This window comes from Vipera ursinii (genome assembly GCF_947247035.1).
Source record: "Vipera ursinii genome assembly, chromosome: 5".
NCBI lineage: Eukaryota > Metazoa > Chordata > Lepidosauria > Squamata > Viperidae > Vipera > Vipera ursinii.
In genome coordinates, this window is record NC_139518.1 from 82,657,187 (window position 1) to 82,729,275 (window position 72,089).

Sequence of the window (72,089 nt, forward strand, 5' to 3'; positions counted from 1 at the left end):
GGTAATAAAACATTTTTTGTGGTCCTCTTATCTCAGTGGCCTCCCCACTTCCTTGGAGAGCATTTTTTCCACAGACTGGCGGACTGTGGTTTCACACACTACCTGCATCCCATGTGCAGATGTAGCTTCACTAACTTGTGTGGCCCAGTTCCTGGCTGGTTGGGATTGGTGGCAGTTCATGAACTGGTAGTTGAGGATACTTGTCTTATCTCATATATGAGGGTTAGGTTAGGATACTCTCCTGGATAATAGGAAGCACCACCAGTAACTACGAAGCAGCTACATCAGAACAAGAAGTAATGCCAGGTTGGATAGACACAATAGACATCCTTGAGATTGGATTTGAAACCTCCAACATTTTCCTTGCAAGCTCTGCTATGCGGTAAGATTTACACTTTGAAAACTTTAGCTTGCTTAGCTGCCAGACAATTAAATACATATCAGACTAAATTTGTCTTTCAACTTGTGCTCTGATCTCTGATCCATTAGTCTTCTTTAATCTGAGCCATCCACAAGTGTAAATTATAATTTCCCTTATCTCCTTTCAGAAGCAGCTGGTTGGAAATAATAGGAACTGTAGGAACAATTCACCCAGCATGAGAAAGTATTAATGTAACCTTATCTTTGTGGTCAGTTGGATCTTTTGACATAAGAGCTGAGAGATGTTTTGCGACCTATCTGACTGCCTGATGAAAAAACTGAATGTTTTCCCAAAGTTTTGCCCATTATTTCTCAGTTTGCCTGATATGAGCTCTAATTAAATGACCTTATTCTTCATATCAACCTTGACTGAATTTAAATGGCATCCTGAGTGGTAGGGTTTAAAAAGGAAAAACCTTTCTTAAGTTCATTTCCAAACGAAACCAAACTTTTAGAGAGCCTGGGGGGGGGGGGAGAAATAAAAGGAATGTTGGCCCTTGTTCAAAAGCATTAACCTAATCAAAGTGATCTTTGACCTGGACCAGTTTGTTTACATTTTCTACCTTGGCACTATGCATGGCTAAAATCAGCAAGCGCTCCAACACTTTCCATAAATACCAATAAAGTAACAAAATTGATCACCTAGAGCAGGGCTCCCTAACCTCTGGTCCGTGGACCAGTACCGGGCCGCAGCATGCCAGCAATCAGGCTGCACAAACAAGCAAAGCCCCATTCGTGGGATGCAGGCAGCACACAAGCCCACGCACTCTCCGGTCTGCAGAAAAACTTTTCTCCATGGAACCGGTCCCTGGTGCCCAAAAGGTTGGGCACCTCTGACCTAGAGCTCTTTAGAAGTGCACAAATCCTACCAGTGGCATACCTATGAACCACAACTTGTTTTTCTGATAGTCTTCACCTCCTCTTTGCTTTTTTTTTTTTAACCAGATAAGTTATATGAAACTTTTTCACGCTTGGAAGCATTAGAGAATAAGATGTTTTTCATTTTTGAAGGAGCCATTGGAGGCAAACTTTAAAAGCTAAAATCTATTCTAGATGGGAGCAGAGACATAAGAAGAATCTGAAGTTATTGGTGAAGGAAAGGACTTCTGCTTTTTTCCACATGAAAAATAGCAGTCTCCCTGTCTTTCTGTCTGTCTGTCTGTCTGTCTCTCTCTCTCTCTCTTCATCCCTCTCTCCCCCTCCTCCCTCCCTCCCTCTCTCTCTCCAACGCACACCCCCACAGCACAAGGTCCTTAATTTGCTCGGGCCCATATATTTCATCATATCTACTTTTGCTCAGTACTAGGTTCTGCAGAACAGCCACTACCAAAGTAGCTGTACACACTCATATGCTGACCCCAAAATACATACACACACATACACACGTACTTTAAGGTCATATCTTCCACTAAAAGTAATTTTAGTGTGTCCATGCTGAAATTATGAATAGGGTAGTGTACTGGGTAAATGTTCTGATTTAGGAGTGGTTACAGGGTTTGATCACAATGATCCGTCATGAGTCACTCTAGATCCTGCCTTGGTCTTCTCCACAGATTCCATAATAGCCAACTAGCATCAAGGTCATGAATGTGAAAATGTTTAGTTGAAATAAATTTGTCTGCATGATCTTATGCCGTGTCTTGCTTAATGCAACAAAAAGGAAATACTCTTTATTTAAGAGCATGGTAGTCCTCAGCATGGATTGATACCGGCCCTCTTCTTTGTGGCAGCCTAGCATAAGTCTACCATAGGCAGAGCACAGGGAAAACTGAAATGAGTCTTCATGCAAATTTTTAACAGAGGACTCAAAAATTGAGAAAACTGAACACATGTTTTTGTAGAATTATGTTTAGAGCAAAGACTACCAAAGTGAAGTGAAGTGAAGTCAACTTCTCAGCTAACATCTCTAAAACACAAAAGTAAAGGAAAAGAACCAAACACTCAAAATGGAAAGAAAGTATTTCTACTCAAATACTGCTAATATATTCATAATACTCTATGTGTTAAAAAGCAAATACATTGCTTATAATCTGAGCATTTTGCATCCTGTCCTAATAAATCTTAATACTTACTGTAGTGGTAAATGGTAGAAAAGGTGGTAAAAAAGGAACTAATAATAAAAAACCAACATTTCTGGCAAGTAACCAATGAATGCTGGTAGGATGTATTTCACAGAATTTGCCTTTATATCTTTGCCTTTATTTCATTTATGTATGTACTTGGATTGATGTCCTGCCACAATTATGACTATCAGACTTAGCAAATGAAGTGTTAAAAATGTTTTGGCTCATAAAGTCAGTTTTGCATTCTGGCCATGGAAAGGTTTATCAAGAGTTACCAAAGATCAAGGAAATGCAAGAGACAATACTGAACTGCATCTTATACCCACTCCAACATAATGCAGCCAGGTCATATGGAAGGCCAGGAGTTTTCAGGTTATGAGAATTACAAAGCAAGCTAGCTAGTGCTGTATATACTTGTCACACAAAACTAAATAATGAACACAGACATTAGCTAGGCGGGAAGAAAGATTTTTCATCTCCACCTTGAAAATTTGTATAAAACTAAAACTATACCGGTATGGTAGTCCCTGACTTACAATCGCAATTCAGGCCAGAATTTCCATTGCTAAGCAAGTCTGTTTTTAAGTTGAATGTGGACATATAAAGATATTTTAAATATTGATGGGACATTAAAATCGAAGCAAGAACTGGAATATCTGGGTATCAACATGTCATGGTGGGTACGTTTACAAATACAAAATAGATATGAAAAAGATATGAAAAAGTATGGATTTTATAAAGAACAAAACGTGTTTGATAAGATATTACTAACTTCTGATGAGAAATTAATTAAAAAATTGTATAACTTTTTGTTAACTTTAGAGATGGAAAGTGAACAAATTAAAGGGACAATGACAAGATGGGTGGAGAATTTTGGTTATACCATAGAGTTAGAAGAATGGCAAAAATTATGGGAGAGAAATTACAAATTGACAATGTCAACTGCATATAAAGAAAATCTGTATAAAATGTGGCATTTACCTCCAGCCAGATTAGCAAAAATGTTTAAAAATGTATCAGGCAAATATAGGTACATATTATCGTATTTGGTGGACATGTGATAAAGTAAAAGCTTATTGGGAAAAAATACATGCTTGGCTAGAAAATATATTAGGAGAACATGTAGCATTTAATCCCAAATTATTTTTATTAGGTATATTACCAAAAAAGACTGATAAACAAAATACATACTTGGTTCTACATCTCATAACTGCAGCAAGAATAAGCTAAGCACAATGCTGTAAATAATGAACAAGTACCATCAGAAGAGGAGCTCATAAAGAAGATATTGGAATGCGCAGAGATGGACAGACTAACTATGAGACTAAAAGACAAAGAAGAATCGGAATATTATGAAAGCTGGAATTTATTTTATAAACGGTTGGAAAAGAGAACCAAAGAGTGAAATTTGTATGTGTATGAATGTATCATGAAGTCAGTTTGCACGCTGTTTGGAAAATTAACATATGTGTGTAAAGAATAAATAAATAAAATATTAAAAAAGGCTGTTTTTAAGTTGAGTTGTACCGATTTTATGACTTTTTTTTCTTGTCATGGTTGTGAAGTGATTCACTGTAGTTTTTAAGTGAACCACATGCTCATTAAGCAAATCCCCCAACTTCCCCCATTGACTTTGCTTGTCAGAAGATGGCTAGGAAGGTTGCAAATGGTGATCGCATGACCCCAGGATAGTGCAACTGTCATAAATGCATACATTTGTTGCTAAGTTGCCCAAATTTTGACCCTGTGACCATGAGGTTGCCGCAATGGTTGTAAGTCTGAGGAATGGTCATAAGTCACTGTTTCAGTGCCCTTGTAATATCAAATGGTTGCTAAATGAATGGTTATAAGTTGAGGACTATCTGTATTTTAAATAATATTTTTAAAAACTAAAACAATTAAACATCAATTCTATCTGGGTCCCTAAGACTGGAACATTTTGCATAAGTCTAACAAAGAGATTTATTTTTTCTTTATAAATTTGATTGGGAAGCAAAAGCTCCTAATTTTACTCCGGCAAATTAATGTCATTAAAAGAACCAGCTATTACCTCAGAAAGGTGTGTAAACAACCAGAAGGAATCTGAGAGCACCTTTTCCAAAAAATAAATAAATTTGCTTATGCTTTTTAATAAATTTGTTAGAAAAAGTGGTACTAAGATGATTTGCCTTCGTAGACAAACACAACTTTCCTCTGGTAAAGTATGTAAACACGCTACATAAAACCCCGATCTCTGCATTGTGCTGCCTCAAATTTATTTCTCCCAAATAAAGCAATTTGGAGAAGGAGGAAGAGCCAGCATCAGCCAGCATTGCTGACCACAGATAGTCCTTGACTTACAACCGTTGGTTTAGTGACTGTTCAAAGGTACAACGCTGAAAAAAGTGACATGACCGATTTCCACACCACTGTTGTAACATGCTCACGGTCACAAGATTAAAGTTCAGGCGCCAGACAACTGTCACATTCACATGGAGGTCACCCATTTGTATCCTTTCCAGCTGGCTTCTGAGAAGCAGAGTCAAATGGGGAAAGCCAAATTCACTTAATGACTGCATGATTCACTGAAACAACCACAGCAACTTGCTTAACAACTGTGGCAAAACAAAAATCGTAAATGGGCCAAAACTCACAAACACTTGCCTCGTTAGCAACAGATATTTTGGCTTAATCAGGGTCGTAAGTCAAGGACTACCTTTACGGAGGATACATGTCCTGGGTGACACCCAGGGGAAGGGCCTTCTCAGTGGGAGCGCCTGCCCTCTGGAACCAGCTGCCGGTGGAGCTGAGGACTGCCCCCGACCTCCGATCATTCCGCCGGGGCCTGAAGACCTGGCTCTTTGAGCTCCCGGGCCCAGGCTGAGGAGAAAATTTTTAACTGGGGTTTTTAAGAGTACAGGGTGAATTTAATATTTTTAAACTTGGTTTTTAACTTTTGTATGTTTGATTTTTAATTCCCTGTAAACCGCCCTGAGTCCTCAGGGAAAGGGCGGTATATAAATGCAATAAAATAAAATAAAATAAATAAATAAAATCATAGGTTGTTCTTCCCTGGCTTAAAAAAAAATGCTTGCAGGAGATCTAATGAAATGTGTTGGGCTGGGCTGGTGGGCTGGCATCTTCTCCTTGAAAGGATTTTGTGCAAAAATCCCTTTTCTTTTTTTAAATTCTAGTGGGAGGCACAGGGAGTTTTCCAGCCTGCACCAGGCAGAGAAAGAGAGGCCTTCTTTGACAGCTTACAAAGTTTCCATGTCAATTCCCCTCTTGAGACAGAGAAGGGGATGAAAGCAGGAGAAAGGTGGAGGGGGGGCAGTCTGCAATGGTTGTGCAAGGAATGAAAAGGGCCCATTGAGGAGAGAGACTGATTGACACACACGGTTACTAAGAGAGCCCAAATCGCTTTTGTTTTCAAACCTATCTTGATGTGAAACCCGCCTTTCCCCCCCCCCCTCTCTCTCTCCGTTCAGGTTTTTCTATTTTCGTTTGAGTGGCTATGAGCGATTAATAATTTGCTCTTCCTTGTGATGTGTAACTTGGGGATAGGAAGCAAGGCTGGGCTTTGCCCACATGATATGTGACTCTCAGCTCGGCTGCGTCTCTCTTTTGAAAGGACAGCCTCACTGCCCTCCTCCTGGCTGGGTTCTCTGCCCATTGGTGCGTACAATTTTGCACCCGCAAAACACACCATGAAGTTGCAGGCAGCTTCCCATTACACTGCGTGGCTTTCCTTTTTCTTAGTTGCTACAGCAGAAGGTAAGAGACAGAACATTGTTATTTTAGGGCGCAGGAGGAAATTGGACATCATGGGAAATTATTGTCACTTTTTTTTTACCCCAAACCCCTGATGCCAGCCACTCTCTGTAATGTAAGATCTTAAAAAAAAAGGGATGTTTCTGATTTCAGATCCCTGGATTTAAAAAACTTTACCTCTGAATAGTGCTGCAAATTCTCATCATGTGTTGCTTTCTGGGACTATTCTTTCTGATACTTCAAAAATGGTCGATTTGCTGCGGACATGGAATAGAATGGAAAATCCTAAACCCCCAATTGAAATGCTAATTAACAACTGAGAGCATTGGAAAGGTGGGCTTCCCAGAAATTATAAATACCTCATTGCATCATTGCATAATAAAGCTAAATGTTTAATTTATTAAGGGGACCCTGAGACCGGAACTTATTGTTTGGTCTCAACCAATCTTCAAAAATAAAACTGATATGGGGCCAAATCAAACAAAAGGATTTTTAAATGATCACAAATGTCACCTAAAGCCTTAAGTTATGCTGTGCAACCCCCTACGTGCCTTCTTAAAAGACCTCATTTCCGAATTCATTGGCACTTATTATAGTTTAAAAATGTATTTTTTTTACTATAAATAAAAAAATAAAAGTAAAAAATGAAAGGTTATATAAATGTAGAGACTCTGGAAAGAGTGCAGAGCAGAGCAATTAAGATAATTAAGGGCATGGAGACTAAACCAAATGAAGAACTGTTGCAGGAACTGGGTCTGGCTAGTCTAGTGGGGGGGGGGTTGCTATTGTTATTTTATTAGGTTTTAAAGATGTATTTTAGTTTGTGGGCATTTATTTAATCTTGTTTTAACTTTTGTAATCTGTATTTTTATTCTTGCCCTGTTCACCGCCCTGAGTCCTTCGGGAGAAGGGCGGTATAGAAATAGTATTAAATAAATAAATAAATAAATAAATAAATAAATAAAAAGAAGGACTAGGGGCGACATGATAGCAGTGTTCCAATATCTCAGGGGCTACCACAAAGAAGAGGGAGTCAACCTATTTTCCAAAGCACCAGAAGGCAAGACATGAAACAACAGGTGGAAACTAATCAAAGAGAGAAGCAACCTCGATCTAAGGAGAAATTTCCTGACAGTTAGAACAATAATGGAATGGGTTGCGTTCAGAAGTTGTGGATGCTCCATCACTGGAGGCTTTTAAGAAGAGACTGCGCAGCTACTTGTCTGAAATGGTATAGGGTCTCAGCAGAGGGTTGGACTAGAAGACCTCCAAGATCCCTTCCAGATCCCTTCTGTTATTCTATTATCTGTTATATAGAATTGCAGTCTTTTTCAGTGAAATAAAGGGGACTGGATAGATTAAGGGTTAGCTGGCTTGGGCTGTTAAATATGGTAAAGTTTTAATCCAAAGAATAACTATTTAACAGTAATTTCTACTGAAAACAATAAAGCTAGCTTCCAAGAGAACTTTTTAACCATTTGTAACATTTAACAACTGTCTGTTAGTGTCAGAAATGATTGATACGTATCTTTATGGAAAAGGCTTTGCAGGTAGTCCTGATATACTGTATGACTTTAATTGAGTCCAGAATTATGGTTGTAAATTGTGCCAGTTAATAGATGGGTCTTCTTCACGTGACTGTATCTGATTTTATGACTTTTTTGCGATGGTCATTAAGCGAATATGTCAATCAGAAAGCAAACATGGTAATTGTAAAGCGATTGCCACAGTCATTAAGCAAACCCCTGGTCTGCAAGGGACATTTTTTTTGCTGGAAATTGGAAGTAAAAGCTGGTTTCCAGCAAAAATCATTATAAAAATTGTGATCATGTGATCACGGAACGCTGCAAATAGCCATAAATGTGGTCTGGTTACCAATCACCCAAAATGCAATCATGTGACTGTGGTTGGCTGTGGTTGGCCATCAGAATTTCAAATCCAGGTCATAAGTACCCTTTTTGGGATATGTTGTAACTTCAAATAATTGCTAAGTGACCGGTCATTAATTGAGGAATGCCTGTAATTACTGTCTTGCTTATTGTTTATTGAGTCAGTCCTGACTTCTGAGGGCTACATGAGGTCCTTGCAGTTTTCTTGGCAACATTTCAAGAATGGTTTGCCAGCAACTTCTTAAGGCTGAGAGACAATTATTATCTATATCCGTGGTGGCGAACCTATGGCACACGTGCCACAGGTAGTACGGAGAGCCCTCTCTGTGGGCACGCGCGCCATTGCCCAAGTGCTAGGCCTTCAGCTAGGTTTTATAAAACCTTTTCGCTTTAGGCTTCCACCACCATGTTCCCCCCCCCAAAAAAAAGTTCAATCAATCAATTTCAACTTCTTGCGGGGAAAAAAAGATCTCGCAAAGTTGGAATTGATTGATTGAACTTTTTAGTCCCACCCAGTCTGCCGCTACTACCGAAGCCACACCCACCCAATGGGCCATGCCCACCCGGCACCCGATGATACATAAGTGGGTTTTGGGTTGCAGTTTAGGCACTCGGTCTCTAAAAGGTTCGCCATCACTGATCTATATCATCTATCTATCTATCTATCTATCTATCTATCTATCTATCTATCTATCTATCTATCTGTCTGTCTGTCTGTCTATTTCAGGGGTGTCAAACTCAATTTCATTGAGGGCCGCATCAGCATTGCGGTTGCGCTCGGGGGGGGCGGGGGGCATGGCCAGGGGGGGCGTGGCTAGAGTGCGTATGGCCTACTGGGTGGGCGTGGCCAGCTCTACAACGTTTGCATCAAGGGTGCCTATGGGGGCCTGGGCAGGAGTGGGACAGATCTGAGGGTCTCTGGCAGAAGGAGGGTCTCTGGGCCAGGGCCAAGGCAGTGGGGGTCGTTCCCTCACTGTTTCCAGGATGGCTTCACGGGCCACATGAAACCACTTCACGGGCCGGATCCGGCCCCCGGCCCTTGTGTTTGACATGTCTGGTCTATTTTATCTATCTATCTATCTATCTATCTATCTATCTATCTATCTATCTATCTGTCTGTCTGTCTGTCTGTCTATTTTTATCTCTATCTATCTATCATCTATCTATCTATCTATCTATCTATCTATCTATCTATCTATCTATCCATATATATTATATAAAATATTATATATTCTAAGGGAGAACATGGTACTCATGCTTTCCTGAATTCTACTCCTGCACCTATAATCAGTATACAGTACCTCACCGTCTGTCATGATTGCTATACATATAGCATACCATCTATGCCCACAAACACATATTTTCTGAGGTATCATATTAATAAACAAAACCTTTGGCACACTGATCACAAAAACACCATTTCCCAATCTGTTGAGTTCCAAATGTGCTGGATCTCACCTATCTTAGGATTAGAGCAGATGAGTTCCGAAACACTTGGAGGACGGGTTTCCCAAAAGTTGACTTAGAGGCACTTAACAGTTGTTTCTTTCTGTATCTTGTGTTACTTTCTCCTAAAACTAAATAGTTACTGATGGTAATCAGGGAAGCCATTGCATTCAGCGGTGGGTTTCACTTCCAACAAGCTATGTTGCTTAGTACATCAGGCTTAAATTGTGTATGTTGCGTTTTAATGCCATAATGCTTGCTCCTGGGCTAGCTTTTGTGTGAAGCCAATCATTTCCAGGTTTTCCAATAAGCTTATGATTAAGAGAAAACATGGCTTAGTAAAATTAATGAATCCAGCTAACCAGTTTTTTTCTCATGTACAGTATCAATGACGCAATGATCATATATCGTTGATAGTATCAGTGACTCGGTATCTTATTTAAAAGCTTCCAAGTCACATCAGCGTGGGACTCTTTTTTTTTTCTTTTCCCCAGGAAACTTGAAAACACCTTCTTTCAGCTCAGGAATTCTCTATCAGTACCGATACTCACTAGACAGCCAACTAAGTTTCCTATCCAGGCCAACCTTGCAAAGAAGCAAGCTCCAGGCAGAAGCTGTGGTTGATGTGAATCTCTTGTGGAGCAACACCGACAATGCAGGCGAACAACTGCTCCAAATCCAAGTTAGTTCTGCATTTCTGCTTTCTTGGTTTTCGGCTTCTGTGGAAGACATGGCCATTCTATAGACCAGGGGTCTTCAAACTTGGCCCTTTTATGACTTGTGGACTTCAACTCCCAGAATTCCTCAGCCAGCATGAGGAATTTTGAGAGTTGAAGTCCACAAGTCATAAAAGGGCCAAATTTGAAGACCCCTGCTATAGACCCTTTGACTTTATTTAACTCTACTGAAATGATACATTCCTTCCTATCAGCGCTAGTCTTCTGAAGAGCTATTTGCCAAAAAAGCAAGACTTAGCTTTTATTTATTAAAACGTTAAGCCACATTTTATTACTTTGTAAGTAACTCAAGGCAACAAATATACATAATACTCCCCCCTCTTGCTATTTGCCCCACAACAACAATACAGTGAGGTGGGTTGGTCTAAGAGAGAGTGACTGGCCGAACGTTACCCAACTGGCTTTCATGCCTAAGGTCGGACTAGACGGTCCCACAGTCTCCTGGTTTCCAGGTCAGCATCTTGATGTCAACTAATTATGTATAAGCCAAGTCTAATCATTTATAAAAATGTAATAGTAAAACTCTTCTCAATGGAACAGTGATGACACACTGTCACAATGACACAGTATTTAGAACTGATGAAAAAGAGGAAAAAGAAATGAGAACAGAATCCTGTTCTCACTTATCTGGCTGTCCTTACTGCAAGATGAGCACTGCTGGATCGTTCTCCACACCTACATTCCATCTTGCTTCTGACTGAACCATTTGTGGCCACCAGCCTGAGGATGACGGATGGGATTCCGTCGAAACGTTGCTCTTACACGTTCAATTCTACGTGGGAAAAAACCCGAATGACCAAAGATCCATATATATATATATATATATATACATATATATATATATTAATTCCATTCATATTCCGCCCTTCTCCGAAGACTCAGGGTGGCTTACAAGCTTAGCAGTAGCCTTCATTTTATGTATATGCCTGCTTGTTAGGGCTTTCACACACACCCCAAGTGGCATTATTACAAAGTCAGCTTAATTGCCCCCAACAATCTGGGTCCTCATTTTACCTACCTCGGAAGGATGGAAGGCTGAGTCAACCTTGAGCCTGGTGGGATGCGAACCTGCACTAATTGCAGGCAGCTGGTGTTACTTAAGGAGGCATGAGCCCACTATATATATATATATATATATATATATATATATATATATATATATATACACATACATACATACACACACATATATATTATTTATTTATTTATTTATTTATTTATTTATTTATTTATTTATTTATTTATTTATTTATTTATTTAGCTAGCTAAATAATATGCTAGCATATGGCATATCGTGTCAGGGAAATCTACACATGCTAGACACACAATGAAGTCCTGACAGCCTAGAATGCTAGTTCATGCTGTTCAGTGCTTGTGTGCCTATCCTCTGTGCCACCACTTCGCCTATTTGTGGCCTAATTCTATACTACATGTAAGACTAAATACAACTATAGCTTGAACATGCATTTTTCCTTATTTATTCTCCTTTTCCTTTTAAAGTCTGATCTACCTCCTTGCTCGAAACTGTATTCTTGTATACTGCTTTACAACACAGTTTTCACCTCTTAATGCACACTGTTGATTTGAAGTGTCCCGATTTTATTCTACCCACTTGGGGGACTTAGCTCCATGATTTAGGCATCAATCAAGATTTGGAAAAGAAGGATCAGACTAGCGAAGGCCATTCTGTAAAAGGCTCACTGAACGCTACCGAAGTCCAGCAACCATTTTTCCTCCATTGGAATAAGGGAAAGGTATGTAAATATTTCTCTGCCTACAAACTGCTGCTGGCCCCTTTTCATTCAGACTTGTTTACACGCTGTTTTCCCTTCAGCTTTGTGTTCAGGCATATTTTTCTGGGCATCCACCCTTGACTGCATATTGAGATCTTAGCTTTCAACACACAAAAACGTTACGGTGCTTAGTAAGAGGGCACTCCTTTTTTCGGACAGACGAGCGTTGCTTTTTTTTTTATAGGAATAAGATTGATATCAATAGGCAGCTCCTGGATTCTGCTACTGCCAAATGCATCAATTGCTCCATCTTCTCATCCCATCTTCCCCAATCAGTTGCCCTCCAGTTGAATTGAGATGATGGGTCCTGAAATTCCCAGCTAACCCGTCTAACACAGGGAGGGAGCAGAAAGAGGAAAGGAATGACCACAGCGAATTGAGAAAGCCTCTTTCTGCCATGCCTCTCCTGTGCACTTTGGTATTCTTTCCCAAGCTTTAAAAGCTGACCTTTCCCTATAAAAACTGACCTTCATCTTGCAGGTTGAAGCTTTCTATGTAGCCAAAGAAGAGAAGCCTTTAATTTTGGAACTAAAGAGAGGTCTTCTCAGCCTTCTTCAGTTTCAGACCCATTCTGGAACAATGATTGAGGTACAGTATAAGGTTTCACTGAACTGTATAGCCTCTGCAATTCTGACAACACTCTAAAAAATTGTAGTCCTCAACTTACGACGGTAATGAAGCTTGCTCGTTACAATCGTAAGTCATAATGGTCATAAAGCAGGTCACCCACATGACTGGCCCGATTTTATGACCTTTGTTACACAGCAGTCATTAAGCAAATCGCCATGATCATTACATGAGTCCGTCGTGATTAAGGGAACCCATTGTTTGCTGTGAGGTGTTTTTGTCAAAAGCTGGAAGTAAATGCTGGTTTTCAGCAAAAACGTCGTAAATCGTGATCATGTGACCATAGGATGAGGCTAACGATTGTAAATGTAGGCTCGTTTTCAAGTCACATGTCCACGGAGGGCGCGTCTCAGAACTTCGGTACAGGCTCTGTCATAACTTTGTAAGTCATATGTCTGGTTATAAATTGAGAACTACCATAATTTTACCTGAATACTGAATCTACTACTCTTTGATAAAAAGTGTTTTTGTACATTGAAATAAGTCAGGCATTATGGTTTAGGCAAGTTTCATGATGATTTGAACAATACTGATCTATAATGGTCATTCATTTGATTGAATGATTTCCATTTATATGGCTAAAGGTAAAGGTAAAGGTTCCCCCGCACATGCGTGCTAGTCGTTTCCGACTCTAGGGGCCGGTGCTCATCTCCGTTTCAAAGCCGAAGAGCCAGCGCTTGTCCGAGGACGTCTCCGTGGTCATGTGGCCGGCATGACTAGACGCCAAAGGCGCACGGAACGCTGTTACCTTCCCACCGTAGTGGTCCCTATTTTTCTACTTGCATTTCTACGTGCTTTCGAACTGCTAGGTTGGCAGAAGCTGGGACGAGTAACAGGAGCTCACTCTGTTACGCGGCACTCGGGATTCGACCCGCCAAACTGCCGACCTTCTGATCGACAAGCTCAGCATCCTAACCCACTGAGCCACCGCTACTTTTCTTAAATTCATTACACTGCACAGCTAACAATATTTTTAAAAAGCACAAAGCAGAAACAAGCAGTGACAACAAACACATAAACCACAGCTAGGGTAAAGGCAAACTCATCAATAGTAAATCAATGTAACCATTGTAAATTATGCTTCCAGAAACAGAAAACTAAACACTAAATAAACAGCACTTATTATAGACATGTATTGCTAATCCCAATGACAAAAGACATACCTAAAATTACATATGAGATCACAGGGCAATTCCTGCCCTTCCATACAGAAACAAGTTCATAACCCTTCTTCAGAAACCTTTTTATTTTTAAAAGCAAGGACTATTTCCAGATCCTAGAGAATCAGTTTCAGGCAGTCCTGCATTTTGTGTGGGAATCTCTAAGTCTGGAACACACTGGAATAAAGTGGATTTAATATAAATTCAACCCAGGAGAATCTGTTTTATAAGAAGCGATCCAACACAGTGCATGTAAAATAGCCAGAATTTCACTAGTAAAATCTAAAAAAAAACAAAAAAAACCAGATGTTTGAATTATGTCACAGGCTAATGTTACATCTGCTATTTTAATCACTGTCTACCCATTTTTATTGTGTAGGAGGATATTTCTGGGAGCTGTCAGGTTACCTATGCTGTCTCTAAAGATACTGTTTTGAAAACAAAAGACCTACAGAGCTGCATAAGACCGAAATTTGGATTCAGCACAGCTAACAAAGCAAGTCAATTTCTTTTTATCTCATTGTGTATTATACATATTTCAGATATACTACAGTTTGTCTATTAGAACTCCATGGCCACATCCGCCATGACATAATTTCTAGTTTATCTTGGTTTACTAGGAACAGAAAAGTTGTTGGTGGACAAACCTCAAAATTTCATTCATTTTTCACAGACATACAAATAAAACTAACCCCACAATAACATTAGTTAGAAGTCAGGATTATGATTATGATTTCTTATGCCGAACATGCCCAGGCTTGTAAACATATTTGAATCAACATTTATTTTGGGTTTCCAAAACTTATTTGGAGCAAATTAAAAGATACTCTGGGAACAAAGATATTGAAGTAAGTTATACTATTTAATCTGGTTTATTGCTATATGAGAAGTCACGTCCTATCCCATTCTTCACGTCCTAGAGCCCCTACGTTTTGTTGTTATGCCCCCCACACACACATTATACATCCTATCCCCCTCCTAGAATGAAAGCCATGATCGCCTAAGACAGTGATGGTGAACCTTTTAGACACCGAGTGCCCAAAAACTGCCCCCCTCTGCCCCCCTCCGCCCCCCATGCCCTGCCACCCACTGCCTCCACAGCTCACCACAGCAGATCGCCCAGATGGCCCTGCAGCATCATGGCAGCCACGCCCTCCACTTGTGCCCCGCATCATCTGTGCGTGACGGGGTGCAAGGGTGGAGTCTTGTCCCCGCTGCCTGGCTGCCATGTCCTTGGCTGCAGTGGGGCGATGGCATGTGTGCCCAAAGAGAGGGCTCCGTGTACCGCCTCTGGCACATGTGCCATAGGTTTGCCACCACTGGCCTAGGAAGAAGAAACAATTGGTTTGGCCATCAACCTGTAATTTCCTAAACAAAGGCTATTGCTGGTGTAACTCGGTCACTGCAATTTTTAAGGACTTACTTGACCATTATCACTCTATGGCTCAAACCCAGATTCATTAGTACTATTTTTTTTAGCAAAGTAATGCTTGAATGTAATCAATCAACCTGTGGATTTAGTTGTGTTCTTTTTTTAAAAAAAAAAATCTCCTTGCCAGACTGCAGTATGCGAACTGTTCGGTGCTACCTGAGTTTGGTTGTTCACTTGCAGACATTTCATTATCTAACCAGGTAACAACATTAGAGCTCTGATGAAGTTACCCAGTCAAATAATGAAACATCTGCAAGCAAACAACCAAACTCAGTTCTGAGCTACGTATATTCTCTTCCATTGGAAAATGCAAAATGATAATATTTCTGTTCTTTTAACAGATTTTTGGACTCCTGTGGCATCCCACAAGTAAAAGCCATTACGTTATGGAAGGAAATCTCATAAAGTCAGCCTCGTCTGAAGAAAATCATATAATTTATCAAGGCCTAAAGTCTTCTGTTGGAGTCAATATTACCTCCAGGTTAATTTTGCAGGGATTCATTCAGTTGACCTGCAGTTTGGTGAAGTTTAACAGAATAACGGAGTTGGAAGGGGCCTTGGAGGTCTGCAGGTCCAATCCCCTGCTCAGGCAGGAAACCCTATAGCAGAGGTCCCCAACCTTTGGGGCACCAGGGACCGATTCCATGGAGAAAGGTTTTTCCACGGACTCGAGAGTGTGTGGTTTTCTATGCTGCCTGCATTCCATGGATGGGGCTTTGCTTGCTTGTGCGGACCAGTTTCTGGCATGCCGTGGCCCAGTATCGGTCCACGGACCAGGGGTTGGGGACCCTTGCCCTATAGCATTTCAGACAAATGGTTGTCCAATCTCTTATTAACGACTCCCCGTTAATTAGCTTTAGAAAATGTCATCTTGTTCATTGAGGCTGAATGCCAGGATGCCAGGAAAAGCACAGAGGACACAAAACACTCTTAAGTCACTTTTTTCAATGCTGTTGTAAGTTTGAACGGTCACTATAAATGAACTGTTGTAAATCGAGGACCACCTTTATCTCTTCCTTCTTATTGTCTCGCGGACTTTGCACGTTGCACGCAAGGCATGAGAATTGCAACAAAATGTTGCATGGTTGGGTACTTTCTTGTCAGGTTTGAAGACAGCCATGCCCTCTTCCAGAGTACTCCATTCCATTCCCTTCCTTATTTTTTGTTCCTCTTAAGAACAGGTAGTTATTACTGTATTTTTGCAGCCACTGGGGCAAGCTTGGTCTTCATTTACATATTTATTTATTTTTTTTATTTTAATTCCATTTATATCCCGCCCTTCTCCAAAGACTCAGGGCGGCTTACAAGCTTAGCAGTAGCCTTCATTCTAGCTATATGCCTGCTTATTAGGGCTTTCGCCCCCCCCCCAAGTGGCATTATTACAAAGTCAGCTTATTGCCCCCAACAATCTGGGTCCTCATTTTACCTACCTCGGAAGGATGGAAGGCTGAGTCAACCTTGAGCCTGGTGGGATGCGAACCTGCACTAATTGCAGGCAGCTGGTGTTACTTAAGGAGGCATTAGCCCACTGCTCCACCAAGGTTCTTTGCAGCCTCCCCTCAACTGCAAGAAGACTTGGGGAACTGAGTTCAGAACGAGGTAATGTGGATCACCGGATGGAAGATAAAAACCCCAATCAAGCTTAGATTCTCTAGTTTTCTTGACAAGAGTACATACGTGGCTTGCTATTGCTTTCTTCCATGTTGTGTGTTTCGCATGCCAGTCTAGCCTAAAGCTCTGTTACGCTCTGGAAATCTACTCAAATACTAACCAGGTCTGATCTTTGCTAGCTTTCTCAAACACAGCCAAGTTTGGCTGAGTGCTCCATCAGAAGCACTTAGAAGGAATGCCTATTTTAGAAAGTCTTCTCTATGTTCTAAATTATCTTTTTTTCAAGTAATGTAAAAAATCCAGTGATCCACATTACCTCATTCTGAACTCAGTTCTCTTGTAGTCTTCTTGCAGTTGAGAGGAAGGTACAAAGATATGTAAATGAAGACCAAGCTTGCTCAGTGGCTCCAGAAATACAGTAATAAGTACCGGTACCTGTTCTTAAGAGGAACAAAAAATAAGGAAGGTAATGCAATGGAGTACTCCGGAAGAGGGCATGGCTGTCTTCAAACCTGACATGAAAGTACCCAACCATGCGACATTTTGTTGCAATTCTCATGCCTTGCATGCAATGTGCAAAGTCCACAAGACAATAAGAAGGAAGAGATACAGGTGGTCCTCAACTTACAACAGTTCATTTAGTGACTCTTCAGACTCACAACAGCATTGAAAAAAGTGACTTAAGACTGTTTTTCACATGAATGTTGCAGCATAATCATAATCACCTGACCAAAATTTGGATGCTTGGCCAATGGTTCATATTTACTATGGTTGCAGTGCCCCGGGGTCATGTAATCACCTTTTGTGATCTTCTAACCAGCCAAGAAATTAAAAGACACTTACTCCTCGGGAGGAAAGCTATGGCAAATCTAGACAGCACACTAAAAAGCAGAGACATCACCCTGTCAACAAAAGTGCGTATAGTCAAGGCTATGGTCTTCCCAGTTGCAATGTATGGCAGTGAAAGTTGGACGATAAAAAAGGCTGAGTGCCAAAGAATTGAGGCCTTTGAACTATGGTGCTGGAGAAGACTCCTGCGAGTCCCTTGGACTGCAAGGCGATCAAACCGGTCAGTCCTAGAGGAGATCAACCCTGACTGCTCTTTAGAAGGCCAGATCCTGAAGCTAAAACTCAAATACTTTGGCCACCTAATGAGAAGGAAAGACTCACTGGAGAAGAGCCTAATGCTGGGAAAGGTCGAGGGCAATAGAAGAAGGGGACGACAGAGAATGAGGTGGCTGGATGGAGTTACTGAAGCAGTAGGCGTGAGCTTAGATGGACTCCAGAAGATGGTAGAGGACAGGAAGGCCTGGAGGAACGCTGTCCATAGGGTCGCGATGGGTCGGACACGACTTTGCAACTAACAACAACAACAACCAGCAAAGTCAACGGGGAAGCCAGATTAACTTAACAACCATGTTACTAACTTCACAACTCCAATGATTATTTTAACAAAAAAAAGATTGTAAAATGGGGCAAAACTCACCTAACAAATGTTTCACTTAGCCACATAAATTTTGGGCTCAATTGTGGTCGTAAACAAAAAAAGCTTCTTCTAACATATAAAAAACAAGAAAAAAGTGAATGAAATGATTGGTCCATTAGTGGGTGAAAGTGGCAAGAAGGTGACAAGCAACAGGGAGAAAGCAGAACTATTTAATTCATTTTTTGCATCTGTCTTTACACAAAGGGAAAAAACAGTCCAACGTACCCAAACCAGTGCCATAAAAAACAGAATAGAAATGCAAGTTAAGATGGTAAGTGAGCACCTGTCCAGCTTAGACCAGTTCAAATCACCAGGACCAGATGGATTACACCCCAAGGTTCTCAAGGAACTGGCAGATGTGATCTCAGAACCACTGAACTATATTTTTCAAAGATCCTGGAGCACTGGGGAACTACCAGAGGACTGGAAAAGAGCTGATGTAGTTCCCATCTTCAAAAAAGGGAAAAAAATGGATCCAGGAAATTACAGACCTATCAGCCTGACCTCAATACCTGGGAAGATTCTGGAAAAGATAATCAAACAACAAATCAGCGAACACCTTGATGCAAACAAAGTCATCACTAAAAGTCAGCATGGGTTTGTCAAAAACAGATCATGCCAGACAAATCTTATTACATTCTTTGACTAAGTGACAAAATTAGTGGACCAGAGGAATGCTGTGGATATAATTTACTTGGACTTCAATAAGGCATTTGATAAAGTAGATCACAACCTACTACTTGATAAGATAGAAAAATGTGGGTTGGACAGCATTACCACCAGATGGATTCGTAGCTGGCTGACTGGCCATACTCAATGGAACTGCATCTACATGGAGGGAAGTGTGTAGTGGGGTGCCCCAGGGCTCTGTTCTGGGCCCAGTGCTCTTCAACATCTTCATCAACTATTTGGATGAGGGGATAGATGGGGAACTCATCAAATTTGCAGACGACACCAAGCTGGCAGGAATAGCCAACACACCAAAAGACAGGCTTAAGATACAGGAGGATCTGGACAGACTTGAACACTGGGCGCTATCTAACAAAATAAAATTCAGTGGTGAAAAAAGTAAGGTTCTACGTTTAGGCAAGAAAAACCAAATGTACAGGTATAGTATAAAGGGTAACTTGCTCAATAGTAGTAACTGTGAGAGGGATCGGAGTCCTAGTGGACAATCACTTAAATATGAGCCAGCAGTGTGCTGCAGCTGCCAAAAAAGCCAACACAGTGCTAGGCTGCATTAACAGAGGGATAGAATCAAGATCACATGAAGTATTAATACCACTTTACAATGCCTTGGTAAGGCCACACTTGGAATACTGCATCCAGTTTTGGTCACCACAATGTAAAAAAGATGTCGAGACTCTAGAAAGAGTACAGAGAAGTGCAACAAAGATGATTACAGGACTGGAGGCTAAAACATATAAGGAAGGGTTGCTGGAATTGGGTATGTGTAGTTTAATGAAGAGAAGGACGAGGGGTGACATGATAGCAGTGTTCCAATATCTCAGGGGCTGCCACAAAGAAGAGGGAGTCAAGCTATTCTCCAAAGCGCCCGAAGGCAGGACAAGAAGCAACGGATGGAAACTAATCAAGGAGAGAAGCAACCTAGAACTAAGGAGAAGGTTCCTGACAGTTAGAACAACTAACCAGTGGAACAACCTTCCTCCAGAAGTGGTGAATGCTCCAACACTGGAAGTTTTTAAGAAGAGGCTGGATAGCCATTTGTCAGAAATGGTATACGGTTTCCTGCCTGAGCAGGGGATTGGACTAGATGACCCTTCCAACACCATCATCATCATCGTCATCATCATCATCATCATCATCATCATCATCATTATTATTATTATTATTATTATTATTATTATTATTATTATTATTATTATTATTATTATTATTACCTGCATTTAAATGCAAAGGGCCAACCGCCAATCTCTTCCCTTTCTCCCTAGGCAACATCTTGAATTTCTGACTCAAATGCCTGGATCCGAAGAATTACCTGGAAAGAATCTTCAGAAAACATTGAACTCCCTCTTGGGAAAACCTCAGCCCATTAACCTAACAAGCCAGCCGTTCAAAAGGATCTGCACTGAATGCCCAACAGTGAGTGAAACAGAAATTTTAACCTAAGTTTAGATCGCTATTCTGACCTTATCTGAATCTGCCTTTCAAAATTTTCAAGCAATCAGTAACGGGAGCTGAAACCTGAGTGCCAGGACACCAAAGTAAGCCTAAAACATAATTATAATGTATAGATTAGGGCTGTGCAAGCTTTAACAAAAATGATTTAGAAGAAACCTTCACAAAGACTATCATAGTCCTTCTTCGTGGAGACAGGCAGGTCTTCTTACAGGACTACGTGGGTTCCTGCCAAAAAAGATGGTGATGATGCTTTAAAAGTTGAAGTAACTTTGATCAATGGATTCCTGCAAGCATCATCATCTTTTTTTATATTTAGGATGCTGGAATGAAAAGCGAAGAGGTGCTGCTCATTCAGGAAAGTCAAAGCAGTTCTTCCATATTAGTTTAAAACAGGGGTCTTCAAAAACTTGGCAACTTTAAGACTTGTGGACTTCAACTCCCAGAATTCCTCAGTCAGCCAGGGATGGGTGAGGAATTCTGGGAGTTGAAGTCCACAAGTCTTAAAGTTGCCAAGTTTGAAGACCCTTGGTTTAAAACATGCACAGTCCTAATTCATATTCCTTTATACAGGTGAGTCATTGAGTTAGACCATAACGGAACCTGTTAGATTATAATGGAGTCATAAATTGTAATGATCTTAAAACAGCTCAGTCACATGACCCATCCAATTTTACAACTTCTTGTGGCTGTTGATAAATGAACACCAAGGTCATTAAGCAGACCCAACCATTTGCTAGGGTATGATTTTTGCCAAAACTGAAGTGGTTTTTGGCAAAACTGTCATAAAATTTGGTCACATATGACTGTAAGATGTCACAGATGGCTATGCTGTTGAGCACCTGAAGTGCAATTATGTGACCCCAGGGGGTGATTGTGGGAACTTAGGACTCTGATCTTAAGTCCCCTTTTTCAGGTAGCTCATAAGTCAAGGACCACCTGTATAGTAGGTATGTAGAAATATGGGGCGGGGGGAATGTTTTCTTTCCTTGGACATGCTTCTTTTGACTTCATCTCACATTCGATGGCAGATTACTTTGAACATATCAGAAAGCACGCAAAGATAGTTCTTATACGATTTATAGGAGTTCACAATAATTGTCAGACTTGCTCCCTAGGAAACAATGACCCTTGACTCCATAGGCATTAGGGAAAAGGTGCTTTTACTGGAGATGTTGAGTGCAGTGTGAGCAAGGCGAGCTCTGAAGGATAACCGTGCGAAAAGCATGTACTGAGCGCAATCCCTGATGTCCAAAACCTCTCTGGGAGAGCAGTCCAATCAGGTCCCGTTCTGAAGTTTTGGGAACGTGATGTCTCCGGCGCCAGGGCAAATTCCTTTCCCAGGGCCGGTGTCCTTGAAAAGGAGGAAGAGGACTTGGTTTAGCACCTCTGATTCCTGTCAAGGTCCATAATCCCCAATTTCACACAAGATTCCTTCACACCTCCAGCACTCTTCCCCTCCCAAGTTCTCCCTCCCACCGCCGCCCCCCACCCAGGCCATGGCAGTTGCTAGCGAGCTTCAGAGAAGGCAAAGATAGGCAGCTGATAATAATCCTTGCAATTCCTGTCTGATGAACATTCTCAGGCCACAGGGGAATCTGCAAAGGGAAGATTAAAAAGGTTACAGTGGTGACCACCATTGGAAACTCTGATCCTTTTTTCCCCCTCCATGGATTGCAAATATGGCACAAAGGGAAAAAATATTTCTCTGTGTAGTCAGAGCTGCCATCTTGATTTTTTTGACCCACTCAAACCCCATCTCAGAACATTTCACGCATTCACATGTAATGCAGACTTGCTTGGTTTGAATGCAGGTAGTCCTTGACTCACAACAGTTCGTTTAGTGACCCGTTCAAAGTTACAACGGCACTCAAAAAAGTAACTTATGACCATTTTTCACACTTATGACAGCTGCATCATCCCCATGGTCATGTGATTTATATTCAGATGCTTAATAACTGGTTCATAGGTATCATGGTTACAGTGTCCCGGGGACCTGTTTTGCGACCTTTTGACAAGCAAGGTCAATGGGGAATCCAGATTCACTTAACAACCAGATTACACCAGCAGTGATTCACTTAACAAATGTGGCAAGCAAAGTCATAAAATGGAACACTTAACAAATTTCTCATTTAGCAATATAAATTCTGGGGTTAATTATTAACGTAAGTTGAGGACTACCTGTACTGAATTGTTGATAAGGGTGTAAATATCTTAGTTTTATAGCGGCAAGAATATTTGATTAGCTAGAGCAGGGCTTTTCAATCAGTGGTACGGGTACCACCTGTGGTACATTGGCACCTGGCAGGTGGTACGTGACCATCCTAGAAAAGTGGTAGCGGGGGAGGGGAATGAGCTGAACCAGTGGCAGCACCACATAAGCCTGAGCAAGAGACGGCTAGAGCTGCAGGGCTGTCAGGGCTCAGCAGAAGTGCCAGGATCAGTGCCAGGCTCCAGCTGGACCTCGGAACTGATCCTGGTGCTTCTGCTGAGCCCAGAAGAAGCGCCGATCAGCTGGAACGTTGCAGCATCTCCAGGGTCTTGTGATTTACATTCAGATGCTTGGCAACTGATCCATGTTTATGATGGTCACAGTGTCCCAGGGTCATGTGAAGTGACCAAAACCTTCTGCAACCACCCAGCAGACGGGGAATAAAAATCAAGCACCCCTCACCTCACCCCCGCTGCCAATCCTCAACAGAAATGCTCACAGCAATGAAAACCTCGGACAGGAGGAAGAGTGCCACCGGGCGGGCAGGCAGGTGTCTTGCTCGGCTGTGGCTTGGCGGACACTTTTTTCAGTGCCGTTGAACTTTGAACAGTCACTAAGCGAAGTGTTGTAAGTCGAGGACTACCTGTACTTCATCACTTTTTTCCTTTTTTTTTTTGGTCATCAAGTTTTTGACACCTTGCTAGGCAACTGGTGGTACCCGGATGTTGCCATATCCTAAAAGTGGTACAATGGGTGAAAAGGTTGAAAAGCCCTGAGCTAGAGGGCACTGCAAATTGTTCTTGTTCTTTTAGCTCAAATCCTACTTGAGAACATTGGCCAAAAAGAAGATCAAATTGGACCACTCTAAAGCATCAACTACTTGGCATTTTTCCAAAGTTGTGCAGATGTTGCGTAGTGGCAAGAAGAAAGATATCCTTGTACTACTGAAGAAAGCTCCAGAGAACATGTTGTAAGTAAAGGAAAATTATTACTCCTATTAAGGTTTGTTGCACAGTCGCCCAGATATTTAGACTGGATTTGGCATTTTTATCCACCTATCGGGTCCTTCCCAAGGACCTGGGACAAGCAGATGTTCTTGTCTGATGGAGTTCCGGGTATCTTTGCAGGATGTAAGCAGCTCCAAGTATCCTGTCTTTTGCAATTGACTGGTGATGATTTTGCCGATGCCATATTATTATTTTTGCTTTCCTGAGGTCATCCAAAGTACTGCTATTGCTTTTTACAGTAATTTAAAGCAAAAGGCTAATTAAGTGGTTTAGGAAATGAGTGTGTGGCATTGTACTTATACAGGGTAGTTGCAGGGAAGTATCAAAAAAGTCAAGCCCACAAGCATGTAATCAAAGTCCCACCCACTTTTCACGTGTGTACAATGAGACTTGGATGGTAAACCCTAAACTTAAATCATTCTGTGTGTCCCTTCTACCCCTGGCTACCTCCACATTTTTATTTTTATTTTTAAAAAATGCCTTATCCCATTTTTAGACCCTTCTACATTGAAGCTGCAGTAGCTGCCCATTCAACGCCTTCCTTAGTAGCAGTGGCTGAATTTCTGGATTTGCAGCACGTAAAGCAAATGTCCTTCTTGGAAAAATTTCTCTATGCTGCAGCTTTGTCTCCTCGTCCTTCCAAAGAACTTTTCAGTCTGGTGCTCGTAAGTTCTGCTCTTCTCTGTACTGCTCTTTCCATATCTTGATGTTTCAATGTTGCTTTTATCTCTTTTTACTGATAAATGAATGAATGAGAATGGATGGATGACTAGAGCTAGGTCACAGGTCAGCAACCCGCGGCTCCGGAGCCGCATGCAGCTCTTTGAGCTGTCTCCTGCGGCTCCCAGGCGCCCGGTGCGTGTGCACCTCTTCGAACGGGCAGTGGTGCGCGTGCACCTCTCCAAATGGAGAGTGGCACCGCCCGTTTGGAGAGGTGCGCACGCACCTCTCCGAATGGGCGGAGGTGTGCGCGCACCTCCGCCCGAACAGGCAGTGGCGCCGCTTGTTGGGAAAGCTGCCGCGGCCCGTTTGCACAGCTGCCGCCTTCAGAGGAAGGCGGCAGCCTGCAAACGGGCCGCGGCAGCTTTCCCAACAAGCGGCACCACTGCCCGTTCCGAGAGGTGCGCGTGCACCTCTCCGAATGAGCGGAGGTGCGCGCGCACCTCCGCGCGAACGGGCAGCGGCGCCGCTCTTTGGGAAAGCTGCTGCAGCCCGTTTGCAGAGCTGCCGCCTTCCTCTGAAGGCGGTAGCTCTGCAAACGGGCTGTTGCCGTCACGCAACCTGTTCCATCATACATTAAAAAAATGGCAACCGCGTGCATCCGCGCATGCGCAAGAAAAACCGTTTTGCGCATGCACAAAACTTTTTTGCGCATGCGCGTGCATGGACACACGCACGCGGCTCCCACTTTTTTGTGTGTGTGATGGAACCGGTTCCCAGTGGCTCTTTTCCTTTTTCAGGTTGCCGACCCCTGAGCTAGGTAAAGCTTTTGATGTGGCTGTCAGATGCCCAAGTTACACAGCAACATTGATATTAAGCAACATTGTAGGACAGTGGTCCCCACCCTTTGCAGCTTGGTGGCCTGGCTGCACCTGGGGAGGGGAAGTGGGTCGTGAAACAGTGGGCCAGTGTGCGCACACACACACACCTCAACTTACATGGGTAGCGGGCCAGCATACACAGGCATGTGCATGCAGCTCGACTTGCGCAAGTTGAGCTGCGTGCATGAATGCACACATACCAGCCTGCAGCTCACATGACCCAGTTCCAAATAGTGGGCTGCAGCCCGGGGGTTGGGGACCCCTGCCATAGAAGAATGGAATACATTGAATTTGCTCAATACCTGAATTTGACAAAAATAGAGTACCTCAATGATTTTTCTATGGTTGTCTCATATACACTTCTACGTTTTGTATTCAGTGCTGGGTGACCTTTTGATGAATATTTGAGCTGTCTGCACTGAAGGAAAATAATTCCATGTCATAGAGCTTAATGAGATTAATAAAACAAGTAAAAACGTCACTGCACAAGTTATATTACAATATCTCTGACAAGCAGCTATCCAGCTCCATTTAAACATTACCTATGATGGGAGAGTTCCCCGTCTCTGAAAGGAATGTATTCCGCTGAAATAGATTATGATTAGTTTCTTTCCCTAATGGTCTACTAAAATCTTCGGCTTAATAATGTTCAGCAATTGTTTCCAGTTGGTCCACTCAAAAAAACAAATCATCTCCACCCGTTACGATTCAGTTTTCATATAATAGAAGATTATTTGCTGTCCTTTTGTTAACATTCTCCAAACCAAACACATCTAACTCATCAGATATTTTTATATCTCACGCCATCCTGATCACCATGCCCTGGATATCCTCCACTATGTCAGTGTTCAGTCTGAAACAGGGGTCCCCAACCTGTGGGCTGCAGAAACTAGGAACTAGTTCCATTGGGAACTAGGTCACACAAGTGGGTGAAGTTTCATCTGCGCGTGTGCAGAATCGAGTAATGCGCAAAATCTCACACACACAGTGGTCTATACAAAAATTCTTTACTACAGAACCGGTCCTGGTGCCCAAAAGGTTGGGGACCACTGCTCTCAAATATGGTGTCTAGCATAGATCTGTATTATAATCCGTAGATACGTTTCTTGAATTTCATGTTGTTGGTTTTCCCCCAGTGTTTTCAGTTTGCCAAATTCATTACAAATTTTCATTCTGTTTTTATAGTACTAGGTACATTTTCTAGCTCCATGGCATATTCAACTTTTCCACATTTTCATCAAAATCATATACTATATAACAGTGGCCCCCAAACATCGTTACCATAGAGACTGGTTTTGTGAAAGACAATTTTTCCACGGAGTGTGGTGTGTGTGTGTGTGTGTGTGTGTGTGTAGGAGCACGCAACCTAGATCCCACGCATGTGCAGTTTACAGTAGGGCAGGGGTGTCAAACTCAATTTCATTGAGGGCCGCATCAGCATTGCAGTTGCCCTCAGGAGGGCGGGTGGGTGTGACCTGGGTGGGCGTGGCCTACTGAGTGGGCATGGCTAGAGTACGTATGGCCTACTGGGTGGGCATGGCCAGCTCTACATCGTTGGCATCAAGGGTGCCTATGGGGGCCTGGGCAGGAGTGGGACAGATCTGAGGGTCTCTGGCAAGAGGAGGGTCTCTGGGCCAGGGCCAAGGCAGTGGGGGCCGTTCCCTCACTGTTTCCAGGATGGCTTCGCGAGCCGCATGAAACCACTTTGCGGGCCAGATCTGGGCCCCGGGCCTTGTGTTTGACATGTCTGCAGTAGGGTTTGCTCCTCCGCCACTCACCTCCAGCTGTGTGGCCCAGTTCCTAACAGGCCATGGCCCAGGGATTGGGGATCCCTGCTGTATAAAACTGTTGAATAGAACAGTTGCTGTGTGGTCCACCTGATATCTCCTGACAGGTAGAATCCGGAGTTATTTATGAGTTGCCATAAAATAGTTTTTCTAAACTATAAAGACTCCTTTGAGTTCTTGGCAACTCCATGTAGTTTTCTTGGCAGAAAGTCAGATTTGCCTTGCTGTATTCTGGGATGTTTCTTTAACTTTTCAGTATTCCTTAAGGCCTTTGAATGTTCTAGTGCAGGGGTCTTCAAACTTGGCCCTTTTATGACTTGTGGACTTCAACTCACAGAATTCTGGGAGTTGAAGTCCACAAGTCATAAAAGGGCCAAGTTTGAAGATCCCTGTTCTAGTGGTCTACGACCCAAGTACTAATCTGGTTCAACTGTGGTTAGCAATTGGGAATCAAGTCAAGATTAGCAAGCTGTTGCCAACTTGAGCATCTTCCAAATGACCATCTCTCCTTCTAGAAATTAAGGTTCATACTACTGGAGGGCATCCAGATTGGAGAATTTTGATACAGCAAGTACCATCATCCCAGTCAAATCAACTTCCCATCGTCCTGTGCGCTCCCACAGGGAGGGCCTTCTCAGGGTGCCGGCGGTTAAGGAGTGCCGGGGGGTGATCCCCAGGGGGAGGGCATTCTCTGTGGGCGCGCCTGCCCTTTGGAACGATTTACCGGTGGAACTTCGGACCGCCCCCAATCTGCGTTCATTTCACCGGGACCTGAAAACCTGGTTTTTTGATCTATCAGGCCTGGACTGAAGGGGTTTTAGCTTTTAATATTGTTTTAATTGTTGGGCTTAAGTAATTTAATCTATTTTAATTTTATACTATTGTTATATTGTATTTACAGGGACGCGGTGGCTCAGTGGGTTAGGACGCTGAGCTTGTCGATCGGAAGGTCGGCAGTTTGGCGGGTCGAATCCCGAGTGCCGCGTAACAGAGTGAGCGCCTGTTACTCGTCCCAGCTTCTGCCAACCTAGCAGTTCGAAAGCACGTAAAAATGCAAGTAGAAAAATAGGGACCACTACGGTGGGAAGGTAACAGCGCTCCGTGCGCCTTTGGCGTCTAGTCATGCCGGCCACATGATCACGGAGATGTCCTCGGACAAGTGCTGGCTCTTCGGCTTTGAAACGGAGATGAGCACCGGCCCCTAGAGTCAGAAACGACTAGCACGCATGTGCGGGGGAACCTTTACCTTTACCTATATTGTATTTTATGCTGCCCTGTAAACCGCCCGGAGTCCTTCGGGAATAGGGCGGTATAAAAATTTAATTAAACAAATAAATAAATGATGAATGCAAAAAAAACCCACAAAAACCCCACCCCTTAAATTCTTCACAGTTGTTCACCTCCATTCAAGATGACAATCCTCTTTAATACACCCTTGAATGAAGAGACATCCATTTTCCTGTCCCTTCTCTCTCTTTCTTATAGGACAGGCTAAACAAGAAAAACCTAAATAAAGTCACTTGGGAAACAGGAAACATAATCATTGGCAGTCTTGTGGGCAAACTGTGTCAGATGGGTCAATGCGACCTGGAGGTGAGTTGATATTCTCCTTTCCGCTTTGGACTGCCAATTGGAGTTTTGACTGGTGTCACAATCGCTCCCTTTGGTTCGTTTTTTCGATCTCTTAAATAAATTAGGATGTCAGCTTTGCAAAGGAAGCCATCTTGAAAAAACTTCATGGCTCCAAGACGGACTGGGGGAAGATGATGCACCTGTGGTCTCTGAAAAGTGCTCGGCTACCAGAATCCATCCCCACCTTCCTGTATTATGCAGAGGAAGGCTCATCCACCATCTCAGCTGCAGCAGTGATAGCTCTAAAGAGATACACTACAAAGCACATCACAAGCACGGTATGGGCTATCCTATTGCTAAAATAAACCTTGCTAAGAATTAATCTTTAAAACCAGTGGTTTAATGAAACATTGCTACTATTCTTTGCCAGGAAGTCCAGGACCTATATACAGTAATTGGATCATTTGATTTGCATCAGAAATTAATTCCATCGTTTCCACAGTACCTTCCATCTATGGCAAATTCTTTTTGACTGGACTTCTGACTGTTTCTCCCACTGGTTGAATCTAAAGATAGGTTACAATAGATCAGGGCTCTTCAAACTCAGCCCTTTTATGATTTGCGGACTCCAACTCCCAGAATTCCTCAGCCAGGCACGCTGGCTGAGGAATTCTGGGAGTTGATGTCCTCAAGTCATAAAAGGGCTGAGTTTGAAGACCCCCTCCAATAGATCAACTTCCAGCTGCTAGCTGGGGTTATCAGAACTATAGTGCCGCAGATGTAAAGAGTCTCAGATTTTGAATAATGTTATTGTGCTGAATATTTGACATAGTTTTCTTCAGACTGTAGAACAGGAGTCTTCAAACTTGGCCCTTTTATGACTTGTGGACTTCAACTCCCAGAATTCCTCAGCCAGCATGCCTGGCTGAAGTCCACAAGTCATAAAAGGGCCAGGTTTGAAGACCCCTGCTGTAGAACTTCAAAAAATAGCTTTGCTAGAACTGGATAACGCATGGCTTTCATTGTGCTATTAACTGCATCTGAACCAGTTATAGGACTCTTTGTTTTTCTTTTTACGACCCTGTAATCCAGGTGTCACTGCTGCTAACATCGAATGTTCTTGCTTGACAAGAGATGAAGAAGCAGCTATTTCATATGTTAAACTTGTGTATTGCTTTAAGAGATAGGGTTAATGTTGGGAGGAGGGAGGAGGAGTATTGTACCTCAAGGCCATCTGAAATTAAAGAAGATAAGAACTTGGCGGGTTGTCTAACGGAAGGGAAACTGATTCTTTAAATTAAATGGAGAATGTGATTAATGACAAAATTAGAAAGGTGGAGAATTGTGTGTAATATATTGTGCAAGGGGGCAGAAATTTCAGATTCCAACTTCCTTCGAACAAGCATTTGCCAGTGTATTAGGCTAAATAAAGGACTTTTAAGGTAAACAATGCCTCAGAGTCACTTGAAAAGCCCATACGTCGGAAACTTGACACCAGGGGTGTCAAACCCGTATCCAGACTTTTTCTCCATTGCCGGAGCTGGGGTGGGCGTGGTTTTGGCATGACGCATCCGGCCCATGGGCCGGCAGTTTGACACCACTGCTGTAATCCCTGGATTTGGGGTAGGGTCAGGGCAACTGGGTAGAACTGAGCATTTACTGGCTGGAATCCCTTTCTGATACCTACATGAAATTTGTAGAAGATATTTCCTCTTTGCCCCCTGAGAGAGAAACACATGCCGCTATTTAGGATCAAACTCTCAACCTTCCAAGCGGCAGGCAAGCATCTTCACCATGCCACTCAGTCATAGGACTGTGGATGTAGGGGAAATAGGAGGTGGGATGATTAAACATATTCATGCTTTGATTGAATCAAACCCAAAAAAGGGGATTTTAAAATATCTAATAAATAATGCTCCCATTATCCCTCGCCCTTTGCCATGCTGCATAAATCTGGTAGAAACTAGAGCTTAACAATATCTTGAAATATAGAAGGTCAAGGATTTAAGCTCATTTGAATGGCAGAAAAGTTGCTATTCAAATCAAATTATTGTCATTGCACTAAAAAAAATGGTTTGTATCTGCTTTCTGGCACCAGGTTAAAATGGCAATGAGACGCATTTTCCATCAAGTTCAGAGAAAGTATAAAAAAATTTCAAGATTGGCAGCTGCGGAAGTCCTCTTGGATAATAATCCCTCACACATGGACTTCATCAATATCCTGTTGGCCAGCAGAGAACTTCCACCAGAAATGCAAAGATTTATAGTGTCCAAAATTCTAGACATTATATCTTCTCATAATCATCCAACCAGGTAAACTATATTGAATGCCATTACATAAAAGTATATCTAATATTACCTCTCCATGACATCCAGTATTATTTCTTTTCACCCTTTCCTTCAATCTGTTACATTAAACCCAATAAAACGTCTCATGGATAATTCTGCTGCCTAGAGAAAAATCTCATATGAATCAACTTTATGTTAGGCAATATCTTTGATCAACTAGTCCAATGGCATATTTCTACATCACTGCTGTCAGCCATTCTTTGAGATGGTAGAAATATTTGCTATTCCCATAGCTGCATTTCCTTAGAATTTGAGACTCTAAGTCAGGGATCTTCAAACCTGGCCCTTTTATGACTTGTGGACTTCAACTCCCAGAATTCCTCAGCCAGGCACGCTGGCTGAGGAATTCTGGGAGTTGAAGTCCACAAGTCATAAAAGGACCTAGTTTGAAGACCCCTACTCTAAGCAAATATTTACTGAACTCAGGTTCCAGGTTTCTCTGATCTAGTACAGGTAGTACTCGACTTACAACAGTTCATTTACTGACCACTCGAAGTTACAGCAGCACTGAAAAAGTGACTCGTGACTGTGTTTCACATTTATGACGGTTGCAGCATACCCATGGTCACATGATCAAAATTCAGCCACTTGGCAACTGACTCACATTTATGAGGGTTGCAGTGTCTTGAGGTCATGTGATCACCTTTTGCGACCTTCTGACAAACAAAGTCAATGGGAAAGCCAGATTCACTTAACAACCATGTTACTAACTTAACAACTTCAGTGATTCACTTAACAGCTGTGGCAAGATAGGTCATAAAATGGGGCAAAACTCACTTAACAAGTGTCTCACTTAGCAACAGAAATTTTGGACTCAATTGTGGTCATAAGTCAAGGACTACGTGTAATTCTCATAATTCAACTTCCCCTTGATCCACCATGACCAGAAAACTGATGTTACAAAGAGATTCAGAACAATATAGAGAATAAAAATTCAAGCTAAAGAAATCCCTCATCATATGAGTTAGGTAGTATCAAGTAAACATAGGCTGTAGTGTCTAGGTCAGGGGTAGGCAACCTCGGCTCTTTTATGACTCATGGACTTCAACTCCCAGAATTCCTGAGTCAGCTATGCTGACTCAGGAATTCTGGGAGTTGAAGTCCATGAGTCATAAAAGAGCCGAGGTTGCCTACCCCCGGTCTAGGTCAATGACAATGATATAGCCCAGGGATGTCAAACTCAATTTCATTGAGGGCCGCATCAGCATTGCGATTGCCCTCAAGGGGCCGGGTGGGTATGGCCAGGGTGGGCGTGGCCTACTGGGTGGGCATGGCTAGAGTGCGTATGGCCTGCTGGGTGGGCGTGGCCAGCTCTACATGGTTCGCATCAAGGGTGCCTATGGGAGCCTGGGCAGGAGTGGGACAGATCTGAGGGTCTCTGGCAGAAGGAGGGTCTCTGGGCCAGGGCCAAGGCAGTGGGGGCCGTTCCCTCACTGCTTCCAGGATGGCTTCGCGGGCCACATGAAACCACTTTGTGGGCCGGATCCGGCCCCCGGGCCTTGTGTTTGACATGTCTGATATAGCCAAACATAATCTTTTATAAAGAAATATAGAGAGATCAGGATTTAGAGCACAGAACATTTTGGCAAAATGTTAATAAGTGCAGCTGGTCTTTTTTTTTTTTTGACATTGCCTGCTGCAATTCATCCATCACTTCCTTCTGTTTTTCTCCACCTCTCTTTTTGATCCAGGCAGGTGATCAAAGATGTCTTGAAGGATCCAAGGATAAACAATTACCACTACTTATCACCCAAAGTTGGCAGTTCCATCTCTTTCTCGGGATTATTAGCAGGTGAATAATGTGGTATTATTTAATCATGTCTCTCAAAACAACTGAGGGTAAATCCCCTTGATACTCAAAAATATCTATGGAGGCCTGCTGTATCAATGTGGTCAAAAATGCTCTAACAAAAGCACTAAGTCCAAATACATGCACAATAACATTTCAAGAAGAAGATGAACTAAAGTAAGGACTTCTTTCAAACTGAAGTCAACTACAGTATTGATGATTTCATGGAACATGTCTGGGTAATTTTCTTAACAATTAAATAAAACTTTACCTTGCTATTATTTTCTTCCAATTTTTTTTTTTTTTGCAACCCAATCTAGCCTAAACCTGGAATTTTCTGATACTTTCCTTCCCAAGTATTAATCAAGCTTCACTATGCTTAGATCCTTATCTATCTATCTGTCTGTCTGTCTGTCTATCTACCTATCTACACACACACACGTGTGTGCGCACGCACACACACACATCTATCTTCATCATCCATTCTCCCTCCCTCCCTCTCTCTCTCTCTCTCTCTCTCTCAACATGCTACATGCCATAATCACAAATAGTAGTTACCAGAAAATGAAGGTCAAAGGCAATTTCATCCCTATGAGTGTACTGCTATAGTTATTATGGAATAAAGTAACCACAGCAAATATGCTTTAAATAAACTTTTCTTTCTGCATGTCAACAAAAGCAGCCCCCTCCACTAGATTTCACTGTTCAGAAAACCTATATAGTACTTTTATGCAAAATCACTTCCAAAGTGAGAGATTTTTATATTGTACTTGAGATGGATTCACATGTCTGCATTCATCACTCAACTGTAGGGTTTCAGTACTCTACTAAAGCGCTGTGCCGTGGGCTGCACACACCCCTGAAGCCTTTTTGTCAAATTTCACTGCTCCCATCAATCCTTCATCCACTCTAGAGAGACAGAGCTTCTAAAAGATACATAAATCTATAAACGCTCTTTTAAAAAACCCACTCACTATGTGGCATCAGGATGCCATTTTCCACACTACTGCTGTTTGCAGGCATCTAAAATAATAAAAGAATTGCCGCTGGTATCAATAATATGGCTTTTCCTACACCACAGTCAGTGGTGGGATTCAGCTGGTTCGCACCGGTTCGGCAGAACAGGTAGCTAAATTTTTTTGAGTTCGGAGAACCGGCTGGAGGAGGCCTCCCAGGCCTAGAACGGCCCACCGGAAGTGAGTGGATGCCACTTCTGGAAGTTAGTTCTAGGTCTTGGAAGCCCAGGCCTGCATCCACTCAAGAGAACCGTTTGTTCATGTATTTGAATCCCACCACTGAGTACAGTATATACATCTTATGTGGTTCTCCCTTTAGGAAAGCTTTTGAAAAAATGATGAAGTTGTTATTTGCTGCATAAGGCTTCACACCAGCCTTCATATTGAATTCTGTCTCCTTTTTCCCTTTAGCCACTGAAGATGCATCTTCTACTTTTGGCGTGGAACTCTTGTTTTCAGATTTTGGTTTACTTCAAAAGAGCACGACTAATTTCTACATTGAAAGTCATGGCCACCAGCTCCAAGCAGCTCAGGTCTGATGGTTTGTGTAGTTGATCAAAGTCTCTTCTGCTGTTCAAGGCAATTCTGAAGACTTCTGCTAGCTACCCCATCACCTTCTGACAGCTACTTAAGTGTCCCATTAAATTTCTACAGGATATATTTCTATCCATAAAGTCATTTCAAGATTTCTCAGAATGACCTACTGAATGATTGTCCATACAATCATACAGTGGGTCTTGGTGGAGCAGTGGGCTAATGCCTCCTTAGGTAACACCAGCTGCCTGCAATTAGTGCAGGTTTGAGTCCCACCAGGCTCAAGGTTGACTCAGCTTTCCATCCTTCCCAGGTAGGTAAAATGAGGACCCAGATTGTTGGGGGCAATAAGCTGACTTTGTAATAATGCCGCTTGGGGGGGCGAAAGCCCTAATAATCAGGCATATACATAGAATGAAGGCTATTGCTAAGCACATTTGATTTGTGCTTAGAGTGTAAGCCGCCCTGAGTCTTCGGAGAAGGGCGGGATATAAATGGGATTAAAAAAAAAAATAAAATAAAATAAAATAAATACTCACTAACTAGGAACCAGGTAGACAATTGATTGCCTAGATATCATCCAATCAGCTTTGAAATTATGTTACTATTTTTATCAATTGCATTTTAAAATGCTTCACTAGCTATGGAACAGTGACGCAGATTTTTTTTAAGCCAATTTACATTGGTCCGAGTGGCATATTGAGGATGATATTCTAGAAGTAGATTGGAAAAATGTGCCTTTTTGATCATATTAAACGTCATAATTTAGTGGCAGTGTTTATACTCCTGATCTGACACTTGTCTTGGGTCTACCTTCCCTATTTTGGAGACTTCCAAATATTTTGAGTTCCTGTCTTTATGAACTACCCACCGTGATGAGTAGTCCTAGATGATGGGAGCTGAAATCCAATAGGTCTAGACCAGGGTTCTCCAAACCTGGCAACTTTAAGACTTGTGGACTTCAACTTCAAGAATTCCTCAGCCAGCCATGGGGACTTCTGTGAATTGAAGTCCACAAGTCTACAGGTTTGGAGATCCCAGATAGCTGTTTGAAGCAAGATAGACTTGCTTTTACCAAAGGCTTTCATATGCTTGTCACCAGCAGTTTCACTTCTAGGTGGGGGGAAGCAAGCAGGCATCAGCAGAAGACCTAAATGGTCTTTAATGGGTTTACCCGGTAGAAATTTGGAAGCAGAGATTACACAGCCTTTAAAAGCATACCAAAATATAAATAGAAAAAAACTGTACATCACACTTTATTCTTCTGTGCACCCTACAGGTGGTTGTTGAAGCAAAAGGGCTTGAAGGATTGTTGGGTACAGATGCAGCTGAGGATTCAGTGGACTTTACAGCTGGCATGTCTGCCATTTTGCTTGATGTCCCATTGCGGCCAGTGACTTTCTTTGATGGATATTCAGATCTGATGTCAAAAATGTTTATGAGCTCAGGAGAGCCTATGAACGTGGTCAAAGGGAACCTGCTGTTGGTGGATCATCAACAGGTATTAGTTCGATAAGATATTTATGACAATTCTAAAATTTTTACGTCATTAAGAATCGGCCACTTTGGACATTTTTATATCTGTACTTGGAAGTAAGCCCCATTGAACGTAGATTTATTTTGGAATAGCTGTATATCTTTAGTGATTGCACTATATCCAAGGCAACACTTGAACAATCCAGTAACAGAATGTTATTGCTCCAGGCAGTTCCACTTCAGTCTGGGTTGCAAGCTGTGATTACTCTTCAAGTTGGACTTGGCTTAGATATTTCAGCTGATGTCAACATGAATATATGGGAGCAGGAATTTGGTACAAGTATTAAAACAAGGTAGGTGAATAGGAACCAATTTCACCTCTAAACCATGAGAATAGAATAGAATAGAATAGAATAGAATAGAATAGAATAGAACAGAACAGAACAGAACAGAACAGAACAGAACAGAATATTCAAACATTATTTGGCCAACAAGGAATTAGTTTCCATTGCAGAAGCTCTCAGAGTACATGCAAAAAAAACAAAGTAGTAAAAATAATAATAACAAAGATAATAATCACAATAGTGATATCAATAGAGAAGGTAGTAGAACAGATGAGAAGGATAAAGGCAATATAGCTGTCCTATATGGGTAAATATACTTAGACATAAGACCGTACTGTGGGAATAAATTGTTCAGTAGTGACGACATGAGGAAAAAAATTGTGTTGTTTCTGGGTCTAGTTGTTTTGGCATGCAACGCTATGTAGCGACATCCCGAGGGGAGGAGTTGAAATAGTTTATTTGGCAAAATTCATGAAGGTTATTTGACAAAGTTCATGAAACCAAACCTTTATATCAACTCATGAAAACCTATAGGAGGGATATTCTCTTGTCTGGTTATAACATAGTCATTGACAACAACCCGCTCAAATGGCTGGTCACCCATTTCCTGTTGAGATATCCTTATTATTTATCATGGAAGTTTCCGTCAATATGGTGTCCTTCAAATGACCTAGACCAGTACTCTGAGAATTCCTGCTGAAGAACCATGTTTTTATGGGAATTTGGGAGCCTTTGTCCAACAGATGGGGAAATGTATAGAGTATTTATTTATTTTTTTAATCCCATTTATATCCCTTCCTTCTCCGAAGACTCAGGGCGGCTTACAATCTAAGAAGCACAAATCAATGTGCTTAGCAATAGCCTTCATTCTACGTATATGCCTGATTATTAGGGCTTTCAGGCCCCCCCAAGCGGCATTTTTTTAACAAAGTCAGCTCATTGCCCCCAACAATCTGGGTCATTTTACCTACCTCGGAAGGATGGAAGGCTGAGTCAACCTTGAGCCTGGTGGGACTCAAACCTGCACTAATTGCAGGCAGCTGGTGTTACTTAAGGAGGCATTAGCCCACTGCTCCACCAAGGCTCTATGGGAATTTGGGAGCCTTTGTCCAACAGATGGGGAAATGTATAGAGTATTTTATGTCACGCCAAGGAAAATTTACCATCGTAACGAGGTTGCCAGTTGAGGCCCGTAGTTTTTTTAATTGCTTCTTCTCCAGTTTTATATTCAAAACCATCCAATTTATATAATTTATGTCATATAAACAGTCTTGTTGCAATAGTCAATATTATGGACGATGGCCTTATGGGACTGGCCAGATCAGAGACATCATTTTTCTGAATATCGGTTGCTGGGTAACAATAAGAGAAGTCTGATACCCTCGTGTTCTGCTTGGTGATCTCCAATTGGCCATTATGGGAAATAAAAAGGAAAAGGGAGTCCCTCCAGATTGCCGACTATAGGGGGCGCTGCTTATTTCCATTTCAAGGCCACTGTCTGAAGAAATTTCTGTGGTTGTGGCCAGGATGACATCATGGAGCACTGTTACTTTCCCACTGAAGTGGTACCTATTTATCTACTTGCATTTGCATGCTTTTAAACTGCTAAGTAAGCAGGAGATTGGGTGACAATGGGAGCTCACCCTGTCCCATGGTGCTCAGGTCTCCAACCTGGGCTGCCAACTTTCCAACTTTCCAGCTGACAAGCTCACATGTCTTAACCACTGAGCCACCACGTTGCCACATTATGGGACATACCGGACTGATATTTATTCTGATCCAACAGGAATCTTCTTACATGTCTGTAGAGTAGAAAGCAAACTTCCAAAAAAAAAGTGCGTCCCACTGGTGGAAGTACTGATCTTTTCTTTTTCTCCCTGATACAGAGGTGCGCTGACTGTTGATTTCCAAGCAGAATTGGATACTTCCTTCTTTCAAGCCACTCTCAAAAGTCAATCAGACATAGAACTGGGCACAAATGTTGACATTCATGCAAGACTTACATTGGGTCCCATGCCCATGTGTCTGCAGCTTGCAGAACAACCAGTTTCTTACAGGTAAACTAGATACAAATTTTAAACCAAGAGACCATGGACTCCAAAATTGAAATAATCTTAGACATTGCTATGAATACTACTTTATTTTGCTTTAACAGTGATCTCCTAAGTAATCGTGACCATTCCACTGTGAGCATTGCAGCATATGCTGTTCCTGACTTGCAGCTATAGATCAGCTTGAAGCATGCAATGTTTATCCCAATTGCCAAAGAATTAAGCAGAGTCTAGCACATTAAGGATCACCGCAGATCAAACTTCAAAATAGATTCAGTTCAGACACTAGACCAGGGGTAGGCAACCTCGGCTCTTTTATGACTCATGGACTTCAACTCCCAGAATTCCTGAGTCAGCATAGCATAGCTGACTCAGGAATTCTGGGAATTGAAGTCCATGAGTCATAAAAGAGCCGAGGTTGCCTACCCCTGCACTAGACTATCTGTTTTTATTAGAAACTTACACCATGCATTTTAAAATGCTTCACTAGCTATGGAACAGTGACGCAGATTTTTTTTAAGCCAATTTACATTGGTCCGAGTGGCATATTGAGGATGATATTCTAGAAGTAGATTGGAAAAATGTGCCTTTTTGATCATATTAAATGTCATAATTTAGTGGCAGTGTTTATACTCCTGATCTGACACTTGTCTTGGGTCTACCTTCCCTATTTTGGAGACTTCCAAATATTTTGAGGTCCTGTCTTTATGAACTACCCACCGTGATGAGTAGTCCTAGATGATGGGAGCTGAAATCCAATAGGTCTAGACCAGGGTTCCCCAAACTTGGCAACTTTAAGACTTGTGGACTTCAACTTCAAGAATTCCTCAGCCAGCCATGGGGACTTCTGTGAATTGAAGTCAACAAGTCTTCAGGTTTGGAGATCCCAGACAGCTGTTTGAAGCAAGATAGACTTGCTTTTACCAAAGGCTTTCATATGCTTCAGTCACCACCAGCATAGCTGACTCAGGAATTCTGGGAGTTGAAGTCCATGAGTCATAAAAGAGCCGAGGTTGCCTACCCCTGCACTAGACTATCTGTTTTTATTAGAAACTTACACCGTGCTGTAAATTTCAAGTATACAGTATTAAAAAACCCATAATTTTTTAAGCCAAATGACTAATGCGGAGTCCTTGGTGCTCTCTGAGCTTGGTTGTTTTCTTGCAGACGTTTAATTACCCAAACTAGGTAACAAGATCAGTGCTAGAAAAGAGTGGGGTTTGCTTTTAGTGAATTGCCCTGTCAGTGTTGGTGGGAATGGTCTTGGGCAGGGCTCCTCAAACTTGGCCCTTTTATGCCTTGTGGACAACTCCCAGAATTCCTCAGCCAGGCACGCTAGGTGAGGAATTCTGGGAGTTGAAGTCCACAGGTCATAAAAGGGCCAAGTTTGAAGACCCCCTAGTCTTGGAGGTTATTTGATTGGGAGATATTTTGGTCTTTTGTTCCATGTTAACAAAACAAAAAGGGGACAAAAAGACAAAATTAATAAATAAAAGACCTAAGCACCTCCCCACCAGCAATCAGCACCCAGTTGAGCATAGATTAGTTCCAAGATTAACATCAGACCAACAATCAAGAAGTAAGCAATACTCCAATCAAGGAACTGCAAAACAAGGTAACAGTAACCAAATAGCCCAAACACTTCCAGGACCACACCCACCAACACTGACAGGGTGAATCACTAGTATAGGGGTCTTCAAGCTTGGCCCTTTTATGACTTGTGGATGTTGTGATTCAGGGTCAGCCTGTGGGTTCGGCAGTTGGGTCGGATGACTCAGATGAGGGGGAGGAGGGGGGTGTTGAAGAACTTGCTGAGGGGGTTGAAGATCTTGCTGATGATAGCCCTCAGGCAGGCCCCTCCGACTTGGTCACCATGGAGACCCAGCTGTGTGAGCCTGACAGTGTGGATGAAGATGACCCACAGCTGGCCCTGTTCAAGGACGCCCGACGCAGGAGGCAGTCAAGTAGGAGTAAACAGAGGAAGGCTGTTTACACCGTGCTGTAAATTTTGGAAGGAGGCAGAGAGAGGCCACGCCCTGAACTCTTTATAAAGGACTTGTGTGGGGAGGGCTGGTTTGCTGAAAGCAACCGCTCAGATAGTGTTTCAAAGCTCCGGTATCTTGGTTCGTGTCTTGTTTGTTTTTGTAATAAATTTGGCAGACGTATTCCAGCCTCTTGCCGTCTGTAAAGGGGTTGCCTTTTCTGCAAGGCCAGTAGCAGGCTGGTACAGAACAGTCTTCAAGCTTGGCCCTTTTATGACTTCGTAGAATTCCTCAGCCGGGCAAGTCCTAAAAGGGCCAAGTTTGAAGACCCCTGCACTAGAATATAAACTGAGAGCAAATCCCACTCCTTACTAGCACTGATAATGTTAATTTTACATGCATCGGATAGTTCCCAGAAGAAACATAGTAGATGCTACATATCAGATGAGATGAATTTCATGTATCTTTCACTTTTTTCCTCCTTGCAGGGAAAAGTTCTTCATCTCTGAATCATCTGCAAACTATCGTACTCACGTTCGCAAAGGGAGACAGGGTACGATGTCTGGACATGGATTTCCTTTCTACAGAGCCAACTCTGAAATGTGTAATGTCCTACTTGGAGGGAAAAATCAATAATAAAAGCCGTGTCGATTTGTGGTATCGCAAGCTTGCTGATCCTTTTCTCACCTTTCATATCTGATCTGCAGTACATTGTAGTTTTGAAATGGGGGGGTCTAGAGTAGGGAGGGTAAAACAAAGCCAATTATCACACAAAGCAGACTTGAAACCTTTAGAGTCCACCTGTCTAATCCATGATCCAACTGGGTTGCAATGGTGAAGCCTCTCACTAATCTATAGAAGTCTATAATTCCCCTCCTTTCATAACATTATTTCAAAACAGCACCGCCTCACACAGCTTAATTGGAGAAATATGCATTTTGTGCATACTCCATAATAGTGTTTCCCAGTGTTTCTATTTCACTCTTTCTTCCAGCCTTTGGGAAGGGTGAAAGAGCCCATATTTTATACATGTTTGGCATTTTTGGTTAAAACATTTCAGGGGAGAAAAACTTATTCTTGCAACTCCAGAGGGACACAATTAGGCTTGAAGTTTTGATGAGTATGAAAATTCTTCCATTTGCATTCAAATGCAAAGAAATTAACATTGGGTGGTAACCTCAAGGAATCCAGTGGAAAAATCTGAATCCATGCCATCTACATTTGTTTATAATATTGGTGTATTATTCTAATTCCTTTTAAAATCCTTGATGTGAATTCATTATTTCTCAGTGGAAATCACACTCCCAACATGTAACAACCATTAGTTCAGTTGGTTTTGAATTATCAGGAAGATAATTCCTCCAGCCGCTGAGTCATAATGCCTCTACTGGAATGTCACACTCCAAAGTGAGAGAAGAAACCTATTGTCTTCATGCCTGGTTCTCCACCATGGGAAGTAGGATACGGGACTGGGTTTCTTCCTATCAATCTAAAATCTTAGATTTGATTAGATAATATTAGACAGAAAGTGCTCCATCCTTCCATACCCTTGTCTCACCTGTCTTTCCAGGGCTATGGAATGTTACTTCCCATTAATCAGTTGTGTATGGTTGGAGGACTCTCCTTGTAGAATAAAGAATCTGCTTTTTTTGAATTCTTGGTGATGGTGGTGGTGATGATGTCTCTCCCACCTCAACTAACACTTGAGGACACTTCTTGAGGTCTCTCCAAGGTTCACCAATCCTTCACAGCATGTGATACACACCCTACAAATTCCAAAGGTATATAATCACCCCTTGGCAATTTAGCTTTAGGCAGATCCTCCCATGCCACCTAAATCAAACATAAATGGCCCTAAATCAATGACTATTCAGCCACTTTGAGTTACTCATAGATTGTATTCCTTCTTTTTATAAAGAAAACATCAGTTCTTTATGAATTGCCCATTTTCTTTTACAGAGATAACACCTCTCTTCCCATCCCCAGTTGCAAAATAATAAAAAATAAGGTTAATAAATACCATTAAAATCCAAATCTCATATTTACAAAACTCTTACACATGGTAATATTCATCAAGTTTACAACTCTTCAATTATTGGATTTGTCTGATAGCATTCCCCTGAATGGAAGCCAGAGATAAAGAATCTGTCTTTAATGAAACTCCTCAAATGAACTCTTCTGCATATTTTCATAACGGTTAAGACTTCTTCTCCCTGGTAACTGTGATATAAATGGACAACTGTCTTTTATATAACAAAAAGAGGTTATTGGGAGGAAGATAAAACATCATGTGGAAATTTTCTTCATACTACAGCAATGCAATGCACCTAATGTTTTCTCTGCCCAGAGATTTCCAAGGGTTGAGGGAACGTGGTGGTAGAATATCTGCAACACACTTCTCAATGCTTAGTACTATTTTGAGAAACAGATCTCTGGATAATCTCCAAAGGGTTTTAAAATAATAATAAAGTGGTGGGGGGGAGCACCAAAAACATTGTTGGGTAAAAATGGTTGTCGAGACTATGACAGAATAAGAAAATCATAGCCTGGTCAGAGGATAACAATTCTTTGTAAGGATGCCAAACTCCTCAAGTATGGCCCATTGAAGTAAGAGTCTATTTATTCTTGGTACAGATAAACACTAATTCTTCCTGGAACAAATTCAGATACATTCTGTGTTAAGAGGGAAACATTCCCATACACAAAACTACTTTCATGTTACAAAAGTTGCTATAGTGCAGGGGTAGGCAACCTCGGCTCTTTTATGACTCATGGACTTCAACTCCCAGAGGAATTCTGGGAGTTGAAGTCCATGAGTCATAAAAGAGCCGAGGTTGCCTACCCCTGCTATAGTGTGTGAGAATTGCTTTGTCACTCTCACAGGCTGGTCTTGAAAATAACACCCCAATCAGTCTGAGAGCTGAAGTTTGAATTCACAGATGCTAGGCTAAGAGAGCATGCTCGTTTTCCATTTCTCCTTTTAATTCAGAGATTTGTGCCAGTATAACATCCTGGAACACTCATTTTGCTTGGAGTGGTTATTAAGAGGCCCACAGGAACCGATGTCAAAATTGCCAGCAGATTCTTTTTCAGTCCTTAAAGGTCAAATGTTGATAAAAATGCATTCCTTACAAAAGAAATATTTAACCAACACAGCTATTACTACAATGTGGCAGAGTAAACATAAGTATGGCTTCAGTGGAGCCTTGTACTCCACATTCTTTGGAACCCTGTTTTGGGAGAACCCAAGTCCAGAATTGAAGGCCTGCAAAGTTTTAGGACTCAGGGGTCTTCAAACTCGGCCCTTTTATGACTCATGGACTTCAACTCCCAGAATTCCTCAGCCAGGCACACTGGGTGAGGAATTCTGGGAGTTGAAGTCCATGAGTCATAAAAGGGCCAAGTTTGAAAAACCCTGGTTTAGGTCGTCTCTTTTGAGGCTTGTGAGTCTATTGTGGAAATTGTTAGGAAAGGGGAAAACTCATAGCTAATGTAGGCATTAACTCATAGCTAACAGATTCACAGCAGCTTTCAATAATTTGATAAAATTTAAATGACATTCATTGCACCCGTCCCACTTACTTCAATGGATTAGCATTCGTAATTTAAACTCATTTTGACACACTCAGGGGAACAGATGAAGTAAAAACTGAATCCCAGAGACAATAATTTTTAAACGCTCTTAAAGATTTGGATAAGTATTTACATTATAATAAAAAAAAACCTTGATTATGGCTAGGATGAAAGCTCTTATCACAGCATTCCTGATTCAAGACAGGGAGGATAAGAAGAAGAAGAAGAAGAATCTTTTACCAACAGTTTGGTAAAAAGATTCTTATTCTCCTATTCTCATCTTGACTTTTCTGTTGCCTAAGCTGTTGTGATGAAAAAAAGGGTTAGAGAAGGCCGGAGGAGGAATGAAACTAAAACTGTAGCACTTAACAAGTCTGCAATGAAGCTAGAAGACAGAACTATTAAAAGGCACGGTGCCAAAAGAAGAATGAGAATAAGGCAAAAAGAGTGGAATGAAAGGAGAGAAAAGGAGATTGCACAAAGAGGAAGGCAGCATGAGAGATTAAGGGAAGCCAATGTTGACATTCTTTTCTTAGAATTACTTAAAGTCAACCCCTTATTCTATCCCCGACAAATGGTTTTCCAATTTTTTCATGGGAAAAAAAACCAGTAATGGAGAACCCACCAACTTTGGGAGGCAAGCTGTTCCAATGGCCTATTGCTCTCACTGCTAGGAAATTTCTCCTTACTTCCAAGTAGGATCTCTCTTTAACCTGTTGATTCTTGCTCTGCCCTTGGATGCTTTGGAGCAGAGGTTTTCAAACTTGGCCCTTTTATGACGTGTGGACTTCAACTCCCAGAATTCTGGGAGTTGAAGTCCACACGTCATAAAAGGGCCAAGTTTGAAGACTCCTGCTTTGGAGAATAAGTCAATCCCCTCTTCTCTGTAGCTCCCGTTCAAGTATTGGAAGACTTCTATCGTGTCACCCCTAATCCTTCTCTTTGACATACCTAAAAGGTAAAGGTTCCCCCGCAAATGCGTGCTAGTCGTTTCCGACTCTAGGGGCCAGTGCTCATCTCCGTTTCAAAGCCGAAGAGCCAGCACTTGTCCGAGGACGTCTCCGTGGTCATGTGGCCGGCATAACTAGACGCCAAAGGCGCATGGAACGCTGTTACCTTCCCACGGTAGTGGTCCCTATTTTTCTACTTACATTTTTATGTGCTTTCGAACTGCTAGGTTGGCAGAAGCTGGGACGAGTAACAGGCGCTCATTCTGTTACGCGGCACTCGGGATTCGACCTGCCAAACTACCGACCTTCTGATCGACAAGCTCAGCGTCCTAACCCACTGAGCCACCGCGTCCCTTGTTTGACATACCTAGTTCCCTTCAATTGTTCATCATATGGTTTAGCTTCCAGACCCTTGTATCTTCTTTGTTGCTGTTCACTGCATACTTTCTAGGGCCTCAGTATCTTTTTTTTTTGTATCATGATGACCAAAAAAAGGAAGCAATGTTCCACGTGTGGCCTCACTAGGCCTTACATATTGAATGAAATACTAGCCATCGAAGTGTTTGGCTGCTGGCCTTGGGAATATATGAATGCGTCTGGCCTCTGCTATCAAGGGATTTCCTGTATCAACCAAATAAAACTAGGATGCCAATCTTCTTTCTATTTCCTTTCCCACAATTCTATATAATCAGTATCAGTTTTCCACAACTGCAGACTTTCAAAACAGCTTCTAAAAAGGTTGAGAAGTGTACTTTTTAATCTTTCCTAAAGTTTCAGTGAAAGGAAATGTTAAATGTCTATTCCGAATACAAACAATTATAGGCTTGCCAGAGATCTAGTATATGTTTTCTTGCAAAAAAAAGGGAAACATGGTATCCTTCCTAATAGTCTAAAAAGGAAGTCTTTTCATAGCAATACCCAGATCATCTCACAGAGAAAAAGTGTGAGAATTGAGAAATTAACCCAGATTACAGCAAATAAAAGCTGTTCTGACCCCTGAGATTATGTTCATACCATTTTTAAAAGGGACAGGAAAGGACAGATAGTGACGGACCATCAACTTACATGCATGATGCAAATATGTTCCTAGGAAGGTAAAAGATGACTGCTATAAAATCTAAAGCAATCACATCCCCTGAAAATAAAGAGCTTTAAGGTCATATATGGAATTGAATGGAGTGTTAAGACAGGCTTGATTTAGGGATTAAAATACATTAAGTAGATAGCTTCGCCTTAAGTCATTCCCCATACATAGACAATAATGTTACAGCACATGTCTCTTATGTTCTTCAACATAATGAAGTCAAGGTTAAAACTACCAATAGGTTCCTGGTTATGTGTCACCCTGAGTAGTTTTTAAATGGACCTGCAGTCAATCATCTAATGACAAGTGTCCAACCCTGGCAACTTTAAGACATTGCTGGCTGAGGAATTCCGGAAGTTGAAGTCCATAAATCACAAAGTTGCCAGGGTTGGACACCCCTAATCTAATGTATACTGAATGTCTTGATGCACATATCGTACTAAAAGTAGGAAGATTGGACTTCTCACTTTCCACCTCCAACAGCGTCCAAAACAGCACTATGCCAATGTAAAATGATACTTTCAAAGGAAATGAAGAGTACTCGTAAAACAACAAAAGAAACCAACATATTTTAAAAATAGAAAAACTGACCCTCCATACAACCTTCTTGTTCCTCTGACATTATTTCAGAAGCAAAGGCAGTCTATTACGCGTTACTGTTCTTGCTCCTTTCTATGAAAGCCACTGCTCGTGGTTGTCTAGCCAAGTGCTGCTATAGACGAAGTGATGGAATCAGAGATGTTGTCTGAATTAGACAACAAGCGCTTCCTGAGTGGGTAAGAGTTGGGACAAGCCAAATATGTGCTCAGAAATAGCATCCTACAGTAGAGGGAATTCCATGAAGATCCAGGCAAGGAGGGCAGTGTCCGATCTGTTCTAATCCTACTGCATCTGGTGTCCTCGACCACATCAACCCACCACCCCGCTGCCCTTCTAAATGTACTACTCATAATGTCCCACTAAAGGTTGAGTACAGAGGTGACCTGCCTTTTAAAAAACCAGCTTTCATAATGTGGACCAATTAGATAACCCTTCTGTTTAACACAAATGGTCATTTGATCTGATCCAACCAGGTAACCATTATGTTCATACATTCTCCCTGTTGGTTTCTTATAAAGATTTTAACTTCCCAAAGATTCCCAACTAATCAGATTGGATGCTGTGTTGTGGGTTTAGGAGCCTTAAGTAAAGGTAAAGGTTCCCCCGCACATGCGTGCTAGTCGTTTCCGACTCTAGGGGCCGGTGCTCATCTCCGTTTCTTAATCTAAATTGTACATGCACATCTCTCTTATTTTATTTTTTTAAAAAAATTGTCTTCCTTTTTCTCCCTTATATGGCCTAAAACTGCCAGTTTCATGTTCCACTCAGGCTAAAGCTATGTAATAAAAACCCCATTTCAGAATGGCAGGAATAGCAGCAGAAATGGGAAGAAACCAACGAGGAAGAAAACAAGATCCCTGGGTTTGGGTGTTTTGTTTTTGTTCCCTTATTACTTAAAAAAAGAAATCTTGTTAGCACCTTTAAAGAAAAAAAATTGCTTACTGAATATAATGCTCTTAAATAATCTAGAGCGGGGGTAAGCAACCTCGGCTCTTTGATGACTCGTGGACTTCAACTCCCAGAATTCCTGAGTCAGCTGACTCAGGAATTCTGGGAGTTGAAGTCCACGAGTCATCAAAGAGCTGAGGTTGCCTACCCCTGATCCAGAGCATGGGTGTCAAACTTGCCGCGTAGTGTGATGTGACTTTTTTCCGCATTGCCGGAGCAGGGGTGGGCAGGGCCTCGGCAGTTTGACACCCCTGATCTAGAGGCAGTGAGAGTTCAATCACTCTTGGCTTCTCATTGTAAAAAAAAAAAAAACCACATGGCAGTTGTAACTGTACCCTTTTGCTTCTGGCTCTCTTTGGCTTTTTAAGCCTTTAGAAAAGTGCTACAAAAGAGCAAAAAAGTTGTTGCTATTATAAATTGAATGGGCTATTGCTTTGAATCCTTGAACTGAATGAAATGAGAAACATCTTGATAGCGCCCCCACGGAATCTGTGGAGAAAGAGAGAAAGAGAAAGAGAAAGAGAAAGAGAGAGGGAGAGAGGGAGAGAGGGAGAGGGAGAGGGAGAGGGAGAGGGAGAGGGAGAGGGAGAGAGAGAGAGAGAGAGAGAGAGAGAGAGAGAGAGAGAGAGAGAGAGAGAGAGAGAGAGAAAGTTCTAGCAAAAAATAGCCATGTTCATGTCAATGTTGAGGAGGAGGTCCTGGGAAAGGCATCTGGCTGTTCTGACATCCCATTGTCCCCTCCCCGTTCTGCTACACCTGAAGAGACATGGGAGGATTTGCTGTCTTCCTGGGAGGCAGCAGCTAAAATTTTGTCCAGCATCAAAGGGAACCACTGGAGCGTTGAGTTAATCTGGAGGTTCTCAGTGATCCTGCCAGCTCTCAGCTGGCCAAGAGGAGACAGACTACCTGATCTTCTAACTCTTGTGGTGCTGTTCTCAGGACAATGCCAGGGAGTAGCCATGCGGCGTAAGCGGTGGGCTGTTAAACTGGTCGTCGTGGTGAGCAAGGGGTGAACCTCCTCTGTCACCTTTGAAGTGGTAGCCTTTGTCCTTTGCAGATGACTCGCAGCTGTGGGGTAGAAAGGCAGCGGTGGCAAAGGGCTGGAAAGGACACCTCCCTCCTGTCCTTCCGTCTCAGGGATTGTGCGGTCAACACCAGGAGGCCGAGTGGTGGCGACTTTTTTGCTGCAGGATTCACAGCACAGTTTGTTGTAGCCGGGAATGGAGCAGTACCGAGCCAGGACTTCCATTTGGCAGAATACAGACTTGTCCCCAAGGCAAGACACTTCTGTGACAAGACAAATCACAAAAAGATTTCTTGAAGTGGATTGGAAATACCCTTTGCTCAGGCAGGCAAGCTGCTGCCAAATGCCCAGAGTTGGAAAGGTTAAAAAAAAAATCCCATACAGGTAATCCTCGAATTACTACAGTTCATTTCGTGACCATCCAAAGTTACAAGAATGCTGCAAAAAGTGAGTTAAGACTGTTTTTCATACTTATGACAACTGCATTGTACAATCGTGGTCAGAAAAAATATAAATGTTCATGCCCCAATATTATGCAAAAACAATCTCCTGTTATATACAAGTACATCCAAACTAAATCAACTATGTCTACATCATTCTTGCAATAATGAAAGAGTAGCACAGATGCATACACAAATCGATAACAACGCTGCTAGAAGTAGGAGTTATTAACAAGGGGAAAGAAAAAGAAAAGAGATGGAATTAGACAAAAGAGGAGTCACAGATTTTCTAAGACTATCTAATAACCTTCAAGGGAAACATACGGAGTAAAACTGAACAGGATTATCAGAAATTCAAGATGTCAATGTTATTTGTATCATGGTCTGTGTTACCGATGATTTCCTCAGGAGTCATAAACGAATGAGCATCCTCCATTTCCCATCCCCCTTTTGCTCTGGAAAAAATGGTCAATTCCATATATAGACTATAGAAGTGGGATATGTATTTTCTGTTTCTCATGATAAACAATTTTTAAAATGAAGTTTACAACACAGACGTTTGATTTAAACTGATGCCTGTTCAGAAAAAAAAGAACATCCTTTACTGCTTAGGGAAGACAAGGACAAACACTTCAATGGCATTAAGATTCATTTGTTTGTTCGTTTATTTATTTATTTTTTATAAAATTTATTGGCCACCCATCTTACCCTAGAAGGTAACTCTGGGCTCTGCATTGAAGCCCAGCATAAGAAAATGAAGAGACAAACAGAAAAGATGCTGAAGAGTATCTTTATGGACTCTACATGCCGGGGACAACTTCCCATCGCCCGGTGCGCTCACACAGAGAGGGCCTCCTCAGGGTACCGTCAGCTAAACAATGTCGGCTGGCGACCCCCAGGGGGAGGGCCTTCTCTGTGGGAGCACCTGCCCTGTGGAACCAACTCCCCCTTGAGCTCTGGATGGCCCCGGATCTCCGGTCCTTTCGCCGCGACCTCAAAACTTACCTTTTTCATCAGGCTGACCTGGAATGACGACGGGTTTTAAAATGTTTTAATTTTTAATTGTTTAGTTAATTTATTTTGGGGCTGTTTATTTAATTTCTCTTAACCTTTGTATTGTTGTTTTTATTGTTGTTAGCCGCCCTGAGTCCTTCGGGAGATAGGGCGGCATATAAGTCCCAAAAATAAATAAATAAATACATTTTAGTCACTCTTGACTCCACGAACAAGTCAGTATAGTTTTTTTCTTGGCAACATTTTTAAAAGAGGTTGCCATTGCCTCCTTCCTAGAGCTGAGGGAAAGAGGCTGGCCAAAATCAACCACCTGGCTCTGTGTCTAATGCAGGACTAGAAGTCACATCTCCTGATTCTTAGCACACCTTTAGCTACTAAACCAACCTGGCTTAAGAAGGCTTAAATAATATAAATCAGGCAGACAGAGATACCAATGTAGAAATGTGATTAAACTTTATGCAAAGAAGCAGCTTTTAGCACAGAATAGATAGAACTGGGCTATTTGCAGATACTTAAGGATGCTGGATGGCAGTTGAATTTGCTAAAAAGAAAAAAAATGGAGGGGAGGGAAATGCAAAGAAAAACTGAATATGCCTCCCTAACTCATCCACTTTACTTCTGAGTAGATGTTAGCTGCCCTAATAAGACTGAACAGACAGGAATACAATCTTGGAAAGCTTGTATAAAGTATAAGGAATTATACTAATGAAGCAGCATTAATCTCACTGGGACCATGCATATTTTTAGTGGAAGCTAATTAAATACTTTCCACATTATGAAAGTATGTACTGAGCTTGGTGTACTGTAACATAAGGAACAATTTATTGTCAACAGCAAAGCAAGATCATTCTGTTCTTCTCAAGAATTGCTTCTCTCATTATTTCTATTCAGTGGTTATTCAGATGATAGTTAAAGGTAAACGTAAAGGTTCCCCCACACATGCGTGCTAGTCGTTTCCAACTCTAGGGGCCGGTGCCCATCTCCGTTTCAAAGCTGAAGAGCCAGTGCTTGTCTGAGGACGTCTCCGTGGTCATGTGGCTGGCATGACTAGACGCCAAAGGCGCACGGAACGCTGTTACCTTCCCACCGTAGTGGTCCCTATTTTTCTACTTGCATTTTTACGTGCTTTCGAACTGCTAGGTTGGCAGAAGCTGGGACGAATAATAGGCGCTCACTCTATTATGCAGCACTCGGGATTCGACCCGCCAAACTGCCGACCTTCTGATTGACAAGCTCAGTGTCCTAACCCACTGAGCCACCGCATCCCTGATAGTCACCTGGACAATAAGAGCAGCATCTTTCTGATTTTATTTTACAAAGATCCATTTTTGGCTATTGGGTTTTCTATTTATTTAATGTGCTTAATTCACTTGCACGCTTACTAGATAGCTGGGAAAGCAAATTACGTTTGGTGGTTTAGCAAACGATGGTTAAAAAAAAGTTTAGCAGATTTTAGTAAATGTATTCATTCACTTACATAATGAGATTGAGAGCATCCCATCCTCTCAGTATTGCAGAAAACATTTGGGCTAATGCATCTCTAAGAAGGCAGTTTTCCCAAATTCAGTTTGGGGATCAGACATATGACAAAGAACCCCAAATGCATTTTGGGAATAGAGTCTCCTTGTTCTGAGAAAAATCTTCCATTTTAGTATTTTACATATACTAAATACATGGAATTATGGTAAAGCTGTCACAACCCCTGGATGGCAACTCTAATAATTTCTGAATGAAGTCTTCCTATGCCAAAAAGAATAGAGGAGCTGAGAGAAGTTGATTCAGAATATGAAAGTCTGCACTTACTTGATGATACCTTGCTAACAGGATGCTTGACACTCTCCTCTGAAACCCACTGAACCTGCGGAGTCACGTGATTGCTGGTGTTTGCATTTGCTGTGACATTTGGTGGCCTTCCTGAAGGAAAAGAAGTAAAAGAACACATCTGGATCTCAGCTTGAAAGTAGATAGGTCGCTAGACCTTTCCCCAGAATAGTCTTCCACTTTTGGTGAGATGGTTTAAGCCAGGGGTCTTCAAACTTGGCCCTTTTATGTCTTGTGGACTTCAACTCCCAGAATTGAAGTTGAAGTCCACAAGTCATAAAAGAGCCAAGTTTGAAGACCCCTGGTTTAAGCCTTCTGAAGAAAATCCCAAACAGGTATACAGGTAGTCCTTGACTCATGACCATTTGCTTAACAATGGTTCAAAGTTACAACAGCATCAGAAAAAAGTGATTTATGACTCATCCTCAAAGTTACGACTGTTGAACCCCTTGTTCATGATCGCAATTCATGTGCTTGGCAGCTGGCCTGCATTTACGACTGGTTGCAGCATCCTATGGTCACATGATTGCCACCTACAATGTTCCCAGCTGATTTCTGACAAGCAATGTTGGGGAAACCACATTTGCCTAATGACTGTGATGATTCACTTAATGATCATGGCAAAATGATCATAAAACTGAATGTGGTCATTGATTACTTGCTTAGTGATTGAAAATTCAGTCCCAATTGTGATAGTGATTCAAGGGCTACATGTGCTTTGTTCCTTTAAACCAGGGGTCCCCAACTCCCAGGCTGTAGACTGGCTGCAGTCTGTGGCTGGCCAGAAACTGGGCTGTGCAAGCGAGCAAAGCTCCATCTGCACATGCGCTAGAATCAGGCAGCATACAACACCACCCCTCCAGTCCACAGAAAATCTGCCTTTCATGGAACCGGTCCTTGGCACCCCAAAAATTGGGGAGGAGGCGCTACTTTACATGGCTTATTGTAGCCTAAGCTTTTTGGAAATAATATTTTTCGAGGCAGTTCCAAGGAAATCATATATTCAGGACAGAGACATCTGCAGAATCTACCACTTTCATTAACATAATGAAAGCATTATACGAGTGGTGGCGAACCTATGGCACGCATGCCAGAGGCGGAACTCAGAGCCCTCTCTGTGGGCACGCGCGCCATCGCCTCAGCCCCGCTTTCCCCCATGGCCACCTCCTCACCAGCAGCCCCCCCCCCAGAGGAGAGTTGCCCCCGGGTGTGGCCTGGTCGGAGCAGCGCAGCCAAGGACATGGCAGCTGGGCAGCTGGGACAAGACTCCGCCCAGATGATACTGCGAGGTGTAGGCAGAAGGTGTGGTCTCCATGGCACTGCAGGGCTGCCTGGGTGATCTGCTGTGGCAGGCCGTGGAGGCAGTGAGGGAGGCTGTGAGCAGGCAGGGGGGGAGGAGCAGGGGCGGAGCGAGCGAGGTGGGGGGCAGACTGGGGGCAGGTCAGGGTGGTTTTGGGGCACTTGGTCTCTAAAAGGTTCACCATCACTGCATTACACCATCAGTGTAAGCTCCCACCCCTTTCAAATGTATATGTAAAGCACAATTAACATATAAAAGGGTGGAACTTACAATAGTACCACACTACTTTCACAGTTCCCCCCCCACACACACACATATTACCACAGATGCGGTTGATTCAAGACAGAGAGATGCCCAAAACGTGTTCTCTGCCTTTATGTCTCATTTGTAACTCTTTATAACTAGAGGGTAAAACATATGAAAAATGGTTGCAGGGATTGGGTATGTCTAGCCTAATGAAGAGAAGGACTGGGGGTGTCTTGATAGCAGTGTTCCAATATATGAGGGCCTGCCACAAAGATGGGAAGGGGGGGTGTCTACCTCTTTTCCAAAGCACCAGAAGGCAGGACAAGAAGCCATGGATGGAAACTAATCAAGGAGAGAAGCAACCTAGAGCTAAGGAGGAATTTCCTGACAGTGAGAACAATTAATCAGTGGAACGACTTGCCTCCAGAAGTTGTAGGTGCTCCAACACTCAAGGTTTTTAAGAAGAGATTGGACAACCATTTGTCTGAAATGACATAGGGTTTCCTGATTGGACAAGGGGTTGGACTAGATTAGAAGACCTTCCAACTCTTTATTCTGTTATTTGTGATGGGCGGGTGGGTGTCGAAACTCCCTCTTCTGCCCCACATGGCTGAGAACATTTTTTTCCTCACTTCCTAATAGGCTGAGTAGTTTCTGCACCCCAGAGATTTCTCAGACAGCTTTCTATCCTCTTCCACTTCCTTTCTCTACGCGGATGTTTGCTCCTTGCACCAAGTCGACATGTTGTCCCTGAAAGCCTTGAATATGGACTCCCAAATAGAAAGCTAAAAAAGCCACAGAGAAATGCAAGCGTATATTGTTGTGTCTGTACAAGCATACAGCCATTCACATTATGTGTTGATCAACAGCCATTCACATTATGTGTTGATCAGCATTCTGACATTCTGGTTTGTGTTGTTTCTAACAATGGAACGATGTCATTTCATTACACACATATAGACACTGTTATTTAATTCCTTGCACAATTCCAGATTCTCTCACCTGGGCATTCCTCCAGTTGGCAAACTTGGAAAGCCTCTGGCTTCTCACTGTCACACTGGCCAATGCTGTTGTCACTGGACTTGCAGACCACTTGGCGTTGTTGAATGCCTTCTCCACAGCTGACGGAGCACTGACATAGGAGAAGAAGAAAAACAGATAGATCAAGAAAGTGAGAAGAAGAGTCCTCATGGGATACAAAAATTGAATGAAGAAGGCAGCTCCATCTAGGAGGCACCGCAAATCTAATTGTGAAAATTCAGAGAAGAGCAACTAAGATGATCAAAGGCCTGGAGACTAAAACATACGAAGAACGGTTGCAGGTCTTGGGTTTGGCTAGTCTAAAGAAAAGAAGAAATAGGGGACAGATGATAGCAGTGTTCCAGTATCTCAGGGGCTGCCACAAGGAAGAGCGGGTTGGGTTGTTCAACAGAACACCAGAGGGAAGGACAAGAAACAATGTTTGGAAACTGATCAAGGAGAGAAGCAGATTTAAGGAGAAACTTCCTGACAGTGAGGACAATCAACCAGTGGAACAGGTTACTCCCAGAAATTGTGGGCACCCCATCACTGGACATCTTTAAGAAAAGATTAGACAATCACCTGTCTGAGATGGTATAGTTTCTCCTGCTTAAGCGGGGGGCTGGACTAGAAGTGAGGTTCAAAATATTTCAAGTGTGAAACAGCTGTCTCAGGGATTTTGCACTCCTAACAAAACACAGGTGTTATGTGAATTTGGAGTTGTGGATGAAACAAAAACACAGCAATTCTGAGCAGGACAGCTGGGTGTTTTGTGCTGTTTTAGTTGATGTGATTCAAAGCTGTCTTAGAACGTAAATGCGATTTTCTAAATATTCATTTCTAGGCCCTCTATCAAGATAAACCAGTCAGATGTACATCAAAGCATTTTTTTTTTGAAGAAGACTGCATTTGTATCAATGGCCCGAGTGGAATTCATTTTCTGTAGAACATCTTCTGCCTCTGGAGATGGCAATTGATTAAAAAGTGAGAGATTAGGATCTTTTAATAAAAAACAAAAAACAGAGAGCGAAAGGAGAGCCAGGCTACTAATCTCTCTTTACATTATTTTCAATCAGTCTATCCCAGGACAGAAGAACACATTTGTCACTGAATTTGAGAAAGACAACACAAGAGGAAAATAAAGCTAAAGTTTCTCCCCCCCCCACACACACAAAACTGTTCTTTTGCCAGTTTTTTTTTTTTTTGCAAACTGGATTTTAGGCACTGCTACCTCATTAGTTCTTCTGATTATGGAGTGAAAAGAAGGGAGCAGGCAGCATTTCCTGACTCAATTAACAAATTTTATTAAATAGCATCCGATAAAGTAGGCTGCAATTCATGAAAGGTGATGCCTTTCCATAAAATTTGTTAGACGAAATGGTACTAGCACTTCTTGATTACTTATTTTTTTACCACTATATACTAACAGGACTCTCCTATAAGCTCTGTTCCTATGGTTTCCTAGGGCCCAAACACTCAAAAATATTTTGCATTTTGTTTTGGGGAAACAAAGCCACTTCCAAAGGTTTCAACAGACTGCTTGAGGCAGGGTGTTGTGATATGATTAAAACAAGTGCCCCTTTTCCATTTCCATTTCATGAGTACCTGTGAGAGGAAGAAAGAGATCACAGAGCTAGTATCTCCGTAATCTGTTAAGGCAGTGATATGACCACATGGGACTGATACTTTACCTTAGACCAAGCCCCTGTCCTCCATTGGGCAGGACACGGGATGCGGCTACAAGACCTTCGCGTATCCGGTTTCTCTCCTGCGCAGTACTTTGAGTGCATGGTCCGGTTTGTACCATTCTGCAGCTGTTGTACACACTGCACCACTCTGACCTGGACCCCCAGTTTGCCGCAGGATTTACTGCAAGCACCCCACTGCTCAGTCCCCCAGCTGCCAAGAGAATAGCAAAACTCAGGATTGTGAATTCCTAACAGTTAAGGTCCTAAATTCTTTCTGACCAATGTCAACGGGGATAATATTTCAGATTGCATTTGCAAGCTCATATAAGTTAGACCAGTATTTTTCAACCTCAACATCTTTAAGATGTGTGGCTTCAACCCTCAGAATCTCCCAGTCAGCAAGAAAAGAACTCCTTAACCACACCTCTATTTAACCTCATTGAATTTGGGAAACAGTGGTTTGATTTTCAGCAATAAATAAGGTCGATAAGCAGAGAATAAACCTTTATTGTGAGCGACGAACAAAAAAGCTGGCTTGTAATAACTTTTTTTTTACAAAAAGTTGTAGCTCCACAGGTACTCTCTTAATATTTACTGTAAAACTAGAATTATATTTTTCTTGGCATTTAAGATTTGCAAATTTGTGATTTGCCATATAAAAAGGTAAAGGTTCCCCCGCACATGCGTGCTAGTCGTTTCCGACTCTAGGGGCCGGTGCTCATCTCCGTTTCATAGCTGAAGAGCCAGCGCTTGTCCAAGGACGTCTCCGTGGTCATGTGGCCGGCATGACTAGCACGGAACGCTGTTACCTTCCCACCGTAGTGGTCCCTATTTGTCTACTTGCATTTTTACATGCTTTCGAACTGCTAGGTGGGCAGAAGCTGGGACGAGTAACAGGCGCTCACTCTGCTACGTGGCACTCGGGATTCGACCCGCCAAACTGCCGACCTTCCGATCGACAAGTTCAGCGTCCTAACCCACTGAGCCACCGCGTCCCTTCTGATTTGCCATATAGTGTCTTAGAAAAATATTATCCCGTGTTAACCTGGGGGCATTGAAAATATATTTTCTTATAATACATATAAAAATTAATTGTTCAGTGGTTTAATTTGTCCCCTATTTATGATATAAAATAAGAAAACGTGGATTTCTTTCTCTCTCTCATTGGGCCCAACATCTGAGCTTTTTTTTCATAAAGAACATAAATCTTCCAAAAAATGCTACTTATGCAAGTTTATGCATGCTTGCAAGTTAGGCTTGTTATACACATTTAGGTGGATAAAAAAATGGACAACAGTGATTCATGAATTATAACCCACAAATTCTGCCACCACCATAGCAATAAAGGCAGTCCTCAGCTTACGACCACAAGGGAGCCTAAAATTTCTGTTGCGAATCAAGGCAGCCAACTGCGTTTTGCCTCATTTTATGACCTTTTTGCCACGGTTGTTAAGCAAATCACTGCACCATGTGGTTGTAAGTGAATCTGGCTTCTCCTACTGGCTTTGCTTGTCGGACGCCAGACAAATGGTGATCACGTGACTCCATCATGCTGCCATTGTAGTAAAGACGTGCCAGTTGCCAAGTCCCTAAATTTTGCCATGTGACCCTGTGGTTGCTGTAACAGTCATAAGTGCGAAAAGCAGTAATAAGTCCCTTTGCGCTGTTGTAACTTTGAATGATCACTAAATGAACTGTTGTAAGTTGAGGACTACCTGAACTGTTCATGAAAGCAGCACTCACACTGTTGGAGAGCACTCTTGCACATTACATCTTCTGCGGATTGGCTTCGGTTTCTTCCCGTTGCCACAGAAGTTGCGGTGTAACATTCGGTTGTCACTCTTCCTCCGGCATCCATACTTGGCATATTGTATTCCTGCAAGATCACAAAAGGAAAACAAATGAGGGCATTTCAAACGTATGTTGCAAATTACAATTGCAAAGAAGGAATGTTTTATCACCAGGGGTAAAAGCAAAAAAAAAATGTTGCATATTGTAATGCAGAAGATTCCTAAAATGAATATAAAGCTGGAAACCACAGATTTTCCTTTTAGGACTAGTCCTAAAGGAACTTGCAAAATAAAAAATAAAAAATAAAAATGGGAATTTTGTTCCTGTATACTGTATGTTGACTGCACCAAGAATTCTTTATCTGCAAAAATGGAAAGATGTGTCAATCTCCACAATGGAATAACGGATGGAAAAAGTGATGGAACTAGCAGAAACAGTAAAATTAACTGTTTTGATCGAAGAAAAGAAGACAGGTAGTCCTCGACTTACGACCACAATGGATCCCCGAATTTATGTTGCTAAGTGAGACATTTGTTAAGTGAGTTTTGCCCCATTTTACAACCTTTCTTGCTACAATTGTTAAGCGAGTTGCCGAAGTTGTTAAGTTAGCAACATGGTTGTTAAGTAAATCTGGTTTTCCCTTTGACTCTGCTTGTCAGGTCACACAAAGTGATCCCATGATCCTGGGATACTGCCACTGTCGTAACTATGAGTCAGTTGCCAAGTGTCTGAATTTTGAACACGTGACCATGGGGAAGCTGCAATGGTTGTTAAGTGTGAAAAACAGTCCTAAGTCACGTTTTTCAGTGCCTTTGTAACTTTGAATGAACACTAAATGAACGGTTGTAAGTTGAGGACTATCTGTATATCTGGTTTTGTTTCTACTTGGAAACGGCTTCTAGATTTTGTGCTTGAGACAGAAAAAAAAAGAAATTTTGACTTTGGGATTTGATGATTAGATTAGTTTGTTGTTATAGAAATTATTAGTAATATACTAAATATGCAAAAGTAAAAAGTTGAGGCTGTAACTTTACTATTTATGTTCTACTGCACTAAAAAATATTGGAATTTAGTTTTTTACCCTCTAATTGCACACTTCTCTTTTTCCTTCTTCATTTCCCCATTTCCCCATTATTTGTATTTTACATTATAATTTTAATGTTATATATATATCTATATATATATTATACACACACACACACACACACAAATATATATATATATATATATATATATATATATATATATATATATATATATATATATATATATATATATATATATATATATATATATATATATATATATATATATATATATAGGGACGCGGTGGCTCAGTGGGTTAGGACACTGAGCTTGTCGATCAGAAGGTCGGCAGTTTGGTGGATCGAATCCCGAGTGCCGCGTAGCAGAGTGAGCGCCTGTTACTCGTCCCAGTTTTTGCCAACCTAGCAGTTCAAAAGCATGTAAAAATGCAAGTAGAAAAATAGGGACCACTATGGTGGGAAGGTAACAGCGTTCCGTGCGCCTTTGGCGTCTAGTCATGCCGGCCACATGACCACGGAGACGTCCTCGGACAAGCGCTGGCTCTTCGGCTTTGAAACGGAGATGAGCACCGGCCCCTAGAGTCGGAAACGACTAGTACGCATGTGCGGGGGAACCTTTACCTTTACATATATATATATATATGTCTGTCTGTGTGTGTGTGTGTGTGTGTGTGTGTGTGTTACATACACACACATATATAGTTATATGATATATACACATATGCAGATACATATTCATATACAGACAGATACAGACAGATAGGCAGACATAGACATATTTATTAGTTACATGATCAAAATTCAGGCGCTTGACAACTGGCATGTATTTCTGACTACTGTAGGATCCTGGGGTCACATGACTGCCATTTGTGAAATTCGCAGCTGTTTTCTGACAAGCAAAGTCACTGAACAACTGTAGTGATTCACTTAACAACAGGGGCAGAAAAGGTTATAAAATCGGATGCGACTCTTAGCAAAAGAATTTCTCGTCTCGGTCGTAGTTGTAAAATCACTACTGCTACTGTAATCAATTCCTGACTTGGACAATACTTCAAAGTCACTCGTAAAACTTTGTGAGCAGTATGAAGAGGTTCTTGACAGCAGAATTAACAAAGCACAAAAGTTTAGTCCATATTAGGTGGCAATAAAGATAGAAAACATTTGGGAGACCTCCATGCAGGAGATGAATTCAGAACCTCTTCTGAAATCCAGTGATTACAAATCGAGGCTCTAGTTAGCGCCCTGCTCTCCCACATTTTACCAGATTTACCAGATTCCCGCCCTTGTTTAAAGGTTGGGGAGCCCTGTTCCAGCAGGCTGGTTGAGATGACAGATTTTGAACCAGCATATTTTGGTCTTACCCCTAATGTATTTTTTAATGAAATTTTTGGGCATAGGAGTGAAAAATGGCAGTCTAATGAGGTCATCCATAATGACAACGAAAGCCCCCCGAAAAGAATAAAAAAGCAATTCATCCCAAATCTTAACTACTATCTGGGATTAGTATGGGTGTTCCCAAAGCTTATCCTTGAAAATCAAATTTTGTAGCAGCAATATTAGAAAAACAAGCTTGAGACAACACAGATTGAGCTTTTCAAAAAACTCCTTTTGTTTTTATGTGGGGCATTTTGTTTGCATTCATTCATTCATTCATTTCTTGATTAATGGGAAATATGTTGTGCCAAATGGGTCCTATAAGGAACCGCAACCCTTTCTGAAAGGGCTCAATTGATTTGTGTAATTTATTAGGCCTACAAGGTTGATAAGATATGACCAATGGTAGATTTGGGTTTTTTTCTTTTTTCTTTTTCTAACGATAAGGATATTCTATGTATTGGAAAGTTTAGCTGGGATGATATATATTTTTGTTAATAGAAGAGTAGATATAAATCTCGGTCTGTTTTATTTGTTTTTCACGATTTGTACTATGTGATTATATGGTTTGTGTCTTTAAACCCCTTGTCCCTTTCCCTATGTATTATTCTGTTGTCAATTTTACTGTAAATAATTAATAAAGATTATTTTTTTAAAAAAAATGAAAGGGCTCTATCACTTTGCAAATATTGCCAGCTGTTTCTCATGATAAGAAGCAATGGGTGGATATTTTCTGACAGTGAAATTAAACAATTAAAAAATGGGACAGCTTGCTTAGAAAAATCCTGATGGCAGTAAGAGCATACAAACGCAAGGCTTGATTCATATTATATTGGCTATTAATTATTACCTAGAACATAGAATCATAGGGCTGGAAAGGAGCTCGGAGGTCTTCTAGTCCAGCCCCTTCTCAAGGCAGGGGACATTATGCCATCCCGGTCAAATGGTTGTCCGGTCTATTTTTAAAAAACATCCAGTGATGGAGCACCTACAACTGCGGGAGGCAAGCTATTCCATTAACTGCTCTTACTGTCCGGAAACCTCTTTAGTTTCAGGTTGGAATCTCTCTTTAACAAGCTTCCGACAGGCCGAAGAAGAGCTTTTATCCATGGGCTGTTAGGCTTTTGAATGGGATATAATTTTATAAACTTTATGCATGATTGACTTGCGAGGCCGGTGTGTTGTGCAATCAGCTCACATGGTGTAATAAGATGGAGGGTTTGTGTCACTGTAAGTTGGGGGTGGGGGCACGAAGGGAGGCTCAGCCAATCTCAATGTATACATGGTTGTACTTTGACAATAAAGGTTCATTCATTATTGCTTCCTGCCCTCTGGTGCTTTCTTCATTATGACCAGCCCCTCAAGCAATGGAAGACAGTTATCATGTTTCTCCCCCCCTCTCAATTCTTCTCTTTAATAGGCTAGACATATGTATTTTCCTCAACTGTTCATCATACGATTTAGCCTTCATACTCTATCATCTTTGTTGCTCTTCTCTGTACCCTTTCTAGGATCTATTGACTTCCTCTAATACAGATCTGAAGTTCTAAACCAGGGGTCTTCAAACTTGGCCCTTTTATGACTTGTGGACTTCAACTCCCAGAATTCCTTAGCCAGCCATGCTGACTGAGGAATTCGGGGAGTTGAAGTCCACAAGTCATAAAAGGGCCAAGTTTGAAGACCCTTGTTCTAAACCAATACAAGGTATTTCAATATGTGCCCTAATCTAATATTACTTTGAAATGTCTGTTCAATCTCATTATGCTTGTATATCTTTTTTTTCATTTTTATTTGTCTTACTGTCCTTTCAGGGGGAGGGTGGTATTGTATTTTTGAATACCTCTAAAAGAAAATAAAGGTGTGTGTGTTTTTTTTAAAAAAAACAAATGTAGAAAATTGTAAACTCTTTCCTTCCATTTAGTGGCTGTTTGATACTCCAGATCCTGTAGCCCTCAGCGTTCATCATCCAGTACTTTTTCTAAGAAAGGACTTCCTTTTTCATTTTTAAATACAAGTCCATCTGAGCTGGGCCATTCCAGGACTTGTTTGCATATGGAAAGTAGTTCTAAGCATAGCGAGAGAATAATACCTCCACCACAAGCTTTTGAGCAAGGAGACCAGCCCTTGAGAGCCCACTCATATGTATTCGTTTCTTCAAGAAGGACATTATTGTTTCCGATGACAGGGAGAAGATCTTCATGAATTATATATTTATACATCAAGCTGCTTTTGGAACTATCGTCTTGTGGGATGACCTGGAATCAAAGGAAATAAGATAATATATTTTTTTAAAAAATGGTTCCTTTATGTTCTTGAGTTCTTACTGCCTTCCTTCTCTGGATGGCTGTTTTACCAACACTTACTTAACTGACAACTGTGTACAAGGATTCTGAACTAGTTGCCACGTCCAACAGAGATGGAAAGCCAGTCTGGTGTGGTGGTTAAGACAACAGGCCAAAAGCTAAGAGACTGGAGAGTTCTAGTCCCACCTTTTTTTGTTGTTAGTTGCGAAGTCGTGTCCGACCCATCGCGACCCTATGGACCTTAAGCCAAAGCTAATTGGTTGATGTCTCAGCTCTGGGAAAGAAGCAATGGGCAAACTATTTCTGAAAAAGCTTGCCAAGAAAACTTGCATGGATTAGTCCAGGCAGTCACCAGGAGTCAAAAGTGACTCGCAGGTACACACATGCAAGCACACACACATGCATGCACATGCGCACACACACTCACACAATCAATAGAGATGGGCTCCAGAGGTTTATTGCTTCAGGGCTGTTTAGTGTGATTTGTATAGCGACTTGAGAACTGCACTCCCTAATGAATGTGACATCTTTTAAAATCTATTTTAAATTTATTATTTTATTTTATTATTGCAGGGGTTTTTATGTTATTAGGGGGGGAACTATTGTATGGAGACTTTCAGTGTTATAGCTCCCTCTACTGGTAAGAAAAAACCAATATAGCCTTCTCTTCTTTAATATACAGTAAGGTAGTCCTTGACTTGCAACCATTCATTTAGCAACCTTCAGAGTTAGACCACCATTTAAAAAGGTGACTTTTGATGGGCCCTCAGACTTAGATCCGTCATAACATCACTACAGTCATGTGATCAGAATTTGGGCACTTGGTAACTGGCATCTATTTACAATAGTTGTGGCATCCCGGGATCATGTGCTCACCATTTGTGACCTTCCTAGCCAGCTTCTGACAAGCAAAATCAATGGGGGAAGCTGAGTATGCTTAATAACTGCTTGATTCACTTAACAACTTCAGTGATTCAGTGGCAAAAAAAGCTTGTAAAATTAGGTATGATTCATGTACTTGCTTTAGCAATGGAAATTCTCGTTCCAATTGTGGTTCATAAGTTGAGGACTACCTGTAGATGGGATAGCAAATAGAAGAGGGAAATAGTTCTCTTCCACTTGCTCAGAGAAGCAACCTGGATACTCCAAGCTTTCAGTCCCACATACTTTGGGGGAACCTGGGAAGGACCACAGAAAAGTGATAACTTGCAGGCTGCAGTTCTCATGTCCCTGGTTTCAAACAAGAAAACAACACTTGTGCTTTTTTGTATAGATGGGTGGGAGCCTAAGGTATCCTCAGGACTTACCAGAACATTGATAGCTTGATGAAGGGGGCCACTAGTCCTCAAGCTTTCCTTGCCGTTCTCAGTGGTGTATTCCCATTCCAAACCCACCTTCAGAAAAGTATGGTTCTTGACACCTTTGATGCTTGACTTGATAAGGAACTCACCAGTGTCTTGGTTCTTAACAGCTAGAAAAGGAAAAGGAAATTATTTACAGAAGATGATCAGGCTGAGTCCGAGGGTGGGGTCAAACACACCATTAGTTTGGAGTCACTATGCCGCCACACGAGATCTAATGCAAACCCCAAGAATTCCATTGATCTTATATGGCACCAATTCGCCCTTGACCATTAGTAGTTCAGATTCTTTCGTATAGGCAACATGAAATTAACTTGTAGCATTTTTGAACTTTGTCCTGGGCCCTGATTTCTTGTGCCTGACATTATTTGGATCAACATCCTTCAAAAAGAAGAGCGGAAAATGATACAGACATTGTTTAGGTATAGAAAGCCCTGAAGTCATAAAGGGACATGTTTTCCCTGTTAAATGTTATTTTGTTTATTGGTTTAAATCTGCCACCATTTCAGTACTTTTTTGCACCTATAAAACAACAGAATGTGGTATAGGCACCTGTCCTTTATTAACTATGAGAACTAATGTACTATAAGAAGGGGATGTGGTGCAGTGAAAAAACATATTTTCTCTATAACTTAATTAGAATTTCCTAGTAGCAGTAGAATATGCAAGCTACTTTTCTCAGTCTCCTTCAAAATGTTAGGTGGAGACAAGTTTTTGTATTCTATCATATTGACAGTTTGTTGTTGTTAGAAGTCATTTGTCCATACAGTCACTAGGGACTCAAACTACTGGCACAAAATTAACTCTTGTCTACTTTAATAATAGATAATCCATGCGGAAATCAAGCCTGTAGTGCCTATTTATATTTTGGAAAAGGCAACTGAGTAAAGTAGGCACAGGATATAAAGAAACTGTTTAAAAATATTAATTGGCTGATATTAATTGGATGAGATTCAAGGTGCTGGTGATGAGATATAAAGCCCTAAATGGCGAGGGTCCAGGATATTTGATGGGACACCTGCTGCCAGCATCAAGTTCCCTTCGTCCAGTGCGCTCCCACAGGGAGGGTCTCCTCAGGGTGCCGCCGGTTAAAGATTGCCGGCGGGTAACACCCAGGGGTAGGGCCTTCTCAGTGGGTGCGCCTGCCCTGTGGAACCAGCTGCCTGCGGAGCTTAGGACTGCCCCCGACCTCCGTTCATTCCGCCGGGACCTGAAGACCTGGCTCTTCGAGCTCTCTGGCCCAGGCTGAGAATTTTTTAATCTTAATTTTAACTGGGTTTTAATTTTCTCAGGGTTCTATTTAATCTTTTTAATTTGTTTTAACGTTTGTATTGACTTTTTTTTAAATGCCCTGTAAACCGCCCTGAGACCTTCGGGAAAGGGCGGTATATAAATCTAAATAAATAAAATAAATAAATAAATAAATATGCAAAGGCAGCCTTTGGAAAAACCATTAGCTGAAAATCAGCTTCAATGAGTTCATGTGAAAATTAAATATCTGTTTTGGTTGAACTTTAATGTTGACTAGATTCAGCCCTTCTGTTTTTTGACAAACATTTGTTAAACATCCCTCTGAATACACAGTACAATTTGTCATGGTTTCCCAGGCAATCTATTCTTACCAATTGTATGGGATGCAGGCTCCATCTCCTCAATTAGAACATGCCTGGCACCTACTGGTATCTCAAACATTTTCAGAGCACCCCCTAAAAATAAGCCATATTTAAAATGGACAGTGTTATTGTTGGGGATGAGTCCTAAATATGCATAAAAAATGAAGCTGCTGAGACAGGGACCAGCAGTTACTAGGCTATAAAGAACTGTTATGTTAACCCGGATATGGTGTCTTTCATGACCACAAAGAAAATGACCAGATATGCATTGATAGAAACAGTTTGGAGGAAAAAGTGATAATAATTTAAGGCTTTGATTTCTGCATATCATAGCGGGCAAATTTTCTGCTCTTATATGCCTTTATTCCTCAGTCACATGTTTGAGAGTCTTCTAGGAATAAGCCACTTCCTGAATCAGGGATTAAGAGTCATGACTGTTTACCTGCCTTTAATTGCCAATATAAGTTTGAAAATATAGTAGTATCCTACTACAGAATTGTCAGGCAGCCCCTTAATCTTTCAGAGATGAATACAATTTCCCATGAATATAATTTTTTTATTTTAATAAGGAAATTTTTGGCTATGAAGGAGGCTTGCTGGCATCAGTACTGAGTAGTCTGAACTAACTACAGGAATGTGGGACATTTATAAACTTGTCACAGGCTCACACAAGCCAGGTTAGTTCTTTTTTTTTTCATTTTAACAAAAGACTGATGCTTCATCGTATAAATTATAGTGCATCTTATCTTACATTCCTCCATTAGCCTCCAATCGGTAGCCAGCAATGTAGGTCCCATTTCCTCATGGCGAGGACTTTGAAAAAAGGAAAAGAAATTCCTTCTCTAACTGATTCAATCCATGCCCAACAAACGCAGGGCTCGTATGTGGGCAGTCAGGATATGTGCAGTGGATCACTTCTTGGGAGAACAGGAGGAACTGCGTCAAAACAACTGGATATATTTCCCTCCTTTTTTTGAGGGAAATAAAGCTGGGCACTTTGAAATATTCAAAAGGGCCCATCTTCTAGTAGCCTCACGTTATAGCAAACATCAAGACCTATATTTATTTTAATATCACTTGGAGTGATACATCCAAGTGGGTATAGTTGGGTATAGTTCCTTAGGAGCTACCATAATTAAAGATCAGGATGCCAGTCTCATGACAGTCACCTGTCTTCTAAGGTGACCTGTTTCATTCCTTGTTACGTCTCTCCACCTGCCCTTGAAATAGCTTGCTCTTCATTCAACAATTTATCAGAAACTCCATCTTTGCCCATTCACCTCATTTTTTTTAAAAAAATCATAGCATATTATTGGAAAGTTCAGTTTTAATTATTGGATGTAAGTTTCCATCTATTCTCTGCCCATCATCCAGATTCTGCTGGAGAAACAGGCGACAAATGCCACCTTAGAGCAATATCTCTGTTGCCGTGGAAATTATCAGCAAAACAATTGGCTAAACTTTTACTTATAGTTGAGTTCACTTGTAATAACTCAGTTCAGGCCTCCACTCAGAGGTTCCCATTTCAGACTACCTATAACCACCACCCATGTCTGCTACTGAACTTTTCCAGTTGTCTTTTTTTCTAGAAGCCTGCCACTTTCTCTAGGTACTTCAAATTTTCTTAAATATCACCTGGATCATGTCAAGCCCTCCTAAAAGCAATTTGCTGTCACAGCTAAGAAAGTGTTATTCACTCCTGGAAGTCAATGTCTGGCTTTCTATCCAAAGTAGAGCAGCTAACAGGATCTAGCTGACTTTGGCTGATCTCAAAAATATCTAAACAGGGTTGCATTGGTAAACAATCAAGAAATGATAGTGTGGACGGCTAGAGTGGTTAGCTAAACTAGTTAGGTGGGAAAACATTCCAAAAATCATAAGCAGCAGCCGTTTCCATATTACTGTCAACACCCATAGGCTTTCCCTACAGCAGGGGTCTTCAAACTTGGCCCTTTTATGACTTGTGGACTTCAACTCCCAGAATTCCTCAGCCAGGCAAGCTGGCTGAGGAATTCTGGGAGTTGAAGTCCACAAGTCATAAAAGGACCAAGTTTGAAGACCCCTGCCCTGTAGCTTCCAAGAGCTGATTATAATATTATCTTTACATTATATTATCTTCCATAACTATCAAGAACTCAAAAAACCTAAAAGAGGACGGAAGCACATTATTTATGTTAAGAGAACTGCTATGGAACGCCAAGACTATGCTGAAGTATAGAAGACTGTGTTTACCTTTAATTGTGATGCTAAATCCACTATCATTACCTTTTCAAGTAGCATTTGTTCTTCCATTCTCACCTGACTGCTTGGGGGTTTTGACCAAAGTCCCCTTCACTGTTCTACAATGGGAATTGTCACCCCCGCAAACACCACACTTGTCATCCTCCTTCAGAGAACCTATTTCTCTGTCGCACCCAACATGCTGCCATTCAAAGAAGAAAAACACATGATTAAGAAATGGGGTTAAGGATGCAAAATCAAAACGGCAATTCTTCAAATGAACTCGGAACAGGCCTTGCAGAGTACAGTGAAATATTTCTCTGTATGACTGGATGATATACTTCAGTGTCTCTCAACCTTGGCAACTTTAAGCTGTGTGGACTTCAACTCCCAGAATTCCGCAGCTGGTATTGATTTACTTTGTGGGCAAGCATCAGATTTAACCAAATAAGCCTACTTATGTTTATATTTTAAAAGAGCCTTACAAATCAATAAAACGTATTTTAAAATCAAAACAAAAGTTTAAAAAAATCTATATAATTGCATTTCCTGGTTTGCCAATGTATTTCTTTCAGATATTCCTCATATGGTTTATTCCTAGGCCTGGCATTTTCTACTGGAACTTAAAACATATTATGGATATTCTGCTGTATATGGCAGTGGCTCTTCAGAACTGTGACTCAAGATGTACCTTTCACTTTTTCTGTGGCTGCACATTTCATGGGAAGATTATTTATTCATGTATATATTGTTTGTGTGTTTATCTTCTGTATCCCTAATCTGCTTTCAATAAAACCTAGTTCATGTTCTGCCTTGGAAGGCAGAAAATGCTGAACTTTGCAGCTGAGGAGCACGACGTTATGAATGTGTTTAAAGCATCATTGCTGAAATGTTTTAGAACAACAGACTCCCATCCAGGTCTTTCCAGATAGTTCTGGTGGCACAGCTGGTCCTCGACACAACCATTAACCTATGACCATTTTTCACACTTATTGTTTGGTTCGAATTGACGAGGACTCAGAGTGGTTAACACTGAACGAGTTTATTGAATACACAAAGTCAACTGTCAAATGTCAAATGTTGCAACCCTTTTATAGAGAAAGCGTTTGAACTGTAACCAATACAAACAGTCTGTTTTCCCGCTCCTTGGTTGTGGCGTCCAATGATTGCACCTTATTTTCCCGCTTTAAACCTTGCAAAGCTGCACAGTGTTTGCAATCTCTTTCATGGCTTATTGCTAACTATTTACATACACAACACCCCTTACCCCCCAGTTGGTGTCATTTCTTTACAAAATCCATTAGGTATTTTGGTGGCCTATGTATTCTAGAAGGGTATCTGTTACTTTGGCTGCTAGGGACCCTTCTTCCTGGTTGACTGCTTGGCTGCTGGTTACCATGCTGGTTACTACTAGACCTGGGCTCAGGGTTACTGGCTTCAGATGTACTGCCTTGTGTATTAGGTTGTGTTTGGGATTCAGTTGTCACTGGCCTACTTCGCAGGGGTATTTCCCAATCAATTGGACTGAATTGTTGTTGATGGGCATCAGGAAATATGTCATCTTGCCCAACCACTACACCACTTTCTGGCCTAATGTTATCTGTACTGTTTGCCCTTACTGAGCTTTGGTCCCCCTCAGCTGGCACACACCCACTAGATCTTTTCCTCAGCTGGTCTATGTGTCTTTTACAGATCCTATTCCCTTCCCCCTCAATGATGTATGATAGGGGACCTAAGATTTCAGTTACCACCCCAGGAATCCATTTATCCCCTTGGGCGTAGTTCCTGGCCCAAATCAAGTCCCCCACTTCAAATGTTCTGTTAGGAATGTCTAATTCAATGTTTGGTTGGAGTCGGTCAGGGTGTAGTCTGTCCAACTTGGTCAAGATTTTCCTTCCCCACCTCATTTCAGCTGGACTTTTCCCTGTCGCCGAACAAGGGGTTGTGTGTTGAGCCAACAAGAACTCAGCTAGTCTCTGATGCCAGTCACCTCGAATGATTCTTTTAAGCGCGTCCTTTGTGGTCCTCACGTTCCTTTCAGCCAATCCGTTGGTGGAGGGGTGGAAGGGTGCAGAAGTCTTATGCTTAATCGAGTTGGCCTTGAGGAAATCCTGAAATTCAATAGATGTGAATTGTGGCCCGTTATCAGACACTATTAAATCCGGCAACCCATGAGTGGCAAAGAGGCCCCTTAATGCCTTTATTGTTCTGCCTGCCGTTACTGAACTGACCGGTACTACTTCTAGCCATCTAGAGTAGCTGTCGACCACTACAAGGAACGTTAACCCCTGGAAAGGTCCAGCGAAGTCAATATGAATCCTGGACCAAGGATTCCTAGCTAGCTCCCATTTATGTGTGCGGATGTGTTGTTGTTCAGGCCTGGAACGTTGGCACAGATGGCAATTGGCAACGCATTCCTCAATGTCTTGGTCCAATCCTGGCCACCACAAGTGACTCCTAGCCAGGGCCTTCATCCTTACTATTCCGGGGTGTCCCTCATGCAATTCAAATAGAATAGCTGATTTGTGGATTTCTGGAATTACTACACGAGTTCCCCAAAGTAAGCAACCCATATGAACTGATAGTTCATCTTTCCTTCTGAAAAATGGACTGTATTTTACGTCCGGGTTGGCGTTGGGCCAACCGCTCATGACCCAGGCCATTACTCTCCTTAAGATGAGGTCCTTATTGGTTGCCTCAGCTATGTCTTTAGCAGTTAGGGGCAGATCAGGAATATCTTGTAGGGACATTACTTGTCCCACTGGGGCAGGGTCCTCCTCTGTTGTGCTAAGGGGCAATCTGCTAAGAGCGTCTGCATGACCCATGTCCTTACCTGGTCGGTATTGGAGGGAAAATGAATATGCTGAGAGGAAAATGGACCATCTCAGCATCCTGGGAGACATAATTTGGGGAGTCTGTTTATCTGTGGTAAACAGTCCCAGCAGGGGTTTGTGGTCTGTCAGTATTGTAAAGTTCCTGCCATACAGGTAGTCGTGGAACTTTTTAACTCCTGCCACTATGGCTAAAGCTTCCCGGTCAATTTGAGCATAGTTCCGCTCTGCCTTGGTTAGTGTGCGGGAGTAGTAAGCAATGGGTCTTTGCATTCCCTGGGTGTCTAAATGGCTGATTACTGCCCCAACGCCATAAGGCGAAGCATCGCACGCCAGGTAGATTGGTCTGTTTTCTATAAAGTGGGTTACAGTTGAGCTACTGGAAAGGATATCTTTTAAGGTCTGGAAACTCGTTTTGTGCTTGTCTTGCCAATGCCAAGGGGTCTTCTTATCTAAAAGCCTGTGCAGTGGTTCTGCAATGGCAGCCTTATGTGGCACAAAAGTGTGATAAAAATTTACCAAGCCTAGGAAGGCCTGTAGCTCAGCCTTGTTCCTTGGTTCAGGCGCCCCTTTTATTGCTTTAATTTTTTCAGGGGTAGGGTGGACTCCGCTTTTGTCAATCCTGAACCCCAAAAAATCAGTGGATTTAACCCCTATGCTACATTTTTCCTTTTTTAATTTTAATCCAGCCTTTCTAAATCTACCCAGTACCTGTTCCAGTCGCTCTACTAACATTCCTTCATCTTTTCCAGCTATTAGGACATCATCAAAGTAAGGGCATACTCCAGGTATGCCCTTTAAGGTCCTCTCCATCACTTCTTGAAAGATGCCTGGAGCTGCTGCAATTCCAAATTGCAGTCTGTGGACTCGGAACGCCCCCTTGTGGGTAACAATTGTCTGTGCCTCTGCCGCCTCTTTGGAAACAGTCAACTGTAAGTACGCATGCGCCAAGTCGAGCTTGGCGAAGATGGCGGCGTCCTGGATCGTGGCGAGGACCTGCTTCACCGTCGGGACCGGGTAAGCATGCTTTTTCATTCCAATGTTGAGGGTCGCTTTGTAGTCGGCGCAGATCCTCACATCCCCATTGGGTTTGAGGGGTGTGACGATCGGCGTCTCCCACAAACCGCCCTCGACAGGTTCTAAAACTCCGAGGCCTACAAGCCGGTCGAGCTCGGCCTCGATTTTTTCTTTTAAGGCAAAAGGTACCCTCCGGGCCTTTAGCCTGATTGGATTTACTGAGGGGTCTAGGTTAAAATTAATGGGGGGCCCTTTGTACTTGCCTAGAGATCCATCGAATACGTCTGCAAATTCTTTGCAGACGGATTCGAGGGTCTTATTTCTAATCACAGAATTTATTCCCCCTATCCAAATTCCCAGGGCAGGAAACCAATTAAGCCCTATTAAGCTAGTCCTATTCCCCTCCGTAACTACCAAATCTAAGACCCCCTTAAACCCCTTAAAGTTTACTCTAAGGCTGGTCTTTCCTTTTACGATTATTGGACTTTTTTGGAAGTCCATTAATTGAATATTTGTTGGACTAAGTGGAATTCTTTTTCCGCTTAGTTGTTCAATTTTCTCCAGGGTTTCAGTGGAAATTATCGACACTGAAGCCCCAGAGTCGATTTCCAT

At 41.9% G+C, this 72,089-nt stretch overlaps 2 protein-coding genes across 2 annotated transcripts in view; one reads left to right on the forward strand and one right to left on the reverse strand.

Annotated features, from left to right (window-relative positions):
* Nucleotides 1-6,169: 6,169 nt before the first annotated feature.
* Nucleotides 6,170-40,849, forward strand: LOC310641663 (microsomal triglyceride transfer protein-like; the record flags this gene model as incomplete). Its single annotated transcript, XM_083364901.1, has 18 exons — nt 6,170-6,236; nt 10,063-10,250; nt 11,931-12,059; nt 12,579-12,686; nt 14,265-14,381; nt 15,659-15,798; nt 20,367-20,517; nt 23,578-23,735; nt 24,269-24,437; nt 28,586-28,693; nt 28,798-29,010; nt 30,771-30,985; nt 32,713-32,813; nt 34,238-34,359; nt 35,640-35,861; nt 36,065-36,189; nt 38,067-38,237; nt 40,702-40,849. The coding sequence occupies 18 exons, from the start codon at nt 6,170-6,172 to the stop codon at nt 40,847-40,849; spliced, it is 2,652 nt and encodes an 883-aa protein (XP_083221027.1).
* Nucleotides 40,850-48,041: 7,192 nt separating this feature from the next.
* The window catches only part of ADAMTS14 (ADAM metallopeptidase with thrombospondin type 1 motif 14), a gene marked incomplete at its 3' end in the record, with an annotated part of 81,131 nt that continues 57,083 nt past the window's right edge, over nt 48,042-72,089 (reverse strand). The window contains exons 14-22 of the mRNA XM_083364902.1: nt 67,708-67,831; nt 65,419-65,502; nt 63,743-63,906; nt 62,222-62,387; nt 57,665-57,797; nt 55,925-56,132; nt 54,216-54,345; nt 51,650-51,760; nt 48,042-48,655 (exon numbers count right to left, since the gene is read on the reverse strand). Coding sequence (XP_083221028.1) covers nt 48,042-48,655; nt 51,650-51,760; nt 54,216-54,345; nt 55,925-56,132; nt 57,665-57,797; nt 62,222-62,387; nt 63,743-63,906; nt 65,419-65,502; nt 67,708-67,831 — 1,734 coding nt within the window. The remainder of the gene's footprint in view (nt 48,656-51,649; nt 51,761-54,215; nt 54,346-55,924; nt 56,133-57,664; nt 57,798-62,221; nt 62,388-63,742; nt 63,907-65,418; nt 65,503-67,707; nt 67,832-72,089) is intronic.